Here is a 72,089-nt window from a genome sequence, read left to right on the forward strand (position 1 = left end):
CAAATACAACATGGCATCACATCATGACTCTACGACTCAAGTAATTTATTCAATAGGCTCCGAGGAGCGAGATATTACAAACATGGGTCTCATAACCCAACACTCAGAGCATACAAATCAAAGCACAAGCGGAAGCTATCATGTCTGAGTACAGACGTCTATAAATGAAAAAGGCTGAAAAGCCTGACTATCTATCAGATCCTGCCGAGGGCACAAGATCGTAGCTGAGGTATCAAGCTAAACGTCGAAGTCCAAGCGGAACTACTAGTGAGACTGAAGTCTCTCTGCAAAAACATAAAATAGGCAAACGTGAGTACAAATGTACCCAGCAAGACTTACATCAGATCTATCTACACATGCATCATTATCAACAAAGGGGATGGTGGAGTTTGACTGCAGCAAGCCAGCTTTGACTCGGTGGCTATCCTGAACTACGACTGCAAGTAACTCTTTTGAGGTGGCGCACACGAGTCCACATATTCACCATATCAATACACCACTATGGATCCGCTCCCGTCTCCCTACGAGAACGCCATCCATAGCACTCACGCTTATCTTGCGTATTTTAGGGTATCCACTTTCACTTGTCTATGAACTATGCAATGGGGTCCAAGTTTCCATATCCGAGGAATCCGGCTATTCGAATAGATGATGTTAACCCTGCAGGGGTGTACTTCTTCACACACGCTCTCGCCACTTACCGCCCTGTACACGTCATGTACCTCGGCAACCTTCAAGCGGAAGCCGGGCGAGGGAGTCGGCCACGACCTGACTAACCGAACAAGTCTCTAGTCCAGGTTTATCGCCTATTCGGGTTCCATCCGCAAGGAGATCCGGCCGGGGTGTCGCTCACGGCCCCAAACGATGTGTGCAGGGTTCCCAAGCCCACCAACCGGGTGCCACTTGGTACACCGTGCCACTGTGCCTAGTCTGTCCCAAGCCCACCTGTACCGGGTGCCACTTGGTAGACTACTAACACTACCTACAAACACCAGAAACTAGTTGCAACTCCTGGACAGAGATCATGTTGATTAATAAGTCGAGAGGGGTCGAGTTACCGGAACCCAATGTGTGGTAGTAACTGGTCATGGATCACAAGCACAGAACTCAGTTCCTGAGGACGGCTGCAATGAGACAACCCACCATGTACTCCTACATGGCCTCTCACCGCTACCTTTACCAAATCGTGTTCACACACTTAGCTCACACACAGTAGGACATGTTCACACGCCTCTGATTCATCCCCGATGAATCAGACCTGACTCAACTCTAAGCAGTAGCAGGCATGACAAACAAGCATGAATGAGTAGGCACATCAGGGCTCAAACAACTCCTACTCATGCTAGTGGGTTTCATCTAATTACTGTGGAATGACAGGTCATGCAGAGGATAAAGGGGCTCAGCTACCGCAGCAAGTAACAGATGAATCGTTGTTGTCCTAATGCAGTAAAAGAGAGCAGGAGCGAGAGAGTGGGATTGTATCGGAATGAACAAGGGGGTTTTGCTTGCCTGGCACTTCTGAAGATAACATTGAGTCTTCATCAGTGTCAACGATCACATCATCGGTATCACGTCTATCGAGAGGGGACAAATACCGGCAACACAGAAGGGAACACAATCAATGCAATGCACAATATGATGCATGATCATGACATGGCAAAATGAATGTGTTTTGAGCTAATGCAACTAAAACCAGATTAAATGAAGTTGGTTTGAATCCAGGATTCAAATTCAAACTCCATATGTGGATATTTAAATGCCCCTTATTTGATTTGTGCTAAACAGCAGCTATAAGTTGTTCTAACATGCATGAAAATGGTACAGATGGATTCCTTGAATTTTTCTGATAATTTTTCATATATAAATTGTTACATTTGGAGTTACGGTTAATTTTCTATGATTTATTGAAGTTTTAGCTATTTCTGGAATTTCCTGATTATTTATAAAATAAACTAAATTCCAGAAAAGGAATATTGCGTCAGCATGACCTCATAGTGACGTCAGCAGGTCAACGGGCGCCGTCCAGGTCAAACTGACCTGTGGGACCCATATGTCAGCGTCACAGGTTAAACAGGGGGGGTTTATTTTAGTTTAATTAAGGATTAGGGCACTAGGGCCCACATGTCAGTGTCAGCAGGGGGGGTAATTAAATTAAAATAAACTAACTAATTAACAGGGGGGCTGGCCCCACCTGTCATCGACCCAGGGGGGGTCAAACCCCTGGTCAGCAGGGCCTAACCCGCCGGCGGCTCGTCGCCGGCGGCAACAGGCGCGGCGGAGGGCGCGGGCTCGCTCCTCCGGCGTCCAAATGGACGGAGGAGAGCGGCTACGGGGAGCTGGAGCTCACCCGCGCCCATTTCAGCAAGCAGCAGCAGCTAGGGCGGCCGGAGACGATGGCCTCGAGCTCGGCAGCGGCGGCCGGAGCTCGGGCGTGCTCGGTTTCGGCGTTACACGGCACGGCGGGCGCGGCCGATGGGCTCTACGGGATGCTGGGGTCACCAGGAACACCCGGAGGCAACGAGCGCAGGCGGAGAAGCTCGGGAGCACGGAGCTCACCGGCCATGGCGGACGGCGGCTTCGGGTGCTCGTGGGGCGGCGGCTACAGGGCGCCATCGAAGGGGGAAAGAGGAGGGGAGGCGTAGGAGCTCACAGCGGTGCCGTAGGGATGGTTAGCCGGCTCGGGGGCGCGCCGGAGTGGCCGAATCGACGGAGAAGATCCTCGGCGGCCGGCGAGGGGAAAACGTCGGGGGTGGCGTTCCGGGGCTCTTCTGGTCGCGTGACACGACGAGGAGGTCGAGGGAGGACCGGCGGAGCTTCCTGGGGCGTCGGTGAGGCTAGGGGTGGCCGGTGGCCATGGGTACGGCGACGATGGCGGCGAGCTCCGCTCGGTGGTGTGCGCGAGAGGGAAACAGAGGAGGGAATGGGGTCCAGGGGGAGAGAGGGGAGGTGCAGGGGGCGAGGGCGTCTCCGTGGCGTCGCGAGGGAGTCGGGGAGGCTGCCACGGCGAAGCAGGAGGTGGCCGGCGCTCTTCGGGCGCGCGCCACGCCTCGCCTCTGCCTACTGGCAGAGGAAGAAGAGGACAAGGGGGGAAGGAGGTGGGCTGGGCCTAGCTGGGCCGGTCCTGTTGGGCTGCACGGGTGAGACCAGGTAAGTTTCTGTTCTCTGTCTTTTATTTCTGTTTTCTATTTTGTTCTGTTTTGTTTTGGTTTAGTAAAATACTAAACCATTTTATAAAATCCTGAAAATAATTATGTGGCTAGAACTAAGATATACCAAGCCACATAAAATGTTCCAGAATTATTGGATATATATTAATTATATATAATATATATATCCAATGCAAATAGTTATTAAATTAATTCAAATGGGCAAAATAAATATTTCTGTGACTCCAAGAAATATTGGTTGAATTTTTACCTCTTACCAATATTTCTATAGAATAACAGGAACATTTTCTTGGACTCATTTGAGAGAATTTAAATGTTGGTTATTTTTAGAGGTTTCCTGAGGCTTTTGAAAATTTCCTCAATTCAAATTTCATTTGAATTTAACCATGATACACACATGAGCTAGCCTAGAGCACTACCAGCAGCTAGGGATGTGACACAAGGGTGGCTCGCTCTGCTGGTGTTGGGCAAGTTGCCCCAGCAAGGCTCTTGCCGGAGCTGCGGGGGGCCGCCTTGGCAAGGATCTTGCCGAGGGAGTCCACCTCGCCCTCTTGCCCTCCTGCGCTTCCGGTCTTGGTGTCGCCTTGGTTGTCTTGTGCTTTGGCTTCTCTCCGGCTTCCCTCCTCTGCCCTGCTAAGTGTGGCCGCGGCGCGTGGCTCTGACTGCCCATGCACAAGTAAAGGGGTCAAAAGGAAAAACCCTACTTTTGTACACCGACAGGAGCCCCCGGGCCTGGGCCACACATAAGCGCAACGCATTGTTGGGCTAGGCCCAGAACGGTGCGCGGGAAGGTGGGGCCGATTTTACCGTAGTAACTTCTCGTCCGCTGCGCTTCCCCACGACCCGGGTTGAACGTGCGACATGGAGGGTCATGCATGACGTGGGGGTCGTGCGTGGGCGGTTCTCGCACGCATGCATCACATCGTGGTAAAGAGGCGGCCCGCGCCTTCCCCGTAAAAAAGGAAACGGTCGCGGGCACGCTGCTCATTTACCCCCTGCGTCTTCTCCAATCTCAGAGCCGCTGTTCCTTCCTTCTTCCTCAAACCCTTGCTTGCCGCCAATGCACCTTTGCTTCCCTTTCCCTTCCACCGCTCCCAGCCGCCACGGCACCCAAGACTAGCAAGGGCAAGGGAGGGGCCAAGAACGCCGGAGGGGCGGAGCCGCCGGAGAAGGAGTTGGTGGCGTGGCGGACGGAGCTCGCCTACTTTCCCTCAATGGTCGATGCAGCCCACCTTCGGGACAACTTCAGGCCGCTGTGGGGGGTCAATACGAGGGGCGAGACGACGGGGCACCCTGCCACACGCGTCATCCCCGCCAACTGCGGCAAAGCCGCCCCGAATTGGTATCTGTTCTTGTTGATTACTTCTCCTACGGCCTCTGCCCCCCTTCTCTGGTTTCTTCAATGACATCATGCATACCTTCGGCTTCCACCTCCTGGATTTTACCCCAAATGCCGTGGCGTGCATGGCTCTCTTCGCCCATCTCGGAGAGGGCTTCGCCGGAGTACATCCCAACATGGCGCTCTTCCGCCACTACGTCTTCCCTCGGATCCAGCGAGGAGGCGCCATCTCCGGTTGTGTCGCCTGGATCCCGAGGTGCAAGGAGACATACCTGGAGGGCGCTCAGAAGGAGAGGTGGGAGGAGTGCCGGGCCTGGTGGTGCTGGATTGAAGAGGAGGATCCACAAGAGTTCTGTCGGGTTCGCCAGGCGCCGTCGGTTCGCGGAAACGATTGGAGCAGTGTCGATGCCGACGACGCGAAGCTCACGGTCGCCACCACGAGGATTGTTCGCCTCACCGAGGCTGGGCTCACCCTTGAGAGGATCGGGGCGGATTTCGTCCGCCGCTGAATCGCTCCGTTGCATAACAAGGGGAGGCCGGTCTGGCTCTTCACGAATGCGGCGGACATCATGCGACTCCGCCCTGGCCTCGACCACAACTTCACCGTGTTGGCGCACACCCACTTCTGCCAGCGGCTCTTCCACCTCGATGTGGACCATGACGGCAGGGCCGAGAGGTCCGGCAAGGCTGCGAAGGCCGGCAAGGTCATCAAGGGGCCCTTGTTTCGGTTGCCGGAGGGGGTGGTCCCGCTGAGCAACAACTCGCGCCAGACCGACATCATCGCCATGATGCCAAACTGCAACACGCACGGCCCCATCTGAAATTGGGTCGCACCGCCAGACGAGCAGGTGCAGGAGTTTTTTGACACCCTGGAGGAGAAGTACATCCGCGCGGAGCCGCGGCTCGTCCAGGACACCACCCAGGTGGAGCTGGACTACATCGCCACTAGGGCGGTAGAGGCGGAGCTCGCCAGGGAGGCCGGCAGCGCCGACGGCGTGGAGGACAAAGTCGCGGCGGCCGCAGAGGAGAAGGAGCTCGCCCAGTGGGCGGAGTCTGCTGGGGAGGCCAGCAGGGCCGGCACGGGGGCTCCTCTTATTGCAGATGATGATGACGAACCGTTCGAGGAGGAGGCTGAAGCTGTCGAGCCCCCAGCCGCGGGGAAATGGCGAGTCCTACGACGGGCCACCTCCAGCGAGCCGGTTCGGCCCGGCAGGGCCATGCCACCCCGGCAAGCCCAGGAGACGTTCGCGCGCCAAGCGAGGGCCGCGGCGGCGAAGAAGTTGGTGAAGGCCGCGGTGGCGAAGAAGAAAGCATCTGCTTCTTCTTCGTCTAAGCGTTCCCCAACTCCACCTGCTTCCCCTCCTCCGGTAGGCGACAACACGAAGGTCTTCTTCGACCTCGGGTCTCTTAGCTCGAGGAGGAAGAGGAAGACAGCGGAAGAAGAAACGGAGGACGAGTAAGTGCTTCAACTCTTGTCATCTCCGTCCCTCTGGGCCGTATCTCTTTTCTTGACTAGGCTTCATCTTGGCAGGGATACGGAGACACTGGCCCAGGTCACTGATGGATCACTAACCAACCTATACTAAGTAGTTTATGATAAGTAGACAAGGTACAACAACAGGTACAAAAGCAGGTTATGCATCAGAATAGGAGCAATCAATTACAGTAGCAAAATCTAATGCAAGCACGAGAGAATGGAATGGGCGATATCGGGATGATCAAAGGGGGGGGCTTGCCAGGAAACCGCGCTGAAAGGGAAGAAGGGTCTTCATTGACGTAGTCGATCCCCGCGGGATCGGCAACAGTCTCGGGGTCTACCGAAGAGAAGAGGGGGAAGAAACAGTACATACAAGCAAACATAAGCATGACATGATGATACGCGGCACTAGGGGTGACCTATCACAGTGCTACACGATACCGGCGAAGGGGGATAACATCCGGGAAAGTTTTCCCGAAGTTTGGCATTTTCGAATAGATGAATCAGAGGGCGACGGTTCCATGTTCGGTATGCTAGGGACACGTGGCAGGCGAACGGACCGCGAATTCGGATTCGTCTCATCATTCTGAGCAACTTTCAAGTATAAAAATTTTCATCCGAGTTACAGATTATTTTCTATGATTTTTCAAAGATTTAAACAATTTCTGCATTTAATATTAAATCTAAAATGGAGTTTATTACATCAGCATGATGTCATCAAGACATCAGTAGGGTCAATAGTCAACTCTGACCGGGTTCACTGGTCCAAGGGGCAGTGGGGCCCAAAAGTCATTGTCTGCTTAATTAATTAACAGTTAATTAGCTAACTAATCAGAGTAATTAGGTTAGGTTAATTAACATAATTAATTAAATTAATTAATTAAGTTATTTTTTAAACTATTTTTTTGTTTAACAAAACAGGGGCGTGGGCCCCTGTGGTCATAGTCACTAGGCCAGCAATCAAGGCAGGTTAGCGGGCGCCGGGGCGCGGGTTAGCGGACGAACGGAGCCCCGAGGGCGCCGGACCCGGGTGACGCCACGGGGCAGTGGCTGGTCGGTGATGGTGGCGGCAGGGGCGAGAAGGCGTGTGGCCGACGAGGGCGGTCGCCGACGATGGGCGCGGGGTGCGGGCGAGGGTGCAGACAGTCGGGCGATGGCAACGGTTGTCGGCGATGGCGCTCAGCAGGCGGTGCACGACACAGTAGCGGAGGTAGGCGCGGTGTGCGAGTGGCTGCAGTCGCAACCGCGGACCGGCCGTGGCAGGGTAGCAGGGTGGAGCCGGCGCGGCTAGTCAAGCGGGGCGCGGGCGCGCGGCCAGAATTGCCATGGTGCAGCCCGGGTAGCAGGGGATATGGGTAGGCCATAGTGGAGCGTAGCGGCAGCGAGCGTCGCGCGGACAAGGGCCGGTGAGCGGTGCAGAGGGAGGTGTGGGAAGAGGTGGGGCTCGAGGCGCAGCGGAAGGCGGGCACGACTAGCGCGTGGCCGGTGCGGACAGGAGGTACACGGGCGTAGGGGTGCGGCCTCGTCAGCGGTGGCCAAGCGGGATGAGCGGGGAACAGTGGCCGACGTTAGGCAGCAGACAGAGCAAGCAGCAAAAGTAGTAGCAGCAACGAGCGGCAACGTGGGGCAAGCTTCAGGCGACGGCGGCACGGGTGCATGCGCGGACAGAAAGCGGGCGCAAGGCAGCAGCAGTACGCACGAGCAACAGACGCGTGCGGCTTTGGGAGGTCGCATGCGTCGCCTACTGTGACTAAACGAGAGAAGGGAGAGAGGGGAACCGATGCGATGCTCGCGGCAAGATGGTAGGAGGATGGCAGCATGCTCGGGATGGGTTGACGGTGCTGAAAACGACGGCGCACGACATCGGGTCCGAAGGTTGGAGACGACCTCGAACGAGGCGTTGCGGCGGCGCTGAGCTCGAACGTAGGCGAGGAAGAGGTAACTACTGGATGCTCTGGTGCGGCCTGGGGTGGCGCCGGAGCATGCTGGCGGTGGTGGTGCGACGAGCTCCCGCTCTTGTGCGGCGGATCTGGAGGGAAGAGGAGCAAGAGGGAGAGGGAGTAGGGGAATAAGGGCTAGGGTTCAGGGGAGGGCGCCAAGGGACATCTTGTAGGCAGCCAGGGGGCACCGATGGCCGCCATGCACGCCATGGCCGTGGATGTGTGCCAAGATCCCCCTGAATCCTATACAGAGGAGGGGGTAAGGTGTAGGTGGGCTGGCTGGTTGGCCAATTTGACCAAGGCCCAACTGGGAGGGGGCTTTTGTTTTCTTCTTCCTTTTGTTTTCTATTTCTATTTTAACTATTTTTGGTTTCAATTTCAGCTATTATTTTTTTATTAAAATTTAAAACTAAATGGGTTTTATTAGATATGAGACTTGTCACATAAAACAAGCACATTATTTCTAGGAGTCACAAAAAGTTTGAGGCCAAAAGAAGTTGTCTAACCATTTTTAGAAATTGGAAAGGCCAATTTTAAATGATGTTGAACCAGTAAATAAATTTCCAGGGCACCTAGGAATACAAAAGAGGTTGGTTCCAACATGACAAGTAACCAGAGATTATTTGCCACACTTTGAACATTTTCGGTTTTATGTTTGAAAACTTTTATTTTTGACTTCAATTTAAAATTTGAATTTGTACAAAATTCGAACCAACGCGAGTTTAACAACAGTAATCATGATGACATGGCATCATTAGCAGGGAATTACTATAGCTTAATTATCCGGGCGTCACACTGTGTCACTAAGGAACGTACACGTGTCCAACCGTCGGATTTCAAACACGCGTGGCAGCTTTACTTGGGCTTCAAGCAAAGCTGACTCATCCAACTCTGGATGAGATTTTCTCTCGTTGTCTTCACTTGAAGACATAGGATTTGGGTTGAGCATCACGCTCGTTTTTTGACTTTGTTTACTTGGACCCCACTTGACAGTTCGGTGGTTCCTATGACTCAAGAAAGAAGAAAATGAAACTGAACAAACTATGTCTTCACACTCCATTGTCTTTGACGTGAATGTCTTCACGGACCACCATTGTCTTGAATGTCTTCAAACATTTTTAGGGGTCATCTCCGACGGGTAAACCGAATCAATAGGGACTTCTACATGTGTTCTCTTGTGAATCTTACAAACACATTAGTCCCTCAACCACGTTTGTCGTCAATACTCCAAAACCAACTAGGGGTGGCACTGGATGCACTTACAATCTCCCCCTTTTTAGTGATTGATGAAAAATTGGTTGAAGTTTTCAATGAGGATAAAACCTGTGAAAATTAAAGTACGTGGTCATTGGCTTCATGAAGTTGAAAGGGATCCCCCTGAAGTTGTGCATATAAGTAGTTTGCCTTTGAATGCAAATGCACATTGCAGGTTTTGCTTTGTGGAGATCTCCTTCAGTTCATGAAGACAATTCATCGTGCATACAAAAATGTATCGAAGATAATGACATGCACAATGGAAAATGGGCATCTGGAGAATGACTTCATGTGCATAAGATAAAATTTCAATCACGTAGATAAAAAGCAGCAGAAAATGTAGCAGACGTCCCATCTGGACTTAAGTGTTACAACTCAAAAAGCTACGGTTCACGAATGAGAGTTGCCAGACTTAACAAAATATGGCACCCAACCCATATAGACCCACTTTGAAGACTATCAACCCATATGCTTCTCCCGCTTTTGCCATGAATGGCCAAAATGGAATGAAGACATAGGGTGTCTAAGCATTCCTCAGAGGTGTTGGTGAAGATGTTGGGGCAGGCGGGTCGACGGTGGAGTTGGGCGGTGCAGTTGGGCCTGATGCAACATCTTGATGCAGTGAAGCCATAGCTGGTGAAGTGGCGTCGTCCTCCTCAGCAATCACTCATGTAATGACAGTTGGAGCTGATGAAGAGTAGTTGGAATATTCAATTGATGGAGTAGGACGGCAACTTGCTGATTGCAGAGGCCTAGAGTCAAACTTGAATCTTTCAGTGAATCCATCTGCAGTGAGTTCATCTTCAGAATAGAGCAGAGTGAGGCTCTTCCAGGCTTGCTGACAGACTTCTTGGGCTACAAATGAATTCTTGGTGGAAAGGTTGTGAATGCGATTGACATCCATAAGAAGACTCTGCTTCTGATGCTTCATCCAGTCATGATGCCTATCCTGCTTCTGATGGAGAGAAGCTAGAAGTTCTTTGTCATTTAGGACACGAGCACACTTCTGAGTCCTTTGAGGTACTATGCTAGCAATTGCATCCGTGTTGGCACGATGTGGCAACCTGAGCTAACCGACAAGAGAACCAGCAGCAGCAGTAGTGGGATTGGGCACATGAATGGCTTCAAGTGGTGCCGAGAAGCTCTAGAAGGCAGCATAGTCTTCACGAAGGGGTTCCTTGGCAGGTTCTGGATAGATGGCTTCATGAGACATATCGACTTTAGGCAAGAAGACAACATGATTGCACATTGAAGATTGATAGTTGATTGAAGAGCGATGCTTAATTAGCCGCATTATCCATTGTGCATAGAATTTTTGGCCAAATAGATCAATGTCTGAAGCTGGCAACTGCCTGATGAAGAAGTCATGAGTGTTGAAGCGGATGCCATTGAGAATGTAGAAGACCAATGTCTTCATTGTGCTTTCAATCTTTGCATGAGGAGAGTGCCCTTTGATTGGCCACAGAGTATGCCGCACAATGTGGTAGATGGTCCGAGGCAAATACTCGATGTCATTGACGAAGAAGTGCGTTCTGTACTCAACATCTGCAGGCAACAGCTTCATCATGCTCACCATTCATCTCATGTTTAGTTTTGGCTTCTGGAAGATGCTTTCAAGTTCCTTCTCATACAGCTGACAACCTGGCTCATAAAGATCACCAGGAGTGGGCAGGGAAGTAAGCTCAAAGAAATCCCGAGCTTTGGCTTCATGGTGAACATCTCCTGTCATCCACTCAAGGACCCATGTCTGCGGATCCCTGTTGTAGCCTGTTATGTGCAGAGTGGCATAAAATTGGAGCAGAAGCTCTTCATTCTAGTGCTCCTTGTCGATGACAAAAGGGAGCAAGCCAACATCTCTGAAGCAGGCATGGGCTTCTTCTAGGCATGGCAGTCCAGCCATGGCATCACAACAGAGGCGCTTGTGTAGGAAAATCGGGTCCTGGTTGTATAAGATGCATGAGTAATAGCTTCGCTGAAGACGACTCCAAAATCTGTCAGAAGAAATCTTGGGCTTCTTGTAGGGGTTTTTGGCCTTATCAAAAAAGGTGTTGTGCTCTCTGAAGCTCAAGACGCTGAATGAGCTCTGAGTGCTGATTGTGCTTGAAAGCCTTGGCATTCTTGGCATAGGCTTATCTGTCTGAGACCTTTGCGAAATGTCATAATCATATTGGGGTCCAGAGGCTTCAGGAGGAGTAAGTATTGGCCACCTGACGCTAATCAGCTCACATTCATGATTGAAGGCCCTTGCCATGGTGTGTGGAACTGGTGGAGCAGCAGCAACATCTGAGGTGGATGGTTGAACATCTACGGTGGCGACATTGGCTTCAATCTGAAGAGTGGATTTAGGCTGCGCATTGGCTTCGGTCATGACAACGTCATTGGCTTCAGTATTTGTGGCAGCAGCAGTAGCAATAGAATCTTCAGTCACTGGGGGGTCAGGCACAATCACTTCCGGAATCACAACTGGTGCAGCAGGGGGAATAACTTCTTGTTCTTCTTCAACTTCATCGGCTGATGTAGCCGAAATGTCTTCAACCTCTTTGGCTTCACACTCTTGAGCAGACTCTGAGGGGAGGGCTTCAGGAAACACTTGACATGCTACTGAGCTTGTGGTATGCACATCCTCTTCAGGAATGCTAGACATGGAGACCGATGGCCTTGGGCCTTTGCGAAGCCTTCGGAATGAGGGCGACACTTGCGGTGATGGAGTAGTCTTCTCCATGTCTTCTCGTGTTGCCTGGGGTATTTCAAGTACTAGGGTGGTGACATGAGTAGGGGGAGTGTGCGGTATGACTTCATGTAGTGGGGAGTTTGGGTGTTGCTCATCCCGGAAATCATCTTGTGTGATTGGTGTCGTGGGACCGCCAATACTGATTTGTTCACGACTCGTGGGAGCAGGCGATGATACCGGTTTCTGTGTCAGTAGGGGGACTTGAGGAAGGACTTCATCATCTTCTCTATCAACATTGTCTTCACGATGAATGTCTTCAGTTGCGATGGTGTCAGCAGATGGGATATCTTCAGTGTCATGGGCCTCTAAGGGATTAGGCTTATGCACAACAAGTCTATGATTGCGGTTGAAGGAGGCACGTAGAGCAACTGAGATGGGCTCGACAAGCAGCGGCTCTTGAGGAGCAGATGAAGCTATTGGTGCTTGGGTCCTTCTTGTAGCCTTTGAAAACTTTGTCTTCTGCTTCTTCTGAGATGGAGCGGTATCAGAAGCTTCTTGATGCTTGCGCTTCTTGGCTTTAGCCTCTGCTAGCTTGGTCTTCTTCCTTTCGGAAGCCGCTGATATAACTTTTGGCTTCGAGCCAGTCATGTTAGCAGGTAAGATAATGCTTGGCCATTCTTGCCTTAGAGCCTCGGCTTCGGCTTCAGTAGGTTTCTTCTTCTTGGCAGCCAACTTGGAGTCAATGCCTAGACGCCCAAGTACCTTTCTCTTCAAGGCTTCATTGTGAGCCTGAACACATTTTTCAGCATAGTATTTGAGGCGCTCTCGGGAGCCTTTGGCTTCATCATGACGCTTGAGGAACTCAACCTTCAGGTCAGCCATCATCAACTTGAAGTTTTGAACATCACTAACACTGAGCTTGGCCTTGTGCTTCTTGAAGACAGCCTTCTCATGGTCAATCTTATTTTTCTGCTCAATGACCTTTTGAGCAATGGTGAGCTCTTTGGCAATGCAGCCTTGGAACGTCACACTGATGCCAATGGGCAGCTGCAGATCATCGATGGTAAGAGAAGTGTCTTCAAACCATTCATCGATGAAGTTGTTCAAAATATCAGCATCAAACAGAGGCAAATCCTTGAAGATTTTGGCCTCCTGCTTGCTCTTGATCAGCAGCTCAAGGGCATCATCTGCAAGATCTTCATCACTTTATAGATCTATCGCATCCTCTTCATTGCACATGATGCTAGCAGGAGTAAGGCCTTGCCCTAAGATTTTCTTTTTCTTCGCAGATGTGCGGGATAAGTCTTCAGAATGCACACTAGATTCAAGAGGTGCAATTTTTAGTGGCTTCACCATTGAAGCTTTTGGTGCAGTAGCAGGCTTTGAAGCCTTTGCCTTCTTGGTGGGCTTCGAGGGCTCTGGGCTGTAGTCTGTTCCCCTTCCTCAGCAACATCTTCAACGTTGGCTCTCTACGCAGCACAGTGTGCCAGAAATGAGGCAAAGTCGTCAAATGGTCTAATGAGATTTGGTTCAACCTCACGACTGCCATCATGCCTTGGCGCAGCTGGGCCTGGGTTGAAGTCAATCCCAAAGTCCTTTTTGTTCTGGATAGCTGAAGCTTTAGCAAACTGAGAGTTGGCTTCAAACACATCATCTTCACGACACCATAGAAGACTGGATGTGTCGACATTCTAAGGCATTGGCCCTCTGACCATGCAAGGAAAGAAGCCTCTCTGTATGGCTTCAGCTTTGGTCTTAGGGTGAAGCTTGCGATACAAAATGTCAGCCCAAGGTGGCCTCACGACATTCTTGTCAGCATATTCAGGAGTCACAAAATGGTACAGAAACCACTGCTCTGCCCAGTATCTGTGAATCCATTGAACGTGAGATTTTTGCTCCCCATAGCTTTCTTCAGGATCAAGCTTGTATAAATTGTAAAGATCTAGAGGTAGGTCCTTTGCAGTATTATCGCGACGCTGTCTGCCACCGTCCTTTGCAGATTTGCCACTTGCCATTGGCTTCACAAAAGTGATAGCTTCGCTTTGCTGGTCAGACAAGAACTGGCTTTAGGAGATGCAATGTGATGTTGTAAGAATTCTGCAAATGAATGTAGACTATGAGAACCAAGAGACTCGCCTACGGACATGTACGTGTGACAGCATTAGAGATGCGAGTGAAGTAGGAGGGGTCATATGCATTCTCGGAGGATTTCGAAGATAAATTCAGTTTGAATACATTGACTTCATAGTGCAAAGACACTCACTTATAAAGATAAGTTGGTTCTAGATTTGTACGAATCCACAAATAGGTACAAGTGAGGAATCAAACTAGTTGTGAAGCATAAGCAAAAGTACTTGCAAACAATGAGATGCAGAGAAGGAAAGATCTAGATTTGGAAGTAGTAAAACAACTTTCTAAAGATTTCAAAAGTTCATCGGATCGAATAAACGGTAAAAAGTAAGCTTTATTTACTGCTCAAGAACGGATGACGAACTGCTAGACATGGTGAGACAGAGGCCGAGTAGTTCGATCTCTCGCGCCCTAACTTGGCGACGGAAGACAGCTACGGTGGCGACGGGATGAAGAAGCCCGCGACTGGCGTGAAGACAACGTCGGAGAAGTCGCGACAGTGAAGCGCTTCGTCTCAGGCGACGACAAGAGCTAGCGACAGCGCTAGGGTTTTGTGTGAGACGGCGAGGAGAGTAAGGAAATGATGACTGCGGCGACTGAGTATTTATAAGGAGGGAGTTGGTGCGGTGAAATTACTCAGCTACCCCTAGTGTTACACATCTGGGCAACGCATGGCACGCATGAAAACGGTTTAAAAATTGTGCCACGACCCCACATACACTTGGTATGACAGGCGGTCGTTCCGCCTTCTCCGGATTCCGGCATAAAGGATAGGATATTAGATGTGTTTAAAAGTTTGTCTCTTAATCTTCGACTGACAAGGACACAGTGAAGACAATCGACACGTGGCATCAGAATGAATATGAAGATTTGGAGAGAGTAGGAGAGATATGCGCAGATGGGGTTGGGGTCCAATCACATTCACTTAGTGCAGAAAATAGCAACTTAAAGACATAGCTATAAGTGAATGTTGTAGAGGACAGAACACACACACACACACACATATATATATATATATGGTCGCGCTATTCGTCACCCTGGATGAGGAATTGTTATTCCTCACCCTAGCCATGAACCAGCGTGCATCAAACCATAAGGAAAACTGCTTGTGTGGTAAGATTACGTTCTTCGTCCTGTGCCACCACGGGACAAGGTCACGAAGGGACCATGGGAGGTGAGGTAAGATTGTTTGCATGCGAAGTAAGATTACTGCCTAGAGAATCCATCCGAAACGCTAAAAAAGCCCAGGAGGACAAGAGAGATTGCGCCATAAAGTTATTGCATGATTTCTTTGGATAAGGCTGCATGTTCACCGTGTTTAGATGAGTAAAAAAAGAGAGAAGAAAATCAGCATTAGGAGGCAATCTGAATTTTTAATATGACAAGGCTGCATTAAAAAATTGTAGGTATTTTTAAATGTGAAATATATGTTCTGCTATTCATTATGACTCTAGTAGTCCAAAAGATATTGGAACGTCATTACCTCTAAAATCATTGTTCTGACATTATTTCGTATTATACCTGTTTGCTGGCCAGAACGTTTATTAATTGCTGGAATCCTTTTTATTTCTTCAGCACATTTTTAATTTTGAACTCTCAATTTGAACATCCAGCTGAAACAAAACCTTATCTCAAAAACATATTGCCCAAATAATCACAAAATTTGCATGACCAGTACTAGACACGTTTGTGAATTACTGGAATTTTCACGGGTATTTGTAGTTAATTATAATTTTGAACTCAAAACATGAACATAAAGGTGAAAAAGCTATTATCTGTAAAGCCGTATAGGAATAATCCAAAAAATTCACTGATAACTAACAGGAACATTTATGGCTATGTGGAACGAATTTTTGGATGAGATTAAAGTCAATCCTGACAAGTTTTTGGTCTGAACTTCATATCACAAAATGGGGGAATGCATGATGTGCTGTTGTAAAGGTATAACACATAAGACTGACGCCGTTCTCATTGCTAATATACATCCATTTGATAGTAAAAATAAGCGTCCAAGCAGACATACACAAGTACTCCCTCTGTAAACTAATATAAGAGCATTTAGATTACTAAAGTAGTGATCTAAACGCTCTTATATTTGTTTACGGAGGGAGTACATTACAACGACCAGGCACAAGAGAGAGCATTTTGGGTTTTTAACATATGAGCAGCTATGTAATTTTAATGGCCTGAATTTCTCCAATGAATCAGGTAAAGGCTTGCATTAATTCAAATCATGGAACAAGATATAGGAGAGAACTTTATCACTGTACTGATTAGCCTTTGTCTGCAGAACATTAATTTGGATTAGAACATCACATTAAAAAGGGACTGAAAAATAAAGGTTCTACAGACTGTAATATGTGAATCTGAATGAAGTAGTGAACCAAAGTGAACAGAAACTAGTAGAATTATGTAATATGGTCAAAATGAGAAAATTGTCAAAGAACAAATGGAACCTTAAACTTGTGATATCTCCTCCTAAAGAGGTAAACATAAATCTCTAAGATTATGAGCTTCAAAGCTTGACAAGATAATTTACATCCATGATGAAATTTGTACTGAACATTTTTTTTTTTGAAGGAACATAACAAATAATACCGTACATGCTAATTTTTAGATGGGAGTTTCAATCAGTTATCAAGGGGACACAAGGCGACAGTCCATATTAGAACGTGCTAGTAATAACAAAAAATCAACCATAGCAAAGAAGCCACAAGTCAATAAAGATTCAGACTTATGGGCAGATAACTAAACTTCTTTAATAAATATAACCATATTGGGCGGATAAATAGACATATACTCCTACAAATTTATGGGGAGGGGGCGACACTGGAGAGCTCTATCGGCGAAGACCTGGTTACTGACCATCTTGCAGGGAGGAGATGCAAAGCACATGAATAAGCAAGCCAACGGTCAACGAAACCTGACACTGAGGACCACTAGCGATGTTGCATGACTAGTTGGCCTACTGCGAATCGATGACCACCCACCAATGGAAAAAATGGAGTGTTCCTAAGAAAATGCAGTTACAGAGTGTTAAATACAAGAATACAACCACAAGTAAGCATATAATGTAAAATGTAGATAACCTTTTTGGACAAAAGGTTCGATCCCTACTTTAACAAAAGCGATAGTTTGCTGGGTACCAGCTCTTACAGGAACTCCGGAACAGAACATAACAAGTGCAACCCAGGATGCAAAACTCCTCATGCAGCAAAACACATCTAATAACCAAGGAACGACGACACACAGCAAGTAACATCCATCAAATAGAAAAATAGTCACAGAATGAGCCCAAGGAAAAAAATAGGAAACATAGCATCATGAATCCCACTGATTGCAATGATCTTCGGTATGGTTCTGAGATTGAAGGAATGACTGGAATGTCTCCTGATAACTCGAGCAATTCTGCTAGGTAGAACCATTTATTTTCATATGACCATATGTAAAATCAGTAGTTGAGCAATTAGGTGCGTCTGTAAAAACTACTTGGCATAGTAAAAGAAGGCAACACAAATGAACTAAGGAGATTGTTCTTTAGTTGCAGCAGGAACTTCAGGAAAAAGATGTGCAAATTAGCACAATCGGATCAGAGATTGCATCTCAGAAAAGGGAAGCTGAATCTTATGCAAAACAATTTTCTGTTGAGCTGGGAGGTGCAAGAATGGAAGTACGCAATTTGGAGAAACATGTTGAGATATTGTTTAATCAGAGAAAGCTTGCAGAATAAAAATAAATAAGCTTACAGATTTGAAGACAGTGTCAAGCGAGCAACATGGAAGAATAAAGGAGTTGACTGATGAACTCAGCATAAAAGACCAAGGTGGACTGATGCATCTTTCTTTAAACTGAATTTTCTTTGGTAGCTTCTGTTTTATGTTTGTTAGCTTTTGTAGATTTAAAGAAATAAATGCCTGCATACTCTCGGCAACGACTCCCAACATCCATCATGGCTTTCCAAAAAAAAATCACCTCCAAGGTTACTACAAGAAGCATTATCGTGAAATTAAGGATGTAAACTGAACATTGAGAAGGAGACTGATGCTAGATGGATCTTTTCATACGCAGACATGCTTAGCTTTGGCTGGACTAGTGAGGTAATAAGCATCCTAATGCAGAGCTAACCTTATTGGACATCATAAACTATATGGCAGATATATATGCAACATAAGATTCCAAAATCAGTAATTGTACAAAGATGAAACAAACAACAAGATAATCAATCATGGCATACCTATCAATATATCACTGTTAAGAGTCTTCTTTGAGCACATTGTCAGTAGCAGTTCCCATTCAGGCATTAAAACAAACACCTCGTGGGCAAGAAATGAGGCAGCACAGAATGAGATCCAAAGGGAATTACGGAGGACACCTAAGCAGTGAAATTTTTGGAGGCAATCATCAGATCAATAAAGATGCTATATAGCAGGAGGAAAGGGGCTAGCAGAAAAAGGTGACATGGTGTAAGAGGAAGAGCTAGCAGCCGCATGCAAGGACAAGAAGGGCAGCGTGCTCGCTGTGTCATGTGCAAGGGAGGAGCACGAACTTAAATACCGGTGGCGGCGCGGGATGCTCGTCCTTCTGCAGTCCGTGGCGACCGTGGTCGAACCAACGCCGCCGTGACCACCGCTAGCAGTGCGGTCGCGACCACCACTTGCAGCGCCGCCGCGACCACCACCTGCTGCGCTGCCCCGACATCGAGGCCACACGCCTGCTCAAAATGCTTCGCGTCTGAATCCATTCTCGCCGATCTAACCCGCTGAGCATCATGCCGCCGACCACCAAGCCAGGTGCCGCTCGCCATTCACCGTCAAAACTGCCGCTCAACACTCACGAGCTGTTGAGGAACTGGGGAGTGGGGACACCGGGTCGTGGCCTCGTGGGCTACCATGAAACGGTTTGTAGCTTTCGGTGGGGTGGGTAGCGGACTGGCGGTGGTCTCTGGCCCGGGTGGGACCGAGGGAGTCTGGCTCGCTGGATGGATCGGGGTGAAGAATTATTTTTTCTTCACCCTGGGTTCTTAATAGATTATATATATATATATATATATATATATAGACACACACATCTCGGCTATTCTGTTTCACGAATATTATTTTGTTACCCTACTTGAACTGATGAATTCGAGCGGTTAAACTGATGCTTTCATTTTCCGTTGAAAATCGACTTCTTTAGTTCAATTTTTTTGCAATTTTTTTATCGAAACGAGGCGTGTAATATATCGTTGGAAAGCTCTTGACATCTACATTACAATCATATAATTTTTTTTGCAAAAAAATTATGGTTTAAGAACAGTTTTGAAAAAAAAACCGTTTTTTTCAAACCGAAAACGCGAATCATATTTTACACTTAATGGTCAAACAGTTTGTCGGAATTGAGCAAATAAGATGGCGTTGGAAAGCTGATGAAAATCTGCTTCTTCCATATATCTAATGTTTTTTCAAATTCTATATGATTTAAAAGTAATTTGGAAAACAGTCAAATTCTAGGTGAAACGTACTTTTGCAAAATAATTCAAACGTTTTTCCAGATTGACGCAAATGATACGGAGTTGGAAAGCTATGGAAAATGCGCAAATTTTTCATATAGAAATGTTTTTCTAATTTCTAACGGTTTAAACTCGAATTCAAATACGATCAAATTTGATTTCGAAGGCGATTTTTCTAATAAGTTTATCGAAATGGGGCAAATAATATACCGTTGGATAGCTATCGAAAATGCGAAACTTAGTCATGTTGAACATTTTTCTACTTCGCAACCGTTTAAGAGTAATTTTGAATAAGGTGAAACCCATCATATTGTTTTTTCCTGTCTAAAAAATAAAGTACTCGTACTGATCTATGTTTGTGTTTGTACTAAGGTATTTTTCATAGAGTAGTTTTCAATACGGTGTTACCGGTTGTGCTATTTTTTCTGTTTCTGAAACATAATACTCGAACTGATCTCCATACGGGTTTGTGCTGAACGTGTGCTTTCACAGACTCAACTTTACTATGTTTTTTTGTTAGAGTTTTGCTTGTAACTTTTTAACGGTTACTATATTATCGTCCCCTAATTGAACTGAATGATATTTTTTCAACAGTTTACTGCCCATTTTTTTCATTACTTGAGAGAGTCATTAATAGTTTACTTACTGGCAGTAACACATGAACTCCTCACGCAATAATACATGAACTACTAGGAACATAAATTTTCAACAAGCACTTAAAAACATAAAATATTACACAAAGAGAAGCACTGAACAATGAATATAAAAGTAACTCCCACATCCATCATATATTGGGAGCTTCCACTTGAATAGGAAATCTGTTTAGCTCTCACAAATAACGCTTGCTTTAAAAAGTACTAAAATGATTGCTTTTACAAATGGACCACACTTGCTTTAAAAAGTATTAAAAAGATTCATGTAGAAACAATACTGCAAGATTTGTGAACAAAAGGTCGTACAGAAGTTGTCCTGATCCACGGAAATATTTGCTACTTGGAAGAAAATAAATATGTGTTACTACTTGGAAGATTTGACATATGTTCCATGAATTATACATTCAACTCATGTATGTACTGAAGAAACAAAATGCAAGTCCACCATTTAGTAGTTCATGGCTCAATAGCTCAACTTCACAAAATGACATTTTTCAAACTTATCCGAGGAATAACTTTTCTCAAATTCATGTTTGAAATTGTAGAAGCAACAACACACTTTGCCTGCCCCGTAGACTCCCATCCCAATCTTCCTCAGAAGAAGGATGAGAGAAATTCTTCTATTTTTTCAGCTGAAAAATTGAACACAACAAAAAAATCAGTTATTTGGGCTCACAACCTCCTTTTTATATTTTTCGAGCTGATGTTCTTTTCTCATTGAACTGATGTATCTTTTGTAGCTGAAACGTTGTAATATACGTAGTTACACTTTTCTCTGTAATTGAAGGGGAAAACCACATAAGGAAACACAAGACAAGAAAATGGACTGCACTAAAAATAAGAATTAAAATGAACTAAAATTCAAAACTCAATTGAACAAAAAATAGAAATTGAATTGAACGAAGAAACTGTACTGAGACCCCTGTGGACACATATATTTCTTTTGCATAGTGAACTATAGGTCAAGTCTAAGAGCGGTTTTTCTTTCCTGCCTTCCAACATCATGTAAGCAGTGATTACGACCACTTGGAAACTTTTAATTTGTTTATATGCAGCAGGAGAGGGAAGTTTACATAATAATATTTCATCACATCACTGACCCTGCTTGGACTGTTGGTGTTTTTGGCACTGCAATTTAATTTAGTTATTCGGTGTAATTTCACTATTACATTTTTAGTGAAATGTGATTCAGGATCCATGCAAAGTAAAGTAACATCCGTTTTTAAAATGGTTGGTCATAGTTTTAGACAGAAGTTAAGTTTCAGCAATGTCCTTGCGGCAAAGCAAACTAAAATGTATCATTTTGCCTTAGGATTCTGCACATTTTAAAGTATAATGCACTGAAAAGAACACACAAGTTTAACTGTAAATCAAAATAAAAGTTGGGTTAGCATGCCTGTGAGGAAGGAGGTCAAGGGCAGCAGGGCACACAATGGGCGAAGGACGCACAAGGAAGATGAGTTAGCTCGTCACTGGGCTGCGAGACGACCTCCATCATGGAGGTGCTCGGGTTGGAGTGCATCGGCAATGAGTGGTGGGGCTGCGACAGAGGACAGGTTGGAGGAGCGGTGGCCCTGTAGAGATGATGACAGCATGAGGTGTTGCAGCTTGGAGCAGCAACAAGACAAAACAAAGGAACCGCCAACATGGTACTGGCGAGGTTGCACCTGAGGTTGGAAAACATAGGTAATTAATTAAATCATCTAATGTAATCATCTAAGAGTTCTAGTCCTGGGTATGTATAACACTGATTTTTTCCTTTGAACATTTTAGCTCTCAGAGTCCAAACTGTTTTGTAAACCTTTTTTTGTTGAACTGCCACAACATCCCATGCATCAATTGTCACATAACATAAACCGATAAATCAAACGGTTTCAATAACACACATGGATTTTTTTCTTTGATTGTTTATGAACTGATCATAAAATTCATAGTAAACTTTTACACCTAGCGTATATTTTCTTTTGTACAAGGCATGATCAGAAGTAGTACTAAGTAAGCAGTGTGAGGATTAGAAGAGGAGGCGTACTTACATGAGGATGTCGACAGCAAACTATCTAATCAATTAGGGATAGGAGTTTGACTACGTCGGACTTTTTTCTGCACCACATATGTGTGTAGACATGCTGCCAAGGTCTCACATATGGTTTGCTAGAACAAGTTGAACTGGGTATCTTTTTCGGTTTGAAAATTGAAAGAAGCTACAACTTTTGTTTCCCAAATGTGTACAGAATTTTAAGTTTCCAAGCACATACCTTCTGTTCTTGTTTGTTGACGGGCACGCCACCCCTACTCCTGTGGACTGACGGTGCCAGCAGGGATCACGAGCGGTGGCCGGGAGTGCCGGAATTTGGCTGTTGTAGGGAATCCCAGCTACTGCCAAGTCATCCCCGACGAGCTTGTAGAGGTGGGGCAGTTGGTCACCTGCCAGCCGGTGTATGTTTGAACTACCAGGTGTGCCGGGATTTGATCGCTATAGAGAAGCAAGTCAGAACAATCATGAATTATATAGGTTACGGATTCTGCCTTCTATAATGATGTGCTTCCTGGCCAGTCGAAAAACAGCAGCGGCACAAGTTCAGTACCCGCTCAATACGCACACCTACTCGACGGGAATTTACACAAACTTTTAAAACATGAACTCGGTGGTCCAAAACTTAGTGTTTGAACTATTTCGATATATTAAAATTTGCAACATAAAGAAACCTTTTTTGGCTTCTCTGAATCAAAACTGTCGCAGAACATCAACATAACTGATTTCCTATGTTGTTGTTTTTTTACTTTCCAAGTTTTAATTTTTGAACCACCTCGGTAGGTATACATGAACCTTTTTCATGTCACAACTATTGTAGTCGTTTTTTAGCTTACGACATAAAATAGAACACACGCCCAACACACTGTACACACACCTAACACACAAAAATCAGAACTCGAGCATGGATGCTTCAGGATCAACAATTGGTGCAAAATTCAGAGATCTGCTACATAACAAAATTCATGAGATGAAGAACAAATATGCAAAAGTAGATCAAAATGAACCAGAGAGAGTTCTAGGGCGGCGACCACCGTCATAGGAGGATACCTTGTTGGCGACCACGCGGGAATGTGGGGATGAGGCACGGCCTGCAGCAGCAGGAGCGCGGTGACCTGCAGAAGGAAGAGACAGCGACCTGACAGCGGAAGAGGCTGTGACCTGATAGCGGAACTTGGGAGGCAGACACGGTGGTCGCTCAGACGGCGGAACAGGCCCAGCCGCGCATGGCGGAGCTCAGGAGGCGGACGCGCATGGAGGAGCTCAGGAGAGAGAGAGAGCATAGTCCTAGCAATCATATTGCTGCTTCGTTGCTAGAGTCACAGAACTGATGGCGATCGGTGTAAGTGGCAATCTGATCTCTTCATGCTGCTGCGTTGATCTAATCCAGCCACCATATGTTGTAACTCACGAGTACTAGTATTCAGTAACAACCTATGCAGGTCCTAGAACCCCACATCTAATTCAGTATCCAACGAATGTGCTCGCCTAATGACTTGTTTATCATCACTGACACTGAGCCGGACAAATCTCGCCGATCCATCTATGACGGCCTACGAGAGAGAGGTTATGCCTTTCTTCCCTGAATCAAGAGGACTCGTAGTTCAATTCAAAATAAAATGGCAGTTCAAACGGAGGCATGGAGAGCTTTACAGTCGAAGCTGGAGAGGAGAAATGTTGAGCAGGGTGTACCTCATGATGGCTTGGAAAGGGGCACTGCACGGTGAACGGCCTCGGGTGGCGGGGTTGGACCGCTGGACGCAGCGTTGATGGACCTCCCACTATGGACGAAGCGGAGTGACCACTAGGAGCGTCGTCGAGGGCAGCCAGAAGGAGGCAGAGGGACGATGCCAAACTGACTGGAAGCGGGAGGTGGCCGGTTGGCGGAAGGGAGGCCGCCGTCGAGTGGGGGGCGAGGTGCCGGCGGGAGCCGCCGAGGAGGTGGGGGCGAGGCGACGGCGGGAGCCGGGGAGGAAGTGGGGGTGAGGTGCTGGCGGGAGCCGAGGAGAAGGTGGGGGCGAGGTGCCGGTGGGAGCCGCGGAGAAGGTGGGGGCGAGGCACCGACGGGAGTCGCGGAGAAGGTGAGGGGCGAGGTTCCGGCGGGAGCTATGTAGAAGGCGGGGGCGGCGGCGATGGAAGGTAGTCGGGTAGGGGACGATGTGCTCGGGGAGTTGGGCTGGGCTGTGTCGTTCTTCTTTTGACGACGAGATTACAATAATATTCTGATCACAATCTGAACTGTCTGAGTAACGCGCCTGAACTTCTCTTTGTACAAACCCGACCTTCGTGCTATCTTCGCAACTGTGCCTTCTACCGCGAGTTTTTCTGATCATTCGTGTTGTTTATAATGTAAGTGTAATGTGGACACGTTTTTTAGAATCTAAATGCTTGTTTTGATTCGGAATCTAGCACATTGGCGGATTTGCTCTCAGGGTCGTGATGAACTTGTGTCTGTTACAAGTTTAATGCATGTTGTGGATGTGGTCGAAGCTCTGGCATGATGGGGATTAGATTTTGGTACAAGATTGGAGCACAAATTCTTGTTATTTCAAACAAATTTGAAATTGCCCGTGTTCTTCATCCACCCGAGATGCAGCCTGCGCTTCTGTTGATTTCTCGTTTTTCCTTAAAGTTTGCTGGCTGATTTGCATACTTTAGTGAAATTCAAGGCTTACTAAGCCATAAATTTTAATCGGGAGGGTCCTTACGGTTTGATTTCTAGAGATTTGATGTTGGCACTCCCGCGGGTCTTTGGACAGGTTATTTTTGCGGTTTTGAAATTTGCCCTCTAGTCATTTCAGTTGTCAAAAGGGAGTTGCCAGATCATTTCCAAAGGGGGGGGGGCGGGCGTGTTGTAATCTTGTGCAGATGATTTTATGCTTCGGATGAATTCGTTTGTTCATTATCTTTAGATCATCTAATGGTCGTTGTACAAGCTGGACTTTTCTTTGTCATACCTGAACTTCTGCTTTTGCTTCGTTGGATCCTGTCGGGGCTGGGGCAGCTCGGGATCGGGGGAGGATCAGGTCGATCCTGTGGGTCTAGCCGGGTTTCTGTGCTGGACTTCTGCGTTGTCATACCTGAACTTCTTCTTTTGTTTTGTTGCAAGGTAATGCAGCAAGTCCTTTGTATTTATTTCCTTTTTTCTGTCATTTTTCATTCTGGCATTGTTTTTATTAATGGTTGAACTTTTGGTTTTCCAGATTGCATTCCACATTTGCAAGGCGAAGGTGCATGGTGCTCTATATTTTCTTTGTTTGGTTTTCTTTGTGATTTTAATTCTTCAGATGTTCTTTTTATACATTTACCTCGTGAGCAATCATAGGATTAGCCCAAGTATACATGCACTTTTTTCCAGATCATCTAAGAGTCATTTTAGAAGCTGGACTTCTATGTTGTTCATGCGTGAACTCCAGCTTTTTCCTTCTTTGCAAAGTAATGCAGCAAGTCCTCTGTATTTCTTTCTTTTTTATGTTTTTTTCATTCTTTGCATTGGTTTGGATTTTTTTTTTGACTTAGTCCCATGAGCAGCCATGGAATTGGCTGACGGATATGCGTATTTTTTTATTTTTTTCTAGTATGTTTTTGTACTTATAATAGTTGTTGGTCTTCACTGAATAACTATCCTGAACTTCTGTGTGACAATCGTTTTTAACATGTTAATTTGAGGTTTTACAAAACGTCGAACTTCTATATCTTCACTACTTGTACTTCTTATTTATAATTTTGTTTGTTATTTTTGGATTTAAATATTTGTAGAGATTGAAATCGGCATTGCGTGTATTAACAAATGCGGTAGCGCGAGGCCGAGCAGGGGGAGGGGGAGGGGGGTCGGGACCCCCTCCCCTCCCCCTGCGAGGCCGAGACAGGAACGAGCCGGAGCAGGTGACGACACGGCGTGCCGCGTCGTCTCATGCGGAGGCGAGTCCGTCACATCCGTGACCCCACTATCTATCTTAGGGGTGTGGCTCTGGGGTGCGTGTGGTGGGGGTGGAAACAGAATAACCGCATTGCGTCCTATCAAAACCTAGCGCGCAGCAATGCGGTAGCACAAGGCCGAGCAAGGGGGAGGGGGGTCCCTCCCTCCTCCCCCCCTGCGAGGCCGAGACAGGAACGAGTCGGAGCAGGCGACGACGTGACGTGCCGCGTCGTCGCATGCGGAGGTGAGTCCGTCACATCCGTGACCCCACTATCTATCTTAGGGTTTTTAGGGTTTAGGGTGTGTGTTTTAGTTAGATATGAACTTCATCTGTTTTTGTACTTGAACTTCTTCTTTTTGTTTCTTATGGTTTATTTATTCATATGCCTTTACTTATTTTATTAGAGTACTTGAACTTATGTTCTTTATTTTTTGAACTTCTTTCTCTTGTTTTTTAGGTGCATATTTTGTGTATGTATTTTTCTTCCCTTGGTAGTGTATTTGCCATCAATTTTTGGTTTTTAAGGATATCAGTAGTGCTGTTGTGTGATCTTATCTCATTTATAATAGATGCATTCAAATGGTGCATTCATTTATCTATACATGTATTTACTATTTTAGCTGTTGGGGGGTAAAACTGTAAGTTCACCCGCGCTGCAATTCCCACGACAGAGAGGCATTAACTGAGCATCTCGCTCGCCGCCACCTGTCAGAAAACCCCTCTCCCCCTGTCGCTCGCTCTCTCCCCTCTCTCCTTCGCTCCGCTGCCTTCGTCGCCTCGAACTCCCCCTGATTTCTCTGCCCCTGTCCCCTGCCCTCGTGCTGGAGTAACCGGTGCATGCCCCCACTCCTATTTCTCCCCCACACCCCACTCTCCCTCGCCCAGCCCGCTCTCTTCTTCTCTGAAGCGAGGGCGGTAGCTGCCTGCGCGGTTGCAAGGTGCGCGTGGCGTCGTGGGGAGTGGAAGAGCCACCGCGGATTCGTGCGTGCGGGGGTTGTTTCGAGAGGTACAAATGCTCCCCCCTAATGCTTGCTTTTAGTTTCGCCAGATCTGTCGAGTCCGTCTCCTGTGTGCTCTCGCGTCCGCGTCCTATCCCCTTCTTCTGATGGTTTGCTGGGAGATTAGGTAGGGTTCTTGTGCGTGTGGTGGGTGGATTCCATTCCCCCGTGGTCAGATTTGTCTATGAGATGCTTGTGTGTGCTATTTCTCCCTTCAAAGTTGAGTTGATTTCATTTCCCCTTTGGTGATTTCAGCATTCAGATGCATGTAAGATAGGGTGTGGTGTGATGGTTGATTCTGAATCTGATGTATCTAATTGTCTTAGTATTACCGATTTCGAAGTCTAGATTGTGTCTGTCACATGCTAGTTAGTTTTTGGATTCTTTTTTTGTTTGTGCTTGCCTATATGTGCTACTGTTCATGCTTTCATAGTTGTTGATATGTTCTAGTTGTTTCATCCTAGGGTTTCATTTAGTTGTTTTTTGTATTTGTTGTATGATTTTTCTACCTGCTAACTATATGCAATCTATCCCCTATTTTTAGTAGGTTGTTCTAGGGTTTGGAGATCCATTCAACAAGGTGGTGTGTTGTCATGGCTTCAAAACCTTCTCCATGTATTTTATTGTGGTTGGATCTTGTATTTTAAAGAGCATTTTTTCTTATATATGTCTGCCCATATCTTCACTTAGTTGTCTTGTTGGACTGCCCTTTCTTAAAAGTGCGAACTTCTAACAATGGTCATGTGTTTGCATTTTACCCTTAGTTTTAGTTAGTGAAGTGTTGCTTAATTTTTATTTGTTGAATTGCTGGTGAACTATGTCACCAAGTGTTGTTGGACCCAAATGTTTCATATTTATAGTGTATATCTTTGTTTTTTTGTTATCATTTCCATGGTATTGATATTTAAATTTGCCTGTGAAATACTATTTGTGGTCATGCTACATCTTTTTTATGTGCTACTTGCTTGGTTCACATAGTTGAACTTCTGGTTTTAATTATTGTTTGTTTATAATGAAATTTTGTTGAACTTCTGTTATGCACATTTTGTTTTACTGCTTTGTTATATATTATTGAACTTCTAGACATTCATGTTATATGTAGTAGCCCCTCTGGTGTAGATTATTTTTATATTTAGTATGTAAATTTTAGTTTGTTTGTTGTGTTTACTGCTTTGTTAGGTATTGTTGAACTGGGTATTGGACATTGTTGTAAGAGTAGAAGTCCCATTGGTGTAGGATTGCGTATTAGAACTCAGTTGCCTTTTACTTGCATTTTTTTAGTTGGTGATGAGTTGAATAGTTCTGAAAAATGCCTGCGATCAAGATGGAGCTTCAGAAGTTAATACTGATGCTCCAATATCTGATGCAGCTAAATCACCCATAATCCCTTTGACTGTGATTGCTGAGGTTGCTTCGAGCCTTGAGAATTTTTCAAGCCTCGAGGATCTTGCTTCTGCAGCTCTTGCTTCACCTAGTATATGAAACCCCTTTTCTTTTCATTTTAAATTCTTGAGCCATGTTTTTTAGCTTGTTCATGTCGGTTGTTTTTGTTTTTGTTCCTGACTTTTTTTTATTTTTTGCTTTGATTTTTTGTGTTCTTTGTAAATGTGTCCACAGAGGAGGAAGTTGTGAACACCATCAACGATGTTTTATCTGAGTTGGGTTTATCAGAAACCCCTGCTGCTGCTGAGGAGGGGGCTCCGTCAGTCAAAGGTTATGATTCTGTCCCGGATCCTTTGTGCTCTCTTCAGATGTCAGAGACGCAGTCGCAGTCTGTTGATGGCACTGAACCTGTCACGCAACCTGAGGATGTGCCTCTTCAGCTTCTTGTGGAGGACCAACGTAAGAGGAAGAAGCAAGAAGATTTTGACAAGAAGAGGGCGGCCCGCCTTGAGAAAGGTTCTGATGTTCCTGGATCTGTTTATGAGCTCAGCTCACGGTTGGGGAAGACGTGCCGTGTGCCAGTGATGGCACGGTTGTCCATGTTAAGAAGAAAATCAAGAAGACCACTGCGAGGAAGAATGTAGTTGGTGGAGTTACTCCTCGGAGGAGCCCACGTGTTTCAAGACCTGAAGAACTTGCTGAAGATGAAGGGCTAGGCCTCGGTGGTACGCCACGCCGTAGTCCTCGTGTGCTTGCCACTGCCGCGCCTACACCTTCTCCGCTTGGTGCTGGTGCATCTGGTAATGGGAAGAAATGCGGCGTCAAGCGCAAGGTTGCACCTGCAAAGGTCAACAATGGTCAGAAGAAGCGTTCTCGTGTTAATCCAGAGGGCAAGGATGATGCTGATTTCAATGCTGATGACGAGGACGACAACGATGATGATGATGCGGCTAATCAGGTATGAATGTTTCATGTTTATCGTTTTTAGAGCATTTGTCGCTATTGTTGTAGTTTTTGTGTTTTTAGCACTGCCTTGGCGTACATAGCTGACCTTCTGCTCCATATAGACGAATAAATTAGCCGATCTGCTTTGCTTTTATGGTATTACTGCCTTTATGTACATAGTTGGACTTCTGGATATATACATGAAGAGATTAGCTTAACTTGTTGGTATACATGTTTGATTAGTACCTTGGTGTACATGGTTGAACTTCTGCTTTTTAAATTTCCAACATTTTTTGAAAGCATGTTAACTTGTGGTCATACATGGTTGTACTGCCTATGTAGACATAGTTGACTTCTGAAATACATGTTTGATTACCGCCTTGGTGTACATGGTAGAACTTCTACTTTTGTAAATTTCCAACAGTTTGAAAGCATCTTTACTTTCTGGTCATACATGGTTGTACTGCCTATGTAGACATAGTTGGACTTCTGAAATGTACTGCGTATGTAGGCATTAGTGGAATTTTGGTGAAGCTTGTGTGTCTCATTGTTCTGCCTTTCTTCCTTGTCATTGCATTTTTTCAGTATCAGCTTGTGGAGCGGCCTGAGAGGAGGAAGAGAGGAGGCAAAGCGCCCGAAGAAGGTGGCCAAGGAGGAGGTGAGGCGAAACATTTTAACAAGACGGTTCGCTGCTCACTAGGAGAGGTCAAGGCGTGTGAGAAAATGCTACAGGCTAGGCACAAGACGAGGGTTATCAAGGATGGTTTTGGTTGTGTGTTTGACTTGAAGGTTGATTCCAACATTTCTCGTCCTTTGATGGGAAACATCTACACAAGGATCGACCCTAAAACCATGATTCTAGACATGGATGAGGCAAACAAGGTTCTGCGTATTACAAGTGATGCTATTCACCATCTGTTTGGATTCCCTCAAGGTAGTCATACCCCTCTTCGGCCCTCGAATGATGGGTTTGATGATGCTGTTATGAGGTTGAAGCGCAAGCTTGGGTATGCTAGGAGTGACGACATCAAGACAAAGAATATGCGGAATATCCTCGCGGAACTTGTGAAGAATGAGACGAAGGATGATCTTGCTCTGCAGGTGTTTTACCTGATTGTTTTCATGAAGGTAGTTATCCCTGGAACGTCTACACGAGTGTCCAGGGAGGCAGCAATGGCTGAGAATCTTGTGTTTGAGGATATGGCAGATATGGACTACTACCAGTTGGTTGTTGACGATATTGAGAGTGCTGTTGTTAGGCATCAGCAAGGTACTAGCAGAGGAAAAGCTGTCACAGGCTGTGCCATCGCGCCGCTTCTTATGTATCTGGACTGCCTTATCATTGGCAAGACGCCTAATATTGACTTGAGGACCCCTCGCATCAATTTCATGGATCAGGTCAAGCTTCTTGAGCTTGCTGTGGCTGACTTGGTCAAGAAGGGTGATGATGACCCAGCCAACTAGGTGTTTGGGAGACTACCTGTGAGTGTTTATATGCATCATTCTTTCCTGTGTAGTTTAACTTGAACTTCTGGTAATGTCTTCTATATTTTTGTTTCCATGTTCCTTCATTTGTTTTCTGACACGTTGACTTTTGTTTTTGTATGCAGTGGAAGACACAAGCTGAGGTTGTGTTCTTTAGGGTTATTGAACGTCCTGTTCTAACTATGCCTCGTTCCGCCGGCCTAGGGAGTGGAACTTCCCCAAGATTTGAATTCTCCCGGGATGTTAATACTGGTGCCCCCCTGTAGATCCAGGAGGTTCTTCTGCCCGTGTGAGTGCTGCAGGTGGCGTGTCTTCAGAGAATTTGTTTGAAGGTGCCAATGTTTCGCTGGTTAAGATTAACGGTCTTCTTGAAACTGTTTGTGGGGAGTTGGCTCGTGTTCCTTCAACTGTTGAGCGTCTTAGTCGCGTTGATGGGATTCTTCCTCCCGGACACGGATTTGATGCTGAGTCTTTGAAGGCGGTCTTATCTATTGAAGCTAGATTTCTTGAAGAGCTTCGTCAGAGTACTTCCCACCTCCGGACTGGTGTTGGGCTGTTCAAGGAAATGCAGGATGCTCGTTGCAAGCCTTTTGAAGATGAGGCAAGTGCTGTTGTGAGACAGATTCAGAGGCAGGATTCTATTCGTTTGGGTCGTGAAGGAGGCCATGTGGAGCATACCAAAGAGGTTTGTTTATGTTGGCTTTTGATATTTCTTTGCACTAATGTTTAATGTTAGCTTTCAGTTATTACTGTTTGTAGTCATAGGCGACCGTTATTGGTTTCATGTGCCGTAAACTCTTTCTTTTTAGCACTAGTGTTCCTAGTTGACCTTCTCTGTTTATAGAACCTGAACTTCAAGTGCTACAACACCTGAACTTCCATGACTGGCCCTTTTTGTTCCCTTTTGTATCTTAGAGTAGTTTGATATCTGACATGCTATGTTTATTGTATTTGGACCATTATGTGTCAGTTGTGATAGCTAGCCTTCTCTGATTATGCAATGTGAACTTCTGCTCATTAGGTATTTGTTTTCTACATGATTTTTTTGTAGGCTGTTGATGATGGTGCTAGGGTTGAGGAGGATGTTTTACCTACGCATGAAGCTACTCCTGTGCATGAAGCTGCCCCTATGCATGAACCTGCTCCTGTTAGTGATGTATTAGTTGATGAGGTTCATGGCAGTGAAAATATGGTACCATTTTTCTTGTCAATTTGTCTCATTTTTTTATTTTACTTGTTTGTGCATTTTATCGCTATGTGGCCCTTTGTAATGACTTTCTGTTCTTTGCTGTAGAATGATGATGTTAGTGTTCCTCTAGAGAAGGTTGCGGACAAGTCCGTCTCAAGCACCGGCTGCTCCGACGGGGTGGACCTGACTGAACCTCAGTCATCCATTGGCGCTGAGCTTTCTGATGCTGAGCAGGGCAAGACAACTGGAGACATCATTTTGGAGAAAGATCCTATTGAGCCTGCTGTTGAGACTGGTGGTAGTGCTGCAAGCCCGGAGAAGTCTCCTACAGCAAAGCCATCAGTTGTTGTTGATGATGTTCAAACACAACCAACTATTTTTGTTGTTTTAGATTCTCCAGCTGCCCCAACTGTTGTTGCTGTCCTTCCCGACGACGCTGCTACGTCTACTGGAGATGACAACGAAGAGACTGAAAGCGATAGCTATGGAGAGGGGGTTGATCAATCCAGTGCTGCCATTGGTCTAGGCAAGGATCCATGAAGAGAGGAGCATGCATCTCTCTTCTTTCCCCATCCCCCTCCCTTTTGTTGTTTGGTTTAGTCCATGATATCCCCTGTGAACTTCCTATGTGGTCTAAGTTGAACTTCTAGTTTTGTTGTTTGTCGTGTGGTTGTAAAGAATGTTAAGTGAACCTGTATTCTATGTGGGTGAAGGTTTGTAATGCATGGGTTGTGATGTCTATGATCCTGTGGTTTTATCTTTTTTGATGTAGGAGCTGAGATGTGCTTGTGTTTTGAATGTTGTGCTTGAATGTTGCTCTTAATTGAAACTATCGTGAATCTATGTGCTTGAGTGTTGCTCTTAATTTCTATTTCTTTTGGTGAGCAGATAGCGACCTTCCTGTCATCCGAAAGAAGGTTGATGACTTTTATTATAGTGTAACTAGGCTTAAGAATAATCGTTCCAAGAGGTGAGTGCAGCTGGTCAATATTTACATCATCCATGTACCCCCTATGAACTGCATGTGGTTGCATACCTGAACTTCTTTACTATATGTACCTGAACTTCTTATTTTACTTCTCTGGTGCTGAACTTCTGGCCTCTTTTGTACTATATTGCCTGTTGTGATATAGCTGAACTTCTGTGCTAACATGTGTTATGAACTTCGTGAGTTCCTGATGCTGAACTTGTTTTACTTTCTATTGCTTTTGTTTTAGATCAATGATTATGTTCCAAAACAATGAGTGTGAAGCTTCTGTTGAGGATGTCGCAATATCTTTTGCTCCTCGCGGAATGCTTCAATCTAATGTGGCTGAGGTTGCACTCTACTATCCACGTGCGAAGTACCAGGGATCAGATAAACTCATCCTGCCGTATTGGGTTTGTGTAACTCAACCATATAGTGACTTCTTTTCTGTTTTGTTCCTTACCATTTTAGTTAAAACTTGTTTGTCTCATTTATGTATTTTTCATATGTTGGTGTTGTCTGCATTATTTTAGGACAAGATTTTTATAGGTCAATTTGATTCCCGTGTGAGGAAGTACTTCTTGGCGAGTGGTCCAGATAGCATGGATGCACATGATTCGGTATGCAATATCTTGTTCTTTGCCTTTGTATTAGTTTTGCACTGCGATTCACTGTGTTAATATTTGTTTTATTTTTCTTTGTACCATTTGATATTAATTCTCAGTTTTTAATGATTCGTGTGTTTATGTTGCTTCAGGTTGTTTTCCCCACTTTTGACACACCTGAGATTCCTGCTTCCATGGGTGGTGTTGGTCATTGGGTTTCGATATTTCTTGACCTGAACAAATAAGGTTCCAGCTTCTCGACTCCTATTATGGACCAGACGATGAATGTGCGGTACGCCTGTTTCGGCGGATGACCGATAACATCAAGAAGCTTTGGAGCGATGCCAGCAACGACAGGGAGACACCCTTCAGTCCTCTTACCATCGACCATTTCCCTATGGATTGGATTGATGTGCCCCAGCAGCAAAACAAGTATGAGTTCCACTTCTCTCTTTATCACTTATGTTTATCTGTAGTTGTACTTAAGTTGCGACGTGGTTTATTCATTAGCTTTCTTTTTCTATTCTAACACTATTCTTTTTACTGTGTTTGATGGCAGTATCGACTGCGGATGCTTCATGCTTACGAATGTTAATTCGTATCATGATGGGGTTCTTGCAAATTATTCCCATGAAAATATCGCGGATATCAGGAAGACGTGGTTGTACTCAATCGCTTCTTCTAACCTGTTTGAGACAGACTTCCAAGCTCTGTTTGGCTACTACACATGTAAGTATTGGAACTTGGACTGCTTACCTACACTGCATCTTTTATTCTACCTGAACTTCATATTTTGTTTGAACTTGGGCTTCTGCTTGAGATCTGGCTGGGCTACTGGTTTCAGATGGAGAGGAGCATTTTCTTGTACATGAACTTCATTTCTATCTTTTTTATTTTGCTTGTGTGTTTCGTTTCAGTAATTTCGTTCCTTCCATTGCTTACTTGGACATGAGCATTTCTTTCTACTTGAACTTCAGAGATGATGCCTTTCTATGGTTTTGTTAGCTGTAGTTGAATGTTTTCCAGTTCATTGGTTTATCTTGAACTGTGCCTTTTGGTTGTGCCGGAACTTCATTTTGTTTTTTAATGCAAGTAATTTTTTTAGGTCAGCTTGAGTAGTAACCATGTCATCTTTATTAGTTGGACTGTACATTGCGTTGTTCCTGAACTTCAGTTATATTTAATGGTGATGTTTTCTCTTCCTTTTCTTTTGACAGTGGATCCGTTAGACTTGACCGATTACCACTACTCATTCCTTGGGTCACAGGAATACCAGCCTAGGGAGGAATCGATGAGTACAACTCCGATAGAAGATGATAGACCTCGAACCCTTATTCCTTCCAAGTTGGGGAAGCAGGTTGGTGGTATTCATGGTGGTCCAAAAACTCCTTGCTCCAGGAAGGTTGGTGCAGTCGAAGCAGCCGAAGCGGAAGTGATTTCGTCCGATGATGATTTTGAGAAGATTGCTTACCCGAAGAATGGTAAATCTGCTGCCGATACTGTTGCTGGGAGAGGTGGGAAGAATGTTGTCATCACTAGGAGGAAACTGGCAGTTTAGTCTGGCAACATTACTTCCTCCAAGTGAGCATCAAGATTGCCTTTGAAGTGGCATTCTCCTGTCACTCCCCTAAAAAAATACAGTTACCCTCATCTATCCGAGGCCCGGAAGTTGAAATTGGTATGTGCTTAGTGAAGAGGGTCTGGAGAAGTATTCAGAGTAAATTTTCTTCTCCTTAACTTTGTTGCTGGCATCTGTGTCTGAACTTCTGTTGTTGTAGTATGTGGACTTCTGTTCATTTTCTCCCTTGCCTTGGAGTTATAGTGTCTGAACTTCTGTTGTTATATTGTCGGAATTGCCGTAGTTTGTAGTATCTGAACTTCTGTTTTATGTCTCCTCTTGCCTTTTCGAGTTATAGTATCTGAACTTCTGTTTGTTGTTGTATCTGAACTTCTAATATATTTTTTACCATCCTTTTGTATTCTGCAGGACAAGCTACTGGATGTTTAGCATCCCTGCGAATGTGATTGACCTCACATGACGCGTCCTTTATACTCTTTTCGGTGAAGGGCAGCAGATGGAAGGAGACATAATGGATTATCTCATAAATTTGTGGGAGGATAAGCCGGAGACCTGTGAGATATTCACTAGTGCTGGCAGGGTTGTACTTAGTCCCTACTTCATACAGGTTTTAGTTCTTTGCACCCCTATCTCCCTTTTTTGCCTTAGTTTTGTTGTAGTGGCATTTGGGAGGTGTTTTAATTGTGTTTTTCTGAATGCACAGTAGTGACTGGAGTATGATTTCTTCGCTGCAACAGTTCCAAAGTTTGATGCAAAAAAATATGCTGGTCTCCTCCCAATGTTTGTTTGCAAGGAAGAAGACCTTCTTAACGCAAAGCCGGTTAGGTTTTCATAACTCTTGCTTTTTTAATTTCATGTGCATCCTTTTGCTGAGTTTGTCAAGAAGTTTTTGTTCATGTCGGTTCTTTAGTACATATGCTTTATAGTTTGTGTTCACTGGTCCTTTCATTCTTGGCAGGTTTTCTTGATACTATTCAAGCCAATTGGCACAATGGCGCACTACAGCGTGTATGTGGTGAATAGATATCGTGGGAGCATTGACATCCTTGATTCACTTCCTTACGCTAATATGGAAACGTCGCGAACGAGTTTCCACAGGGACTGTCAAAATATCGTGAGTGTTTCTTAGTCTGAACCTCCTTTCACATTCTCTTGTTTGACACAAAGTTTATTATGCCTTATGTTGACAAAATATGTTGCTGTCTCTGTTTTGGTAATACTTCTTGAACTGACTATCATTTGGAAGTTGAACTTCTGCTATTTGTTTAGCTGGATCTTATGCAAGTGTCGCTTTTTATGTACCTGAACTTAACTATTTTGGTTAACATGTTTTTGACTACATCTTATTTTGTTATTTCTGGTAGATCAAGAGATTTGTTGGGTTGCTCGAGGAGGTGTACGGCAAGGCTGCGTACAAAGCGAGCAAGCAACCTAACTGGGTGACTATTACAAAGAGGCCGACTTTTATCGATGTTCCAAAGCAGAAGAATAATGATTGTGGTTTCTTTGCCGTGAAGTTCTGCTCTTCATATGATGGCGATGAGATTGTTGCAGATTTTGGTGATGTGGAGGTATGTTTTGTCCTTGTTCTTGTCTCATCATCCTTTCACTTTTCTCGTGTGTTTTTGCTGAGACGCTCATGCTGTGGTTTTAGTTATCCATTACTAAACCATCGTTTCATTTTCTTTGTTTGCAGGATGCTGTAGATGACTGGAAGGCTGAGTTCATGCACACTCTGATGTTTAGCGGGAAGAATGAAGTCATTCGTTCAGAGCTCCCTAAAGAGATCCAGTCCTTTGGCCCGTGAATTCGAAGCATTAATTTCATTGTAGATTTGATTTCGTGTAGATTTTTAGGTTTGATAATGATTGGAACAATTCCATAAAGATTCTATTGTAAGAATGTTTTAGTGATTTGTGTATCTATAGGTGCAGCACTATTTACTTATGATATTGTGGACAAATGTATTTGGTGTGAAGAATGATTTGGCTTTGTGAATTTCAATGTACTGCATCGTTTTTAGTATCCATGTGCTGCATGTTTTTGCCCCAACAGATGTACCTGAACTTCTCCCTCGGTTATGGTTGAACTGCTTGTTTTTTTTGTGTTGTTTGTTTTTGGGCCCCAACATATGATCGTAGACTTGAACTTCTGCTTTGAGAATGTGGTTGGACTGCTAGTTTCATATGGAGAGGATATTCTGTGTTGTGTAATGTATTGGTATTTTTTAACCCAACCAATATGTAGCCTTTTGCATAGAATCTATATTTATTTTTTGTGTTTTTTCAAGTGCGAATGGATTTCAGTATAACTTTGCGCAAAAATATTCTCACACACTCCTTGACGTTTCTTTATCTTTTGTCGGCATTGTACATGAACTTCTGCACGTATCCAAACAGAACTTCACATCTAAGCGTTGTCTTAGGCTTGCTAACCTTAGTTCATACGGCAAAACTTTATTTTTTTTAACATATTTTTTTCCTACGTCGATTTTATATACCAAAACTTCTTCTATAAGCTGACCTGAACTTCAAAACTGTATGATTATTTGCTGGTTGCTCTTTTATGGAATACAACACCAGCACCTCCTGCTATAATATACCAGAACTTCCACTGTAATCTTAGTTGAACTTCATAGTCTATATTTTTCATTTTTTGTTCTTGCTTGCACTTTGCATGTAATACATCACCGGCACAACACTTCCTCTCATAATATACAAGGACTTCTGCAGTAATATTACTTGAACTTCACAGTGTATATTTTTCATTTTATTACTGCTTGCTCTTTCATGCAATACATCACAAGCACCTCCTCTCATACTATACCAGGACTTCTACAGTAAGCTTACCTGAACTTCTAGTGCAATTTCTGTGAAACTTCAATAATAGAAGTTCAAGTAAGCTTCTCCTAAAATACTGTTTCAAAAGTGGAATAACATTATGCACATTGACATGACATAAGTTTTCTATGTTTAATTAACCTAGTCTAACTATTCATGAGCCTTGCGCTCCTCCTAGGCTTTGGTGGTAGTGGTTTTTGCTTGACATGTACCTCTTCCTCTTCATCGTCCTCTTCCTCTTGCTCTTCATCGTCCTCTTCCTCTTCATCTTATTCTTCCTCTTCATCTTCCTCTTCTTCGATGGTGTCTTCATCTTCCTCTTCCTCTTCATCTTCCACCACTATCTTGTTGCTGGCTCTAGGTTTTGCTTTCTGTTTCTTCTCTGGCTTTTTGCTTGTCTTTTCAGCATCTTCGCGCTTCGGGCATGTTCTTGCATTATGTGGTTCATACTCCTTGCATATGCTACGAAGTCTGGTGCTTGCTTTCTGTGGGTGTGGTCTCTTCTTTTGTTCTATAACTTTGGGCTGCTGTTTTTGAAATTTGGGTTGCTTGACCTCCTCGGCATCGTTTCTTTCCAAGAGTGTTGGACAGGTCAGCTTGTTGTGTCCTGCAACCTGGTTGCACACACTACATTTCCTGTGTCTAAGTGGCACTCTGTTCTCATCGAGCACGACGACTCTTGCTGCAGGTGGTGCCTTTATTTGAGCTCTCTTGTCACTTTTCTTTGCTGCGGAAATTTTCTTCCTACCCTTTGTTTCAGAATACAGCGGCAGTTTCATCGTCTCTTGCTGTCGCTACTCCATTGATTGGCCATCACCCTGCTTACATTGGTTGGCTTCAGCGGCAGCATTGAGCATTTCAGCTGCATAATAATGAAGGTCATCTTCAATTTCAGCGTCCTCTTCAGCCATCCTTTCATCAGCATCTTCTTGATTTGCTGAATGTACTGCATCAAGCTCTTCCGCGAGCCTCTTGAGAACATAGTAGGCTCTGTCATATTGCTGGTCACATCTCATCGCTTTCTTCTTAACCATCAAATTTAGCTGTAACAAGATGTCTTGCTTCGATAGCCTTGAGCTGCCATCCGATGGATTGTGTTGTAGTCCCTTGTATCAAAGGTTGGTTGTGATTTTGCAGTCTTTGTGTACCGTTTGAGGATATACTTGTTTGGAAATTTGGCAAGCTTCAGGTAGTCCAGTATGTTCATGATGTGAAGGCAGAACAAGCCTGCATTTTTGTGTTGAATGCAGAATACATAGTTTGTGAGCCAGCAATGAGTTTCATATATTTTGATATGATACTACTAGTTTAGCTATTTAATGAGTTCGTTTTTCCGCTCACCTGTGTGTGTCCAGAGCTTGCATTCACACTCATATATTTCATTCTCTGGGTCAGCTACAACTTGAAATTCATGCTTTGACCAGGAAAATCTTTCTTCATCATCATGGCCAGGCTTGTTGTGGTAGTACACAAGGTACTTAGTGTGCTTTGCTATACGCTTTGCGCGAAATAGCGTGGCTTTTCTCATCCTATTCCTCATCTCGGTGTACACGACTCTTGTGTACTTGATAGACATGTCTTCCTTGTAGCCGTAAGTTATTTTTGTCACAGGATTGGTCTGCACATGTCAAAAAGTAAGATATTAGTCGAAGCAGAGTCATGGGTTTCATTTTTTTAAATTCAAAGTGCACATGTTGAAGGAAAACAGAACATGATGGGGGTGTTTTTTCTTTGTCATCATACCATGTTGGTCATTATTTGCTCGTTCTCCTTCTGCATCCGAGTTTGTATGCAAGCATTGACCCGCCTAGTAAACTTGTGTAGGTTCTGGGTCCCCTTGACAAACCCTTTCTTGAGCACGTGGTTCATGCTCTCACTTCGTTGTGTGGAAGTCATTCTAGCACATAAAATGTTCTTGTAATATGCTGAAATCCACATCTTCCTATCACTCCACAGCTGCATAATCATCTGGTCGTTCTCGAGGGTGTACTTGTGCACGAGTTCAGCCCAGGCATCTTCAAACTCCGTTGGCATCAGCGACCAGTTTAATATAGCTGTGAACTCCTCTTTGAATGTTTTATACTTTTTGTACAGCAACGCGAGGTATTCCTTGTACTTCTTCATGACGTGCCAACGGCATAGCTTGTGGATGGTGTTTGGAAATGATTGTGGTATAGCTTTCGCCATCGATGGGCACTGGTCTGCATGAATTAAAAAAATGAAACTTGATTCTTTTTTGCACTGATGGTGAACTTATGTTGTACAAGTACTTGAACTTCACATCTAGCAGTATGGCTATCTAAGAATATCACATGTATTTTTTCTTACATCAGTGTTGCTGAACTTCTGTGGTACCAGTGCTTGAACTTCACAGGTAGCAGTAGGACTAACTAGTAGTGTCACACTCAGAAATTTTCTTAAAGCAGTGTTGTTGAACTTCTGTGGTACCAGTGCTTGAAATTCACATAAATAACTATATTTTTCTGAACATGTTACATATTTTTTCTTACAGCTTTGGTCCTTGAACTTCTGTGATTCCTGTATTTGAACTTCACATTCATAACTATTTTTTTCTAAACATGTGACAGATAATTTTGCTTTCTTGTACTGTTAGTTGGACTTCTATGCTAACGATGGTTGAACTGCTTGCTTTACATTATTTTTCAGCTAAAACCAATGTACCCAATACAGACCCATAGACTCAAAAAGATGATGAAACTTGAAGAGGTTTATTTTGAACTCACCTGTTAGAATGCAAGTTGGCTTCTTGTTGTTCATGCACCGTACAAATGTATCGAACAACCACTTGAATGAGTTTGCATCTTCGTCTCTGATAAGGGCAACAACAAATATCATTGACTGCAAGTGATGGTTTGTTCCAACAAACACTCCCAGAGGCATATGAAATCTATTGGTCTTGTATGTTGCGCCAAATGTTACGCAATCGCCAAAGTCTTGATAGGCTCCTCGGCAGCTTGCATTGGACCAAAAAATGTTTCTAATTGACTTGTCCTTGTCTACTTGTATGTCATATAAAAACTCATCATTGATTGCCTTCATGTCTTTGAAGAATGAAACAAGTTTCAGCACATCATCCAAATCATCTTTCCTTGCATTCATGGCTTTCCTGCAAATCACATGCAAACATGCATTTGTTATTTTTGCTTTCAAAGGGTTGTGACCTAGGATGTTATTTACATTTGCAGTATGTGGATGTTTGAATACTTACTGGTTTAGTAGGCCTCTGATACGTCTCCGTCGTATGTACTTTTCCAAACACTTTTGCCCTTGTTTTGGACTCTAACTTATATGATTTGAATGGAACTAACCAGGACTGGTGCTGTTTTCAGCAGAACTGTCATGATGTTGTTTTATGTCCAGAAAACAAAAGTTCTCGGAATGACCTGAAACTCCACGGAATATCTTACAATAAATAATAAAAAATCCTCGCCAAATATGAAGACCAGGGGGCCCACACCCTGTCCACGAGGGTGGGGGCGCCCCCCCCTAGGGTGCGCCCCCTACCTCGTGGGCCCCCTGGAGACCTCCCGACTCCAACTCCAACTCTATATATTTTCTTTCGGGGAGAAAAAAATAGAAGAGAAGATTTCATCGTGTTTTACAATATGGAGCCGCCGCCAAGCCCTAAAACATCTCGGGAGGGCTGATCTGGAGTCTGTTCGGGGCTCCGGAGAGGGGGATTCGTCGCCGTCGTCATCATCAACCATCCTCCATCACCAATTTCATGATGCTCACCGCCGTGCGTGAGTAATTCCATCGTAGGCTTGCTGGACGGTGATGGTTTGGATGAGATTTACCATGTAATAGAGTTAATTTTGTTAGGGTTTGATCCCTAATATCCACTATGTTCTGAGATTGATGTTGCTATGACTTTGCTATGCTTAATTCTTGTCACTAGGGCCCGAGTGCCATGATTTCAGATCTGAACCTATTATGTTTTCATCAATATATGAGAGTTCTTGATCCTATCTTGCAAGTCTATAGTCACCTATTATGTGTTATGATCCGTTAACCCCGAAGTGACAATAATCAGGATACTTATCGGTGATGACCGTAGTTTGAGGAGTTCATGTATTCACTATGTGCTAATGCTTTGTTCCAGTTCTATTAAAAGGAGGCCCTAATATCCCTTAGATTCCATTAGGACCCCGCTGCCACGGGAGGGTAGGACAAAAGATGTCATGCAAGTTCTTTTCCATAAGCACGTATGACTATATTCGGAATACATGCCTACATTACATTGATGAATTGGAGCTAGTTCTGTGTCACCCTATGTTATGACTGTTACATGATGAACCACATCCGGCATAATTATCCATCACTGATCCGATGCCTATGAGCTTTCCATATACTGGTTTACGCTTATTTACTTTCTCGTTGCTATTGTTACAATCACTACATAATACCAAAAATATTACTTTGCTTTCATTACTCTTTTGTTACCGTTACCACCACTATCATATTACTTTGCTGCTAAACACTTTGCTGCAGATACTAAGTTTACAGGTGTGGTTGAATTGACAACTCAGTTGCTAATACTTGAGAATATTCTTGGGCTCCCCTTGTGTCGAATCAATAAATTTGGGTTGAATACTCTACCCTCGAAAGCTGTTGCGATTCCCTATACTTGTGGGTTATCAAGACTAATTTCTGGCGCCGTTGCCGAGGAGCATAGCTCTATTTTTTGAGTCACTTGGGATTTATATCTGCTGGACACTATGAAGAATTTGAAAGATGATAAGACAACAATTTATCCCTCAACTACGAGGGGAGGTAAGGAACTGCCATCTAGCTCTGCACTTGATTCACCTTATGTTATGAGTAAGCTTGCGACACCTAAACCTGCTTCTGCTATTCGTTCTGATATGTCGCATGTTATTGATGATGCTACTTCTGCTATACATGATACTTATGATGAAACTACTTCTATGCTTGATACTACTGTGCCACTTGGTGATTTTCTCGAGGAACGACTTGCTAGGGCTAGAGAGATTGAAAATATTGAATCTGATTATGATGATGAAGAATCACTTGTTATTCCTGAGGGTTATTTATTTGATCAAGAAGCTTATTTAGCTATTTTAGCTTGCAAAGATAGATATGAACTCAAAAGGTTATTAGCTAAATGGAATAAGCAATCTCTAAATGCTAGGATGAAACCTGGCCCTGCTTTTGCTACTTCACCTATCTGTGTTACTGATAAGGATTATGAATTCTCTGTTGATCCTGATATAATTACTTTAGTTGAATTTGATCCTTTTCATGGCTATGAATCTAAAACTGTTGTGGCACATCTTACTAAATTAAATGATATAGCCACCCTGTTCACTAATGATGAGAGATCTCGCTACTTTTATATCCTTGAAATATTTCTGTTCTCATTAAAGGGTGATGCTAAGATATGGTTTAATTCTCTTGATCCTGGTTGTGTGCGTAATCCCCAGGATATGATTTACTACTTCTCTGCTAAATATTTCCCTGCTCATAAGAAACAAGCTGCTTTAAAGGAAATATACAACTTTGTGCAAATTAAAGAAGAGAGTCTCCCACAAGCTTAAGAAAAATGAAATACTTGATATCTTTTATAATGGACTAACCGATGCTTCCAGAGATTACCTGGATAGTTGTGCTGGTTCTCTTTTCAGGGAAAGAACACCGGATGAAGCTGAAATCTTATTGAATAATATGTTGACAAATGAAAATAATTGGGCACCTCCTGAGCCAGCTCTTGCTCCAATTAATGATCCTATTCCTAAACCAACTCCGAAGAAGAGAGGTGTTCTATTTCTCAGTCTCGAAGATATGCAAGAGGCAAAGAAATCTATGAAAGAAAATGGTATTAAAGCTGAAGATGTTAAGAATTTACCTCCTATTAAAGAAATACATGGTCTTAATTTACCGCCTGCCGAAGAAACATATGATCTTGATCCTTTACTTATTGAAGAACCTCCAGACCTCCATAAGCCGACACAGGTAGTAAAGGTAAATTCTCTCTATAGATATGATAGAGCTGAAATCCCTCCTACTAAAATTGCTAGTCAATGCTTGGATGAGTTTGATAATTTTATGTTTAAGCAAGAAGACTTCAATGCTTATTTTGGTAGACAATTAAAACAAGATGCTGATATGATTAAATACTTGGGTGATTATATGGCTAATATTAGAGGTGAACTTAAACTTGTTAGCAAACATGCTTCTATGGTTACCACTCAAGTAGAACAAGTACTTAAAGCTCAAAAGGAATTGCTCAATGAGATGAATAGTAAGAAAAATGATTATGATGTTAAAGTGGCTACTAGAACTGGTAGAATGACTCAGGAACCTTTGTATCCTGAAGGCCACCCTAAGAGAATTGAGAAAGATTCTCAGAGAAATAATATTGATGCACCTAGTTCTTCTAAAAAGAAGAAAAAGAAAAATGATAGAACTGTGCAAACTTCTAGTGAAACTATTGCTGAACCACCTGATAATCCAAATGATATCTCTATGTCTGATGCTGAAACACAATCTGGCAATGAACATGAACCTAATGAAAATGTTAATGATGATGTTCATAATGATGCTCAACCTAGTAATGATAATGATGTAGAAATTGAACCTGTTGTTGATCTTGATAACCCACAATCAAAGAATCAACGTTATGATAAGAAAGACTTTGTTGCTAGGAAACATGGTAAAGAAAGAGAGCCTTGGGTTCAGAAACCCATGCCTTTTCCTCCCAAACCATCCAAGAAAAAGGATGATGAGGATTTTGAGCGCTTTGCTGAAATGATTAGACCTATCTTTTTGCGTATGCGATTGACTGATATGCTCAAAATGAATCCTTATGCTAAGTACATGAAAGATATTGTTACAAATAAAAGAAAGATACCAAAAGCTGAAATTTCCACCATGCTTGCTAATTATACTTTTAAGGGTGGAATACCAAAGAAACTTGGAGATCCAGGAGTACCTACTATACCATGCTCCATTAAAAGAAACTATGTTAAAACTGCTTTATGTGATCTTGGAGCCGGTGTTAGTGTTATGCCTCTCTCTTTATATCGTAGACTTGACTTGAATAAGTTGACACCTACTGAAATATCTTTGCAAATGGCTGATAAATCAACTGCTATACCTGTCGGTATTTGTGAGGATGTGCCTGTTGTGGTTGTAAACATTACTATTTTGACGGACTTTGTTATTCTTAATATTCCCGAGGACGATAGTATGTCTATTATTCTTGGAAGACCTTTTCTTAATACTGCAGGGGCTGTTATTGATTGCAACAAAGGCAATGTCACTTTTCATGTTAATGGTAATGAGCATACGGTACACTTTCCGAGGAAACAACCTCAAGTTCATAGTATCAATTCTATCAGAAAAATTCCATCGATTATATTTGGAGGTTTTGAATTTTCTCTTCCTACTGTCAAGAAGAAATATGATATACTTGATATTGGGGATGTGCATATCCCCGTTGAGGTAACATAGTGTTATTCGACATTTCTCCAGTTTCATGTTAATCAGAATGAGTTTGTTAACAAGACTTGATCAACCTTGTTAGTGGATTCCTTTTGATGAGCATGAGATGGATGAAACTAGAAGCACAACCTTTTGTACCCTCTCTATACTTTTTGTTATTTAGTTGAAATAAAGTAAAAATAGTATTTTTCTATATGTTTCCTGATTTATCCGTGCAATATAAAAATGTCCCGAAAATAAAAGTCCTCAGAATGACATGCTAATTTAATATGATTTTTTCGGGAATATTTGAGGATTTATGGTGCAAAAATTACCGCGGGGGGGGGGGGGGAGCTGCCACCTGGTCACGAGGGTGGAGGGCGTGCCCTACCCCCCTGGGCGTGCTCCCTGCCTCGTGGGCCCACGGTGGCCCTCCTCCACTTATTCCTGCACCCATCCTCTTCTTCTTCCTCCCACAAACACGAAAAACCAACTCAAGCACGAGTTCCAGCCCTCTTTGCTGCCATTTTCGATCTCCTTGGTCAAAGCACCTCTCACAAAACTGCTTGGGGAGATTGTTCCTTGGTATGTGACTCCTCCATTGATCCAATTAGTTTTTGTTCTAGTGCTTTATTCATTGCAAATTGTTGCTGCTTAGGTGACCCTATTCTTGAGCTTGCATGTCAAATTTATATGGTCAAAAGTAGTTTTGATGCATGATATAAGCCCTAGGCACTTGTAGGAGTAGTTGCTATCAATATTATTGAGTTTGGTTTACTTTTATTTGAAGTTACTAAAAATTTCAGAATTTTTCAGAAAATGATGAGGAGACTTTTGAGGGGCTCATCGAGCCAAAGCTCGAAGGGGGAGGCACCGAAGCCTAAGTATAATTTGCCTCGCACCGCGGAGGTTCGGCCGTGTGAATGGCCTTCCGAGGATTTCTTAAGAGCAGCCGGGATTTATGAAGATTTTCATGAGTTGGCCCAGACTGCAGGCCTTACCGCTTTCCTCCACGACCAATGCGATCAGTATCTCTTGCTCACAAATACCTTTGTGCAAAACTTTCATTTTCATTCTAGGAACTCACCACCTACGATGGAATTTCATTTATATGATGAGCATAAGGAGATGTCACTTTATGATTTCTGTCGGATTTGTTTAGTCCCTTTGGGGGGCAAGACAGAAGAACCACATCGTGATGATGTGGAGGGATTTATTGACACTATCACTGTAGGGGAAACAAGGAAGGTTTCCGATGCACGAATCACTAGCATACATTTTCCTATTTTACGCTACTTTGTAGTATTTGCTAGTCGTTGCTTAATTGGTCGCGGAAACTGTGGAAACATGAGTATCCCTGGTATTATCATTTTGCACCATGGCTTATACGGTGATAACTCTTTTAGTATGGGCAGCATTATTGCTAGACGGATAATTATGAACTGTACTAAGGGTCCCATCTTTGGAGGCATTTATGCTTCACGCCTAGCTGCACATTTTAACATACCTATTAGGCATGCTGAGAGGAAGAGAAAGTGCTGCCCCGTGTTTATTTAGATTATAAAAGTATGGTAGCACATGATTTTATTGTTAAGAATAGGGAAGGAGAGCTTAAATATCAATTGTTCTTTAATAAACATCATCCTGAGACTATTACCTTGCCTGCTCCTTCTTTGTTTGATTTGACTATAGGCACGTACCTTGTTCCGTTGGCGGCTATTCACGCCTACCGGAACCCTGCACCAGCCCCGGAACCGAAACCACAAGAGGAGCTTCCACGACAGTCTGTTTATTCTTGGGATCCAGAGATGGCTATCAGCCAATGGCAGTCAGAGTCTTCTTCGTCGCAGCACGACCCCAGCTACACCTACGGGTATCCGCCAGGGTATCCCTGGCAATAAACCAACTTAGACCAAAAGCCTAAGCTTGGGGGAGTACGTATTTCTCACCGACATTACATTTATGTTCACACACTCATTGCTAGATGTCGGTGTTCATACTTTTTCATTGTATCATCCATGCTAGTTTATTTCCTTTTATGCTTTATTCTTGTGTGTTTGATAAACCTTAAGAAAAACCAAAAAAATTAGTAGTAGTTTACTTTTCTTGTTGTAGTAATAATTAAAAATAAAACCCAAAAAAATTTCTCGTTCTTCTTTTGCTTGTTGGGAGCTTTCCCGTGTAAATAGTTTTATTTCTTTTCTTTGGGGGTCAGTAGGAGAAGACTGTGATTAAATTGTTGAAGTGGCTCTTATATGCTTTATTGTTGATTTAACCAAGAGCCCATATTGCTTTGTCTTCTCCTGTTTATTGAATGCTCGCAGATTCCAGCTTAGTCCAATCCACGTGCACTCTTATTATTATTCACATCGTTCGGTCATGCAAGTGAAAGGCAATTATGATGATATATGATGGAATGACTAAGATGAGAAAAGCTAGTATGAACTCGACCTCTTTTGTTTTTGTAAATATGATGAGTTCATCGTTCTTGATTCAGCTTGTTATGAATAAACATGTTTGCGATGACAATTAGAGATCATAGTTGCTTGTGCCATGCTTGATTAGCTATGAGTTATAATGGTTTACCTTGCGTGCCAACATGCTATTGAGATGGTTATGATGTGGTATGATGGATTGGTATCCTCCTTTGAATGATTTAAGTGACTTGACTTGGCACATGTTCCCGCATGTAGTTGAAACAAATCACCATAGCCTTCACGATATTTATGTTCATGGTGGATTATATCCTACTCATGCTTGCATCCAATGTTTATTAATTTTAATGCATGTACATGGCTGTTGTCGCTCTTTGGTTGGTCGCTTCCTAGTCTTTTGCTAGCCTTCACCTGTACTAAGCAGGAATACTGCTTGTGCATCCAATCCCTTAAACCCCAAAGTTATTCTAGATGAGTCCACTATACCTTCCTATATGCGGTATCTACCTACCGTTCCAAGTAAATTTGTATGTGCCAAACTCTAAACCTTCAAATAATCATCATGTTTTGTATGCTCGAATAGCTCATGTATCAACTAGGGTTGTCTGTATCTTCCACGCCAGGCGGGTTATTCTCAAGAGGAGTGGACTCCGCTCCTCACTCACGAGAAAATGGCTGGTCACCGGGATGCCCAGTCCCATGCTTTATGCAAACTAAATCAGAATAATTGCAAAACAAAACTCCCCCTGGGACTGTTGTTAGTTGGAGGAACTCGTTGTTTCGAGCAAGCCATGGATTAATGTTTGTTGGTGGAGGGGGAGTATAAACTTTACCATTCTGTTTGGGAACCGCCTATAATGTGTGTAGCATGGAAGATATCGCCATCTCTTGGTTGTTATGTTGACAATGAAAGTATACCGCTCAAAATATTATTCACCTCTATTTCAAAACCGAGCTCTGGCACCTCTACAAATCCCTGCTTCCCTCTGCGAAGGGCCTATCTATTTACTTTTATGTTGAGTCATCACCCTCTTATTAAAAGCACTAGCTGGAGAGCGCAGCTGTCATTTGCATTCATCACTATTAATTTATATTGGGTGTGACTATGATTGGATCTCTTTTACCATGAATTACAATGTCTAGTCAGTCCTTGATCTTTAAAGGTGCTCTGCATTTATGTTTTGCGGTCTCAGAAAGGGCTAGCGAGATACCATCTTGTTATATCATATTATGATTGTTTTGAGAAAGTGTTGTCATCCGAGATTTATTATTATGGCTTGCTAGTTGATTATGCTATTGATATGGGTAATCATGAGAACTGAGAATTATTGCAAATGTGGTTAGTTATAATCTTTGCTGAAAACTTGAATGCTAGCTTGACATATTTATAACAACAAGAGCAAACAGAGTTTGTAAAAGTTTTTCTTTATTTCTTTTAGTTTCTCAACTGAATTGCTTGAGGACAAGCAAAGGTTTAAGCTTGGGGGAGTTGATACGTCTCTGTCGTATCTACTTTTCCAAACACTTTTGCCCTTGTTTTGGACTCTAACTTGTATGATTTGAATGGAACTAACCAGGACTGACGCTGTTTTCAGCAGAACTGCCATGATGTTGTTTTATGTGTAGAAAACAAAAGTTCTCGGAATGACCTGAAACTCCACGGAATATCTTACAATAAATAATAATAAAATCCTCGCCAAAGATGAAGACCAGGGGGCCCACACCTTGTCCACGAGGGTGGGGGGCGCCCCCCTAGGGCGCGCCCCCCTACCTCGTGGGCCCCTGGAGACCTCCCGACTCCAACTCCAACTATATATATTTGCTTTCGGGGAGAAAAAAATAGAAGAGAAGATTTCATCGTGTTTTATGATACGGAGCCACCGCCAAGTGATACGTCTCCAACGTATCTATAATTTTTGATTGCTCCATGCTATATTATCTACTGTTTTGGACTATATTGGGCTTTATTTTCCACTTTTATATTATTTTTGGGACTAACCTATTAACCGGAGGCCCAGCCCAGAATTGTTGTTTTTTGCCTATTTCAGTATTTCGAAGAAACGAAATATCAAACGGAGTCCAAACGGAATAAAACCTTCGGGAACGTGATTTTCTCACCGAACGTGATCCATGAGGCTTGGACCCTACTCCAAGGAGTCAAAGAGGCGGTCACGAGGGTGGGGGACGCCCCCCTTAGGATGCGCCCCCTGCCTCGTGGGCCCCTCGGTGCTCCACCGACGTACTCCTTCCTCCTATATATACCTACGTACCCCCAAATGATTAGAACGGGAGCCAAAAACCTAATTCCACCACCGCAACTTTCTGTATTCACGAGATCCCATCTTGGGGCCTGTTCCCGAGCTTCGCCGGAGAGGGCCGTCATCATGGAGGGCTTCTACATCATCATAGCCTCTCCGATGAAGTGTGAGTAGTTTACCTCAGACCTTCGGGTCCATAGTTAGTAGCTAGATGGCTTCTTCTCTCTTTTTGGATCTCAATACAAAGTTCTCCCCCTCTCTTGTGGAGATCTATTCGATGTAATCTTCTTTTGCGGTGTGTTTGTTGAGATCGATGAATTGTGGGTTTATGATCAAGTCTATCTATGAATAATATTTGAATCTTCTCTGAATTCTTTTATGTATGATTGGTTATGTTTGCAAGTCTCTTTGAATTATCCGTTTGGTTTGGCCAACTAGATTGGTAGTTATTGCCATGGGAGAAGTGCTTGGCTTTGGGTTTGATCTTGCGGTGTCCTTTCCAAGTGACAGAAGGGGCAGCAAGGCACGTATTGTATCGTTGCCATCGAGGATAACAAGATGGGGTTTATTTCATATTGCATGAATTTATCTCTCTACATCATGTCATCTTGCTTAAGGCGTTACTCTATTTTTAACTTAATACTCTAGATGCATGCTGGATAGCGGTCGATGAGTGGAGTAATAGTAGTAGATGCAGAATTGTTTCGGTCTACTTATCACGGATGTGATGCCTATATACATGATCATGCCTAGATATTCTCATAACTATGCTCAATTTTGTCAGTTGCTCAACAGTAATTTGTTCACCCACCGTAGAATACTTATGCTCTTGAGAGAAGCCACTAGTGAAACCTATGGCCCCCGGGTCTATTCTCATCATATCAATCTCCATCACTTTAATCTTGTTTGATTTTTACTTTACCTTTACTTTTTTTACTTTGCATCTTTATACCAAAAATACCAAAAATATTATATCTATCAGATCTCACTCTCGTAAGTGACCGTGAAGGGATTGACAACCCCTAGTCACGTTGGTTGCGAGTAGCTATCGTTTTGTGCAGGTACGAGGGACTTGAGCATGGCCTGCTACTGGATTGATACCTTGGTTCTCAAAAACTGAGGGAAATACTTACGCTACTCTGCTGCATCATCCCTTCCTCTTCGGGGAAAACCAACGCAAGCTCAAGACGTAGCAAGAAGGATTTCTGGCGCCATTGCCGGGGAGTCTACGCAAAAAGTCAACATACCAAGTACCCATCACAATCCCTATCTCTCGCATTACATTATTTTCCATTTGCCTCTTGTTTTCCTCTCCCCCACTTCACCCTTGCCGTTTTATTCGCCCTCTCTCTCTATCCCCCCTCTCTATTTGCCTCTTTTCGCCCGATTGCTTTTTGTTTGCCCATGTGTTGGATTGCTTGTTTGTCGCGATGGCTAAAGATACTACCAAATTGTGTGACTTCACCAATACCAATAATAATGATTTCCTTAGCACTCCGATTGCTCCTCTTGCCAATACTGAATCTTGTGAAATCAATACTGCTTTGTTGAATCTTGTTATGAAAGATCCATTCGCCGGCCTTCCTAGTGAAGATGCTGCTACTCATCTGAAAAGCTTCGTTGGTTTATGTGATATGCAAAAGAAAAAAGATGTTGATAATAATGTCGTTAAATTGAAGCTATTTCCTTTTTCTCTTAGAGATCGTGCTAAAGCTTGGTTTTCGTCTTTGCCTAAAAATAGTATTGATTCTTGGAACAAGTGCAAATATGCTTTTATCTCTAAGTATTTCCCTCCCGCTAAGATCATCTCTCTTAGAAATGATATTATGAACTTTAAGCAACTTGATCATGAACATGTTGCACAAGCTTGGGAGAGAATGAAATTAATGATACGTAATTGCCCTACTCATGTTTGAATTTGTGGATGATTATACAAAAAATTTATGCCGGATTGAATTTTGCTTCTAGAAATCTTTTAGATTCGGCCGCGGGAGGCACTTTTATGGAAATCACTTTAGGAGATGCTACTAAACTCCTAGATAATATTATGGTTAATTATTCTCAATGGCATATGGAAAGATTTTCTAATAAAAAGTGCATGCGATAGAAGAAATCAATGTTTTGAGTGGAAAGATGGATGAACTTATGAAATTATTTGCTACTAAGAGTGTTTCTTCCGATCCTAATGATATGCCTTTGTCTACTTTGATTGAGAATAACAATGAATCTATGGATGTGAATTTTGTTGGTAGGAATAATTTTGGTAACAACGCTTATAGAGGGAATTTTAATCCTAGGCCATATCCTAGTAATCCTTCTAATAATTATGGGAATTCCTACAACAACTCTTATGGAAATTATAATAAGATGCCCTCTGAATTTAAGAATAGTGTTAAAGAGTTTATGAATTCACAAAAGAATTTTAATGCTTTGCTTGAAGAGAAATTGCTTAAAGTTGATGATTTGGCTAGAAACGTTGATAGAATTTCTCTTGAGATTGATTCTTTAAAGATTATATCTATTCCTCCTAAGCATGATATCAATGAGTCTCTCAAAGCCATGAGAATTTCCATTGATGAGTGCAAGGAAAGAACCGCTAGGATGCGTGCTTCTAAAGATGCCTTTATTAAAGCGTGTTCTTCCAATTCCTATGAAAATCAAGATGAAGACCTAAAAGTTATTGATGTGTCACCTATTAAATCTTTGTTTTGCAATATGAATCTTGATGAAACTTAATATGATCTTCCTTTACCTAGAAGGCGTTCTAAAAATTCGGAGTATTTAGATCTTTATGATGAAATTGATCAAAGTGGGATTGGAAGAAATAAAAATCTAGATGTTGCTAAACCCACTATATTGGATTTCAAGGAATTTAATTATGAAAATTGCTCTTTAATTGATTGTATTTCCTTGTTGCAATCCATGCCAAATTCTCCACATGCTTATAGTCAACATAAAGCCTTCACCGAACATATTGTTGATGCCTTGATGCAATCTTATGAAGAAAAACTTGAGTTGAAAGTTTCTATCCCTAGAAAACTCTATGATGAGTGGGAACCAACTATTAAAATTAAAATTAAAGATCATGAGTTTTATGCTTTGTGTGATTTGGGTGCTAGTGTCTCTACTATTCCCAAGACTTTGTGTGATTTGCTAGATTTCCGTAATTTTGATGATTGCTCTCTAAACTTGCATCTTGCGGATTCTACTATTAAGAAACCTATGGGAAGGATTAAAGATGTTCTTATTGTTGCAAACAGGAATTATGTGCCCATAGATTTCATTGTTCTTGATATAGATTGCAATCCTTCTTGCCCTATTATTCTTGGTAGACCTTTCCTTAGAACGGTTGGTGCGATTATTGATATGAAGGAAGGGAATATTAGATTTCAATTTCCATTAAAAAGGGCATGGAACACTTTCCTAGAAAGAAAATAAATTGCCATATGAAACTATCATGAGAGCCACTTATGGATTGCCTACCAAAGATGGCAATACCTAGATCTATCCTCGCTTCTATGCCTAGCTAGGGGCGTTAAACGATAGCGCTTGTTGGGAGGCAACCCAATTTTATTTTTATTCCTTGCTTTTTGCTCCTGCTTAGTAATAAATAAATTATTTAGCCTCTTTTTTTGGTTGTGTTTTTTTGTGTTTAATTAGTGTTTGTGCCAGGTAGAACCGTTGGGAAGACTTGGGGAAAGTCTTGTTGAACTTGCTGTAAAAAACAGAAACTCTAGCGCTCACGAGAACTGCTGTCATTTTTATTTGAAGAGTGATATTTAGTTAATTATTTTCTCAGATGATTAATAGATAAATTCCTCACGTCCAGCAATTTATTTTAGAATTTTTGTGGTTCCAGATCTTGCGCTAGCTACAGATTACTACAGACTGTTCTGTTTTTGACAGATTCTGTTTTTCGTGTGTTGTTTGCTTATTTTGATGAATCTATGGTTAGTAAAATAGTTTATAATCCATAGAGAAGTTGGAATACAGTAGGTTTAACACCAATATAAATAAAGAATGAGTTAATTACAGTACCTTGAAGTGGTCTTTTGTTTTCTTTCGCTAACGGAGCTCACGAGTTTTCTACTTTAAGTTTTGTGTTGTGAAGTTTTCAAGTTTTGGGTGAATTCTTTTGATAGATTATGGAACAAGGAGTGGCAAGAGCCTAAGCTTGGGGATGCCCATGGCACCCCCAATATAATCCAAGGACACCAAGAAGTCAAAGCTAGGGGATGCCCCGGAAGGCATCCCCTCTTTCGTCCACTTCCATCGGTAATTTACTTGGAGTTATATTTTTATTCACCAACATGATATGTGTTTTGCTTGGAGCGTCTTGTATTATTTGTGTCTTTGTGTCTTAGTATGCCACAATCATCCTTGCTGTACACACCTTTTGAGAGAGCCATACATGAATTAAAATTTGATAGAATACTCCATGCGCTTCACTTATATCTTTTTGAGCTAAGTAGTTTTACTCTATGCGCTTCACTTATATCTTTTTGAGCTAAGTAGTCTTGCTCTATGTGCTTCACTTATATCTTTTGAGCTATGTAGTTTTGCTCTATGTGCTTCACTTATATCTTTTTGAGCTAAGTAGTTTTGCTCTATGTGCTTCACTTATATCTTTTGAGCGCTATAATTTTGCTCTATGTGCTTCACTTAGATCTTTTAGAGCACGGTGGTGGATTTGTTTTAAAGAAACTATTGATCCCTCATGCTTCACTTAAATTATTTTGAGAGTATTAACAGCATGGTAATTTGCTTAATAATAATATGCTTGGTATTCAAGATTTGTGAAACTTTCTTTTGAGTGTGTTGAATACTAAGAAAAGATTGAAGCATGATAATTGTTTTGAGAAATGGAGGTGATAATATTAAAGTCATGTTAGTTGAGTAGTTGTGAATTTAAATAATACTTGTGTTAAAGTTTGTGATTCCCGTAGCATGCACGTATGGTGAATCGTTATGTGATGAAGTCGGAGCATGATTTATTTATTGATTGTCTTCCTTATGAGTGGCGGTCGGGGACAAGCGATGGTCTTTTCCTACCAATCTATCCCCCTAGGAGCATGCGCGTAATACTTTGCTTTGATAACTTCTAGATTTTTGCAATAAGTACATGAGTTCTTTATGACTAATGTCGAGTCCATGGATTATACGCACTCTCACCGTTCCACCTTTGCTAGCCTCTCTAATACCGCGCACCTTTCGCCGGTATCATACACCTACCATATACCTTCCTCAAAACAGCCACCATACCTACCTATTATGGCATTTCCATAGCCATTCCGAGATATATTGCCATGCAACTTTCCACCATCTAGTTCATCGTGACACATTCATGATTGTCATATTGCCTAGCATGATCATGTAGTTGACATAGTATTTGTGGCAAAGCCACCGTTCATAATTTTTTCATACTTGTCACTCTTGATTCATTGCATATCCCGGTACACCGCCGGAGGCATCCATATAGAGTCATACTTTGTTTTAGAATTGAGTTGTAGTCATTGAGTTGTAAATAAATAAAAGTGTTATGATCATCATTTAATAGAGCATTATCCCAAAAAAAAGAGAAAGGCCAAAGAAAAAAATAAGGCCCAAAAAAGAGAAAATAAATAAAAAGGGGCAATGCTACTATCCTTTTACCACACTTGTGCTTCAAAGTAGCACCATGATCTTCATAGTAGAGATTCTCTCATGTTATCACTTTCATATACTAGTGGGAATTTTACATTATAGAACTTGGCTTGTATATTCCAATGATGGGCTTCCTCAAATTGCCCTAGGTCTTCATGAGCAAGCAAGTTGGATGCACACCCACTTAGTTTCTTTTTGAGCTTTCATATACTTATAGCTCTAGTGCATCCGTTGCATGGCAATCCCTACTCACTCACATTGATATCTATTGATGGGCATCTCCATAGCCCGTTGATACGCCTAGTAGATGTGAGACTATCTTCTCCTTTTTGTCTTCTCCACAACCACCATTCTATTCCACCTATAGTGCTATATCCATGGCTCACGCTCATGTATTGCGTGAAGATTGGAAAAGTTTTGAAAAAGTTAGAGTATGAAACAATTGCTTGGCTTGTCATCGGGGTTGTGCATGATTTAAATACTTTGTGTGGTGAACATAGGGCATAGCCAGACTATATGATTTTGTAGGGATAACTTTCTTGGGCCATGTTATTTTGAGAAGACATAATTGCTTTGTTAGTATGCTTGAAGTATTATTATTTTTATGTCAATATAAACTTTTGTCTTGATATGAATATTCAGATTCGAAAGATTCAAGACAAAAGTTTATATTGACATAAAAATAATAATACTTCAAGCATACTAACAAAGCAATTATGTCTTCTCAAAATAACGTGGCCCAAGAAAGTTATCCCTACAAAATCATATAGTCTGGCTATGCCCTATGTTCACCACACAAAGTATTTAAATCATGCACAACCCCGATGACAAGCCAAGCAATTGTTTCATACTCTAACTTTTTCAAAACTTTTTCAATCTTCACGCAATACATGAGTGTGAGCCATGGACATAGCACTATAGGTGGAATAGAAAGGTGGTTGTGGAGAAGACAAAAAGGAGAAGATAGTCTCACATCAACTAGGCTTATCAACGGGCTATGGAGATGCCCATCAATAGATATCAATGTGAGTGAGTAGGGATTACCATGCAACGGATGCACTAGAGCTATAAGTGTATGAAAGCTCAAAAAGAAACTAAGTGGGTGTGCATCCAACTCGCTTGCTCACGAAGACCTAGGGCATTTTTAGGAAGCCCATCATTGGAATATACAAGCCAAGTTCTATAATGAAAGATTCCCACTACTATATGAAAGTGACAACATAGGAGACTCTCTACCATGAAGATCATGGTGCTACTTTGAAGCACAAGTGTGGTAAAAGGATAGTAGCGTTGCCCCTTCTCTCTATTTCTCTCATTTTTTTGTTTTGTTTTTTGGGGCCATCTATTTTTTATGGCCTCTTTTTTCTCTTTTTTTTATTATTCGTCGGGAGTCTCATCCCGACTTGTGGGGGAATCATAGTCTCCATCAATCTTTCCTCACATAGGACAATGCTCTAATAATGATGACCATCACACTTTTATTTACTTACAACTCAAGAATTACAACTCGATACTTAGAACAAAATATGACTCTATGTGAATGCCTCCGGCGGTGTACCGGGATGTGCAATGACTCATGAGTGACATGTATGAAAGAATTATGAATGGTGGCTTTTCCACAAATACGATGTCAACTACATGATCATGCAAAGCAGTATGATAATGATGAAGCGTGTCATAGTAAACGGAATGGTGGAAAGTTGCATGGCAATATATCTCGGAATGGCTATGCAAATGCCATAATAGGTAGGTATGGTGGCTGTTTTTAGGAAGGTAAATTGTGGGTTTATGGTACCGGCAAAAGCTGCGCGGTACTAGAGAGGCTGGCAATGGTGGAAGGGTGAGAGTGCGTATAATCCATGGACTCAACATTAGTCATAAAGAACTCACATACTTATTGCAAAAATCTATTAGCTATTGAAACAAAGTACTACATGCATGCTCCTAGGGGGATAGATTGGTAGGAAAAGACCATCGCTCATCCCCGACCGCCACTCATAAGGAAGACAAATAAAAAAATAAATCATGCTCCGACTTCATCACATAACGGTTCACCATACGTGCATGCTACGGGAATCACAAACTTTAGCACAAGTATCTCTCAAATTCACAACTACTCAACTAGCATGACTCTAATATCACCATCTTCATATCTCAAAACAATCATCAAGTATCAAACTTCTCATAGTATTCAATGCACTTTATATGAAAGTTTTTATTATATCCCTCTTGGATGCCCATCATACTAGGACTAAATTCATAACCTAAGAAAATTACCATGCTGTTTAAGACTCTCAAAATAATATAAGTGAAGCATGATAGTTCAACAATTTCTTCAAAATGAAACCACCACCGTTCTCTAAAAAGATATAAGTGAAGCACTAGAGCAAATGACAAACTACTCCGAAAGATATAAGTGAAGATCAATGAGTAGTCGAATAATTATGCAACTATGTGAAGACTATCTAACATTTAAGAATTTCAGATCTTGGTATATTATTCAAGCAGCAATCAAAACAAAATAAAATAAAATGATGCTCCAAGCAAAACACATATCATGTGGTGAATAAAAATATAGCCTCAAGTAAAGTTACCGATGAACGAAGACGAAAGAGGGGATGCCATCCGGGGCATCCCCAAGCTTAGGCTATTGGTTTTCCTTGAATATTTCCTTGGGGTGCCTTGGGCATCCCCAAGATTAGGCTCTTTCCACTCCTTATTCCATAGTCCATCGAATCTTTACCCACAACTTGAAAACTTCACAACACAAAACTTAACAGAAAACTCGTAAGCTCCGTTAGTATAAGAAAATAAATCACCACTTAGGTACTGTTGTGAACTCATTCTAAATTCATATTGGTGTAATATCTACTGTATTCAAACTTCTCTATGGTTCATACCCTCCGATACTACTCATAGATTCATCAAAATAAGCAAACAACACAATAAAAACAGAATATGTCAAAAACAGAACAGTCTGTAGTAATCTGTATTATTCGAATAATTATGTCACTCCAAAAATTCTGAAATAAATTGGTGGACCTGAGGAATTTTTCTATTAATCATATGCAAAAAGAATCAACCTAAACACACTCTCCAGTAAAAACTGCCAGCTAATCTCGTGAGCGCAAAAGTTTCTGTTTTTTACAACAAGATCGCAAAGACTTCACCCCAGGTCTTCCCAATGGTTCTACTTGGCACAAACACTAATTAAGACATAAAACCACATCTAAACAGAGGCTAGATGAATTATTTATTACTAAACAGTAAAAAAAAGCAAAGAACAAAAATAAAATTGGGTTGCCTCCCAACAAGCGCTAACGTTTAACGCCCCTAGCTAGGCATGATGATTTAATGATGCTCACATAAAAGATAAGAATTGAAACATAAAGAGAGCATCATGAAGAATATGACTAGCACATTTAAGTCTAACCCACTTCCTATGCATATGGATTTTGTGAGCAAAAAATTTATGGGAACGAGAATCAACTTGCATATGAAGGTAAAGTAAGGATAACTTCAAGATTTTCAACACATAGAGAGGAAACTTGATATTATTGCAATTCTTACAAGCATATATTCCTCCCACATAATAATTTTCAGTAGCATCATGAATGAATTCAACAATATAACTATCACATAAAGCATTCTTTTCATGATCTACAAGCATAGAATTTTTATTACTCTCCACATAAGCAGATTTCTTCTCATGAATAGTAGTGGGAGCAAACTCAACAAAATAACTATCATGTGAGGCATAATCCAATTGAAAATTAAAATAACAATGACAAGTTTCATGGATATCATTATTCTTTATAGCATACATGCCATCACAATAATCATCATAGATAGCAACTTTGTTCTCATAATCAATTGGAACCTCTTCCGAAATAGTGGATTCATCACTAAATAAAGTCATGACCTCTCCATATCCACTTTCATAATTATCACAATAAGATTCAACACCCGCCAAAATAGTGGGATCATTACTTTCTAAAGTTGACACTCTTTCAAACCCACTTTCATCAACATAATCATCACAAATAGGAGGCATGCTATCATCATAATAAATATTCTCATCAAAACTTGGGGGACAAAAAATATCATCTTCATCAAACATAGCATCCCAAAGCTTGTGGCTTTGCATATCATTAGAATCATGGATATTCAAGGACTTCATACTAACAACATTGCAATCATGCTCACCATTCAAATATTTAGTGCCAAACATTTTAATACATTCTTCTTCTAACACTTTGGCACAATTATCGGAATATTTATTTTCACGAAAAACATTAAAAAGATGAAGCATATGAGGAAACCTTAATTCCATTTTTTGTAGTTTTCTTTTATAAACTAAACTAGTGATAAAACAAGAAACTAAAATATTCGATTGCAAGATCTAAAGATATACCTTCAAGCACTAACCTCCCCGGCAACGGCGCCAGAAAAGAGCTTGATGTCTACTACACAACCTTCTTCTTGTAGACGTTGTTGGGCCTCCAAGTGCAGAGGTTTGTAGGACAGTAGCAAATTTCCCTCAAGTGGATGACCTAAGGTTTATCAATCCGTGGGAGGCGTAGGATGAAGATGGTCTCTCTCAAACAACCCTGCAACCAAATAACAAAGAGTCTCTTGTGTCCCCAACACACCCAATACAATGGTAAATTGTATAGGTGCACTAGTTCGGTGAAGAGATGGTGATACAAGTGCAATATGGATGGTAGATATAGGTTTTTGTAATCTGAAAATATAAAAATAGCAAGGTAACTAATGATAAAAGTGAGTGTATACGGTATTGCAATGCTAGGAAACAAGGCCTAGGGTTCATACTTTCACTAGTGCAAGTTCTGTCAACAATAATAAAATAATTGGATCATATAACTATCCCTCAACATGCAACAAAGAGTCACTCCAAAGTCAATAATAGCGGAGAACAAACGAAGAGATTATTGTAGGGTACGAAACCACCTCAAAGTTATCCTTTCTGATTGATCTATTCAAGATTCCGTAGTAAAATAACACGAAGCTATTCTTTCCGTTCAATCTATCCTATAGTTCGTACTAGAATAACACCTTAAGACACAAATCAACCAAAACCCTAATGTCACCTAGATACTCCAATGTCACCTCAAATAACAGTGGGTATGATTATATGATATGCATCACACAATCTCAGATTCATCTATTCAACCAATACAAAGAACTTCAAAGAGTGCCCCAAAGTTTCTACCGGGGAGTCAAGACGAAAATGTGTGCCAACCCCTATGCATAAGTTCACGAGGTCACGAAACTCGCAAGTTGATCACCAAAACATACATCAAGTGGATCACGTGATATCCCATTGTCACCACAGATAAGCACGTGCAAGACATACATCATGTGTTCTCAAATCCTTAAACACTCAATCCGATAAGATAACTTCAAAGGGAAAACTCAATACATTACAAGAGAGCAGAGGGGGAGAAACATCATAAGATCCAACTATAATAGCAAAGCTCGTGATACATCAAGATCATGTCAAATCAATAACACGAGAGAGAGAGACAGAGAGAGACAGAGAGAGAGAGAGAGAGAGATCAAACACATAGCTACTGGTACATACCCTCAGCCCTGAGGGTGAACTACTCCCTCCTCATCATGGAGAGCGCCGGGATGACGAAGATGGCCACCAGAGAGGGATTCCCCCCTCCGGCAGGGTGCCCGAACGGGTCTAGACTGGTTTTCGGTGGCTACAGAGGCTTGCGGCGGCGGAACTCCCGATCTAGGTTTCTTTCTAGAAGTTTTGGATATATATAAGAGGTGTTGGAGTCGGGAACAAGTCAGGGGGTCCCCGAGGCGGCCACGAGGTAGGGGGGCGCGCCCAGGGGGGTAGGGCGCCCCCACCCTCGTGGGTGCTTCGGGACTCTTCTGGCCCATCTCCGGTACTCCATGGGCTTCTTCTGGTCCAAAAATAATCTCCATGAAATTTCAGGTCAATTGGACTCTGTTTGATTTTCCTTTTCTGCGATATTCAAAAACAAGGAAAAAAACAGAAACTGGCACTGGGCTCTAGGTTAATAGGTTAGTCCAAAAAATCATATAAAATAACATATAAATGCATATAAAACATCCTAGATGGATAATATAATAGCATGGAACAATAAAAATTATAGATACGTTGAAGACGTATCACCCGATGAACCCTACGCACCCATGGAGGAGCCCCCACCCCAGCCTCCCCACGAGCCCTTCATCTCTGCAGCGTCGGCGGCCGTCGAATCCTGGCACCAACCGCTCGGGTACACCCCTCATCCAATGATCATGTCGCGCCGAGACGTCCCGCGTACACTGCGCCTCCAAACCAGTCCCCTCTCCTTCCCCGTACCCACCTCCCTCCTCCTCTCTGATGCAGGCTAGTGCGAGCATCTTGTTGACTTTCCCCCTCCCACCGCTGCTCCGGCGACGGTGCCACCCGGCTGCCCCACTTCCCCCTCCCTTACATCACCATCCCGAGTTCCACCCTCCATTGGATCGACACCGGCCCTACACCCCATAACCTCCACCACGCGCCGACGATTGTGGATGCGACTCCAGGAGCTCCTCGCTCAGCTGCGCCGTGCCCAGATTTGTGGTGGACTGCGGCATCAGCGGCGGCACAGTCATGTATCCACGAAACAAAAATCAATGATTGTTTTTTTTCAGTGCATGCCGTGTACTCGAGCGGTTCAGCTCACCTTCGGGCTGAAGTTGGGTTGGGTGGTTGATGGAGCTATGAGCTAGTGGCCTCGATTATTTTAGCATCTATCGATCTCCTCCTCCAATTGGAGGCTTTTCTTCATATAACCCACTCACCACCATGCGTCTTTCCATCGTAAGCCTGATTCGACTTTTATACCTTCCGATTGTAGAACAAGATGACACTTTGTGGACTGATCTTCCATGTTCACATGTTTGGGTAGACTAGTACGCGCATCGCATGTACTGCTGCTAGTTCACGGGGAAAAATAATGGATGGTGTGCCTTGAAAAGAAAAAGGGAAATGGCTGGTGGTACATCGTTTTCCTTTGCTGATATGATGTGGACCTAATGCTTGGACCGGGTATAATAATCTTGGTTGTAGATAGATAGAAAAATGATTTAGCGGTGAAATTGTTCCAGCCTACAGGTTAACGGATCTAATCTGTCAAACTTAGCTTGCATAATTTATACACCAGATGCATATACTATGGGTCTATGGCTAACAGCCTATGTATTTGTGCTGGATGAGTTGCTCATGTTTCTTGTATCATCATTTCCGCGAGGCTACGGGTTGCCATATGGCTGTGCTGATGAACACATAGTAGGACTTGCAATTCTTTTTTCTTTTCTCGCTAGAAAGGTACTAGTAGATGATATAATAACTAAAGAGAAAGCACCAGAATGCAGCCCGCCGCTGCAGTTTTTGGGTGATGCAGTTGGGTTGCCTGCAGCTCACCTTCGGTGTGCAGTTCACCAGCGTCGGGCGTGCGGTCCAGCTATGCGCGCGTTGCAAAGATTGGGCCCGGTGGCAGTTCTGATGCCCGACACTGCAGTCCGCTATGGTTAATTGCTGCGGTTTCAGCTTAATTTATTTTGTGGGAGAGAAGCCAAGAAGCAAACAAAGAGAAAAGAAGTGCACAGCACACTCGGACTAAAAAAACTTGTCGATGATCATTTGCTAATTGAATCATGCAGTTAATGTGTATTATGAAGTCCAATTTTTGTTGTCCTTGTGGTTCAGTTTACTTTTTATAGTAAAAAGCAAACAGTGAAAGAAAAAGGGCACTGCACATGAGTGCGGTGCGCTAGGTGTGTTTTTGCAGTGGGAAGGCGGCAAAAGGCATCCCATGTGGTTCAGTTAGTTGCTGGTGGTGCTCGAGAGCTAATTATGCTCTGTAGAGGATGTATGCATGACTGTATGTGTGCCCAGAGATACATTATTTTTGCCTTTTTGCATCAAGAAACTCCCCTTATTATTAAGGGAATTGTTGTTCATTGTTATGAAAAATGTGTAACGTTCACTCTGTAAAAAAGCATGGTCATTATTCTCATAACAAGAAATTATGCAGTTCTCTTGTCCAGGCCATGTAATTCAGATGCATTTTAAAAAGTTAATAAAAGAAATAAAATGAAGCCGATCACTAACGTTGGCCATGTGGTCCACATAAGCCTACAACAAGTTTAAGAGAAAAGACAAAATGTCATGCTGATCACTTAGACTCGTGTCACGGTTCACTTTTCCATAGGTGTGGTTTAATTGGCCTCATCTTCGCGCATAAAAAAGTTAGGAAAAAAATAAAAACACATGCGGTTCGCTTCTCTATAGAGTTGTGGTCCACTTATACCCGACGTAAAGTGCACTTCACTTTCTCATTTTTCCCTTAGTGTGGTTTAATTGACCTCACCTCTGCGCATAAAAAAGCTTGGAAAAAAACAAAAACACATGCGGTTCGCTTCTCTGTAGAGTTGTGGTCCACTTTTACCCTACGTGAAGTGCACTCCACATTCTCGTTTTGAAAAATTTACGTCCGATAAAAAACAATGAAGTACGCTTGCCCGTCTGGTGCAGTGCGGTTTTCAGTCTGATGCGGTGCAGTCTTTTGCCAGATTTGGTTCACTCATCGATTTTGGTATCGCAAAAAACAAAGTGTTCGCAAAATCTCACTGTTGAAAACGTAAACAGAAAAAGCTGAAGAAATGTTGTTCGTGAAGTTCACTATGTCTATGTAGAAGAATAAGTGTGGTTCACTCGCCTTATCACAGGAGTTCAAACTCGTCAACAAAAAAGTGGAAAAAACAAAATGAGGGAGCAAAAAAAAGTGCAGTTAACTACTAATGTCGCAGTACATTTCTCTTGACCATGGGGTTCACTTCTTTGCCCATGTAAAACACACTCTATGAGAGGTTCATTATATTGCCACATGTTGTATAAAAAAGCAAGAGTTAATTTTAATGCAGTACCCTCCAAGAGAAATGAATGAAAAAGACAACAAAATAGTCATGCGACTCACCCTTGGTAGTGTTGCGGTTCACTTACTCGCAATGTGAAGTGCTGAAAAAATGTTACTGAGACGACAAAATAAAAGAATGATTGTCTTGAAAAATTTACGTCTAACAAAAAGAAACCATGAAGTTCACTTGCCCATCTAATGTAATGCGGTTTTCAGTATCAAGCAGCGCGGTTTTCTGTCTGATGAAGTTCACTCGTCGATTTTGGTGTCGCGAAAAAATAGTGTCTGCATTTCGTTAATATCAAAATTACTCTTAATCCGTAAGGAATCAGAGAGAGTATTCTAAATTAAAAAGTTGCGCCTCATCGATATCTTTCCAATGGCGTATAATTTGAATCATTCTGATCAACGGTTTGTGAAAATTTCATGAAAAACGACCACTGCCACTCATCATCAGCCGCACCATTTTCAAAATTAACTTAAAATTGTAAGGAATCTCGAAAACATTTCAACATATGAAAGTTGCGCCTCGTCCATAGATTTCCAACTGCGTATCACATGCCTCGTTTCGACAAACGGTTGAAAAATGGAGCGAAAACAGTACTAAAAAATTCAAAAAATGAAAAACACAATTCCACGATTTAGTAAATTTGAAACTGCTGTTAAGCCGTAAGAAATTAGAGAAAAAATAGATATAAAAAAGATTCGCCTCGACAATATCTTTCCAATGGTGTATCATTTACTTCATTCCAACGAGCGGTTTAGAAAAAAACACGAGAAAACGCTCGCTGCCACTTGTCATGAGCCACACCATTTTCAAAATTGCTCTTAAACCGTGAGTAGTCTCGAAAAGTGTTTGACATGGCGAAGTAGCACCTAATCCATAGCTTTTCAATGGTATATTACACGCCTCGTTCCGACAAATGGTTAAAAACTAGAGCAAAAAGGTACCCAAAAAACACAGCGTGAATTTTTTTGCGACGAGAAGTTCACTCGCCTCAGTACTGCAGCACACTTGGTTCAAACAATGACATGCACTTGCGTTGATCATGCAGTGCGGAAGTGTTATCAGAATAGTTATTCGGCTAATATTAGCATAATAGACCGGTTGTGTGTGTGTGTGTCTATATATATATATATATATATATATATATATATATATATATATATATATGCACACATAAACACTATTCTAATCACAGGATCAGAATAATATTCTGATCACAACCTGAACTGCCTGAGTAACGTGCCTGAACTTCCCTCTGTACGAACCCGACCTTCGGGCTATCTTCGCAACCGTAGCTTCCCCCGCGAATTATTCTGATTAGTCGTGTTCTATATGATGTTAGTGTAATATAGAAATGTTTTTAGCAACTAAACACCGGTTTTAAATAGGTATCCCACTCGTTGGCGGATTTTGCTCTCGGGTCGTGATGAAATTGCGTTTTTTGCAATTTTACTGCCTGAGTTGTTCGACTTGAACTTCCCCTAGTGTTAGGTTGAACTTCCGTCAACATTGCCAAATGGGGCTTGCGATATACCGTTGGAAAGCTATGGACACCACTATCATGACCCAAATTTAATTTTTGGCAAAATGTAAGCGGTTTAACAGCAGTTTTGAAAATCGTTTTTTCTTCATACAAAAAACGTGAATCATATTTTCGATCGCATTTTAAAACCGTTTATCGAAATGAGGAAAATAATATGGCGTTGGAAAGCTGCTGCAAAACCACTCCTTCCACATCTTGAAAGTTTTCTCCAATTCCCTATTGTTAAAGAGTAATTTGGAAAATAGTAAAATTTCACAAACCGAACAACCAAGTTCGTATTTTCGATACATTTGTAAACGGCTAATCCAATTGAGGCAAATGATACGGTGTTGGAAAGCTTATGAAAATGCGCTACCTTTTCATGTTGAAAGTTTTTTATAATTTTGAACGGTTTAAAAGTGATTTATAAAACGGTCCAAGTTTCACCAAGTTCGTATTTACGAGCTAATTTTTTAACCATACGTTCGAATGTAGCAAATTCTATGGCGTTGGAAAGCTTGAGGAAATGCAAAACTTTTTGGTATATATTGTTTCTCCCAATTCCTTACAGTTTTAAGTCAATTTTGAAAATGGCTAAAAACGTATTTTCACCGTAATTTCTACAAACTTTATCGGAATGAGGCAAATAATATACCATTGAAAAGCTAAGGAAAATGCGAAACTTTTTCATGTTGATGGGTTTCTCTGATTCCTAGCCATTTTCAACTAATTTCGAAAAAAGCGAGATCATTCGTTCTGCCTTTATCGCAAAACAGATTCTTCGAAAATGCACCGCGTGAAGAACCTGAACTTCTCGGCATGTCTACTTGAACTTCACTCTATTTTTCACGTGCTTTTTTGATCTTAGCTCTCCGTCCACTCACCGGAATTGAGCAAGTGATATACCGATGGAAAGCTACTATAAACACGCAACTTTCTCGTGTTGATCATTTTTTCATACTGGCGACGATTTTAAAAGTTTTTCATCTGAAATTGATTTAGTTTAGTAGTTGAACTTCCTGCTGTTTTCAAGTTGAACTTCTGTGACGTATTTTCGTTTGTAATTTTCTCATCTATTCGTTAGTGTTACACAAATGATATTCCTTTTTTACAAACCACTCTCAAATAATTTTTTAAACTTTCTCTAAAGGAGGACTTGAACTTGTAACAACAACAAAATTAACCTTTGCTTTTTAATTATTTTTAATACAAATGCACACCATCTAGTACATGAACTTGTGGCATTTATCAATCTGAACTTCTCTCGGTTACGTGAAAAAAACTGAGTTTTTTATGAATTTTTAATCTGATTTTCTTAATCTTTTTTTGTGAATTTTGAAGCGCTCTATTTTTAAAAGTTAAACTTCTTGTTTTTTTTAAATTCTTGTTTCCATTCTTTAATAATGAGAAAAATCTGAGCTTTTTCTATAATCATCGAACTTCTCCATCTTTTTAATATGGGCTTCCTGGTTTATTTCTTAATCTTTTTTATGACATTTTAAAGCACTCTATTTTTAAAAGTTGAACTTCTTGTTTTTTATTTTTGAACTCCTTGTTTCCATTCTTTAATAACGAGGAAAATCTGAGTTTTCTATAATCATCGAACTTCTCCATCTTTTTAATATGGCCTTCCTGTTTTTTTCTTAATCTTTTTTACGAAATTTTGAAGCACTCTATTTTTTTAAAAAGTTGAACTTCTTGTTATTTAATTTTTGAACTTCTTGTTTTCCATTCTTTAATAATGAGGGAAATTTGAGTTTTCTTGACATCGAACTTCTCCATCTTTCTAATTTGGACTTCCTCATTTTATTTCTTTTAGTAACGGAAAAAAATCTACTTTTTGATAGACATCGAGCCCCTTCGTTAAATTTGAACTTCTAGGTTTATTTCAATAGAACTTCTTCATTATTTCAAATAGGACTTATTGGTCTTATTCTTTAGTAACCGGAAATATCAAACAACTCTGCTTTTAAAAATTGAACTTCTTGCTTTTATTATTTAGTAACAAGAAAATATCGAGTTTTGAATTTGCATTGAACTACTTCATTTTTTAAAATTGAACTTCTTTGTTTTATCTTTAATATTGGGGAAAATGCCCAAAATGACATTATTTTTTCTTTTTCTTTTTTGAACTTCTAAATCCTAGGTTTTAATATACTTTGAACTTCTGTGTTATTTTAATGTGAACTTCACATTTTTTATTTTTTGAGTAAAGTTTTTGTTTTTGATTTTTAAATAAACATGATTTTGACTTTTTTTTGTTTTTGATCTTCATGGTCGATTCTTTAATTCCTTTTTTAATTTCAACTTCTTCATTTTATTATTTAGTAACGAGAAAACATCTAAGTTTTTTTAACCTTTGAACTTCTCTCTTATTTTACTTTTAACTTCTTAGAGAAAAATATGGTTTTACATAAGCAAACAATTTTCTAGGTTTTTACCTTTCAACTTCTAGGTTTTTTGACCTTCTCGGTTATTTCAAATTGAACTTCAAGGTTTTTTAAATTTTAAACATGGGCAAACAAGAATTCGCTACAAGCATTTCAGAACGATATTTTTGTTTATTTTTTGTCAACTTTTGTCTTGTACAAGGATTCAGAAATGTACCATAATTTTTCCATAGTAGATGAAGTCCTAAATAGCAAGAGCAGGAGTGAGCGACCACAACAAATGCTTTACAACAACAAAGGTCGAGAACATCTATGGCTTTTTTCTAACTTGAACGTCTCTAATAAAAAAATGTTTTTTTTCTATGACCTTCTCTGCTGGTCATCTTTGAACTTCTATGAAATTAAATTTGGTTGGAGCTGGAGACTATATATGAGGAAAGAAAGGGTACAATTCTCAAAAATGTAAAGAAAGGGTACGGTGCAAAATAAACTACATAACACTCCAATCATACACAAGTGCACGTACAAGAAGTATTGTACTAGTCTAGCTCACACACACATTTCACCGAACATGAGTCGTGCATGTACGAAACTGTTTTGTACAGAGCCAATGTTTTGCTCTTTTCTTGGTCGGCGCCCAGGGCAACATCACCATGCAATCCTGTGTTTGCCCGCATCATATAAGGAGCAATCTTTTTTTAGTGCAGACGCATTTGGATTATACACAGACATGCCGGCCATGTCGACCAATCTAGCTTGTAGAAACCTGTGCCGAGTGCCGACCATTGCGAGCTCGCTCGCGGCAGTGGGTGCACGAGCCACCACACGCACGAGTAGCAGCGGTGCAGGACGCATCTTTCTGGCCGACACACTGCGACCGATGGCACAATCGCATGGGATGCCGCCTCCGCGTGGCAGGTGGAGCTGCTCCAGTGAAATAGCAGTTCAGGCATCTTAGGCGGTGGCACGCGCACAGGGAAAGCCGTGGCTCGCGGACGGAGATGAGCGGTGGCGACGGGTGGGGAGCGTTGCGGGGTGGTGCGGGCGAGAGCAGGGACAGGCAAGCTCAACGATGGTGGAGGAGATGGGAGCGGCTGTTCCAAAGACGATCCCTCCTCGGGAAGGTCGAGTTGGCCCTCGCGAGAAGGCCAATTAGTCCCCGGCGGTGACAATCATTGACGCCAAGTTAAACATTTCTTCTGAAAAGATAAAAGGTCTCTTTTTTCCTTGCTTGAGCTAGCCAGGGGCCACTAAATATCTGTGAATGTGTTTATACCACATGTTTTGCACTAATCCATTCCTCTCGGTAGTTCCACCCGTGTTGTAGTGTCTAGACACCAAAGCTAGCCGCATCGGGAGACGTTGGGTATAAATGCTTCTATACAAGGTTGTGCTTGTTTTTACACCACACCTTTTGGTCCTTCTCTCTACATCTTATCTTCTTGAAGTACCCGCCACCACACGATTTATTCTTTGTTCTCTGTACTCTCTGCTCCATGTAACTTTATCTCATGGCCGTACTAGTTAAGAGAAGACCATTTTCACTTTGGGTTTAAGCGCCCAGCCGACCACGTTCAGACCAACTCGGGAGGATTTGGTGACATGGGCACCTGTGGTGTGGTCCTCGGCCTTGTACATCCTGCACTCCATCAGGCGGTAGCCTGCATCCCTATCAGAGAAAGCCGAATCTCTCGACCTCCTACTTCTTCAGAGTTTGACCTGCTTTTTCTTCAGAGTCCGACCTGCTACTTCGTCAACCTTGCTGAGGAAATAGCTGCCCATGAATGCAGCCAATATGGTAGAATGGCGTCGATGCAGATGGAACAACAGGGACCGTAATGAAAAAAATGGACAACAAGGAGAGATGGCTGCCCGCTAGGACTTCTCGCCAGCGAGGCACTAGACTGCCCGCATAGAATGGAGGGGCAAAAGCTTGTGAATGGTGCATATGGCAGACCAGTGGGTTCTGCTTGGGGGCGCGATGGTGGTCAGTCGGTGACCCGAAAGCACTGGCGCCCTTTAATTGCGACGGCGACACTTCTCAAGATCGTGCGAGGGCCATCCATGGCGCATGCTGGTGGTGCAAGGCGTGTCGACGACGGAGATGGCCCCTGAGGCGTCCAATCCAGATGACCGGCAGCGGCGGCGGCCTATGACATCTCTGGTCAATAGACCGCGGGCTTCGGGAGGCGCGGTGCTCGCCGGCTGGGGGCGGCGTGCGCCAGTGGCGGCGCCACTTCAGGTGGGGCGGCGCGTGGCAGCGGAAGTAGGCGGGATCCGGCGCGGGGGCGGCACTGGGTGGCAGAACCAGGGAAGAGGTGATGGCGGAGCGGGAGCTCAATGGGGATGGGAGGGAAGTTGGGGATCGGGGGGAGGTGGTGGTTGTTCGGGAGTTCATGAAGATCCCATCGCGCCCAGGCGTGGTGTGATCCAAATAACTATTCTAATCCAATGATTAGAATAGTGTTGTCATATATATATATATATATATATATATATATATATATATATATATATATATATTTAATCCCCTGTTGGATCATGTTATATTATAGGTGTGTTGGTTCAGTATTTTTTTAGAATTTTTGTGAACTTTTACACCGTCGAAAACCTTAACTAGTTATGTGGCAAGCTATTGTAGAAAATTCTACTCCTATATATATGGGCTATCCTGTTTCGCGTAATAGAATAATATTCTATTACCCTACTTGAACTGACGTAGTTTATATGTTGGACTGACATTGTTTGCTAGCTGAACTGATTTTCCCGCGTCTTCGACGGACGGAAACAGGGGATACAACGGGGAGCTTCCGGGGGTTCTCCGGCGTGGTGCTACAGGCCATTCATTGCCAGAGAAGACATGTGCAGGGTTTCACACGTACGCGCGCTCATCTGGTCATGTTTTCCGATCTCAAGTCACCGGAGGTGATGGCGTGGGCATTTGGCGGCGGAGGTGTTGCGGGCGTTGGTGTTCAGCGTGGTGTTTGTAGCCATCCATTTTACGTTCGGTTTGTCATTTTATGTGTTATTTTGGATGTGAGAATTTTCGGTGTTTTACAATTTTTTGAGATTCTTTCACTGTAATTTCTGATTACAAGTTTTGGTGGTCTTGGTCGTTTGCCATGTCCACCATGTAAATGTGTTCTTGTTTTTCTGATGTTTTATATTCGAATTGGCGTTGCAGGGAGAGAGATGATGATTGTATGAATAGATTTGTGTTGTCAATTTTGTTTCTTGAGTTGTTTCTACCCCGGATTCCCATGTGATTTGGTCGTTAGCGCAGGTGGTGTATGGTGGCTGACTGTAGCCTATGATTTATTGTAATCTGGTCAAACTGTGTAATTAAGTTGCGTGTTT

General features: G+C 42.5%; 2 protein-coding genes across 4 annotated transcripts; both read right to left on the reverse strand.

Annotated features, from left to right (window-relative positions):
- Positions 1–15,673: 15,673 nt before the first annotated feature.
- LOC123154398 (uncharacterized) lies at positions 15,674–18,881 on the reverse strand. Of its 3 annotated transcripts, XR_006476829.1 has the most exons (4): positions 18,533–18,878; positions 18,213–18,350; positions 16,844–16,990; positions 15,674–16,262 (listed from the first exon to the last, which is right to left on the reverse strand). XR_006476829.1 is itself a non-coding variant. In XM_044573149.1 (3 exons), the coding sequence occupies exons 1-3, from the start codon at positions 18,780–18,782 to the stop codon at positions 16,944–16,946; spliced, it is 435 nt and encodes a 144-aa protein (XP_044429084.1). In that variant the 5' UTR covers positions 18,783–18,877; the 3' UTR covers positions 15,674–16,943. The 3 variants fall into 3 exon arrangements, 1 of the variants encoding a protein (XP_044429084.1); XR_006476830.1 differs by having other exon boundaries at positions 15,674–16,990; positions 18,525–18,881; XM_044573149.1 differs by having other exon boundaries at positions 15,674–16,990; positions 18,533–18,877.
- A 1,504-nt stretch (positions 18,882–20,385) lies between these two features.
- On the reverse strand, positions 20,386–29,515 carry LOC123153327 (uncharacterized). Its single transcript, XM_044572503.1, has 5 exons — positions 29,504–29,515; positions 23,844–24,257; positions 22,375–22,592; positions 21,516–21,786; positions 20,386–20,751 (listed from the first exon to the last, which is right to left on the reverse strand). The coding sequence occupies exons 1-4, from the start codon at positions 29,513–29,515 to the stop codon at positions 21,531–21,533; spliced, it is 900 nt and encodes a 299-aa protein (XP_044428438.1). The 3' UTR covers positions 20,386–20,751; positions 21,516–21,530.
- Between the last annotated feature and the right edge of the window lie 42,574 nt (positions 29,516–72,089).

This window comes from Triticum aestivum, chromosome 7A (genome assembly GCF_018294505.1).
Source record: "Triticum aestivum cultivar Chinese Spring chromosome 7A, IWGSC CS RefSeq v2.1, whole genome shotgun sequence".
In the NCBI taxonomy this organism is placed as follows: Eukaryota; Viridiplantae; Streptophyta; class Magnoliopsida; order Poales; family Poaceae; genus Triticum; species Triticum aestivum.

Coding starts and splice junctions, on each gene's coding strand:
- LOC123153327 (XM_044572503.1), bottom strand. Junction 22,593..23,843: donor CCTTTCCAAGCCATCATGAG/GTACACCCTGCT, acceptor GCTTCTCTATAG/CGATCAAATCCCGGCACACC. Junction 21,787..22,374: donor TCAACAAACAAGAACAGAAG/GTATGTGCTTGG, acceptor TTCCAACCTCAG/GTGCAACCTCGCCAGTACCA.
- LOC123154398 (XM_044573149.1), bottom strand. CDS start 18,782: ATGGCGAGCGGCACCTGGCTTGGTGGTCGGCGGCATGATGCTCAGCGG. Junction 18,351..18,532: donor AGCATCCCGCGCCGCCACCG/GTATTTAAGTTC, acceptor TTCACTGCTTAG/GTGTCCTCCGTAATTCCCTT. Junction 16,991..18,212: donor TAACAGTGATATATTGATAG/GTATGCCATGAT, acceptor GCATTTTCTTAG/GAACACTCCATTTTTTCCAT.